General features: G+C 42.9%; 1 protein-coding gene across 3 annotated transcripts; it reads left to right on the forward strand.

Annotated features, from left to right (window-relative positions):
- The first annotated feature begins 7,047 nt into the window (after nt 1-7,047).
- On the forward strand, nt 7,048-48,143 carry CSNK2A2 (casein kinase 2 alpha 2). Of its 3 annotated transcripts, XM_030924684.1 has the most exons (12): nt 7,048-7,528; nt 8,322-8,433; nt 19,173-19,274; nt 21,734-21,784; nt 31,550-31,609; nt 37,403-37,486; nt 38,302-38,412; nt 38,791-38,892; nt 39,413-39,513; nt 40,420-40,568; nt 41,985-42,078; nt 47,700-48,143. In XM_030924684.1, exons 1-11 carry the CDS (start codon nt 7,425-7,427, stop codon nt 42,059-42,061), a joined length of 1,053 nt encoding a protein of 350 aa, XP_030780544.1. In that variant the 5' UTR covers nt 7,048-7,424; the 3' UTR covers nt 42,062-42,078; nt 47,700-48,143. The 3 variants fall into 3 exon arrangements, with proteins under 3 accessions (XP_030780544.1, XP_030780545.1, XP_010363817.2); XM_030924685.1 differs by lacking the exon at nt 37,403-37,486 and having other exon boundaries at nt 7,285-7,528; nt 47,700-47,937; XM_010365515.2 differs by lacking the exons at nt 19,173-19,274; nt 21,734-21,784 and having other exon boundaries at nt 7,322-7,528; nt 47,700-48,089.
- The last annotated feature ends 12,742 nt before the right edge of the window (nt 48,144-60,885 follow it).

The following is a 60,885-nucleotide window of genomic DNA, read 5'->3' on the forward strand; positions in this document are numbered from 1 at the left end:
AATTTGGCCTTAATGTACATATTTTATTCACCTGTCTGGGGCCTCAAAGAAACCCAAAGGTAAGAGTCCAGCACTCTGTTAAATTAAACTAAATTTGGCCTGCAGACATCTCCGTACTTGAGTCTTTATATAATGAACTGCAACCTACCTTGTAGGCAAACCGACTGAAATCCTAACTTAGGAGCCTACTATTGTAACAAACAGCTGAGTCTCAGCCAATCACAGCAGCTAAGCTTCAGTCAATCATAGGCACCCCACTAATCAGACCTCGTTCAAATAAGGCAAGAGCTGAGCTGTAACCAACCCAACTGCCTGTGTACCTCATTGTTGTCCATAAATGTTGCCTGACCACGGTCAGGCCAGAGTTCTCCATACCTATTTGGTTCTAAGGTCTCCCTGGTTCTAGAATTGTTCTTTCCTCAGTCAAACTCTGCTAAATTTAATTTGTCTAAAGTTTTTATCTTAGCAATTCCCCATAAACTCCTTGGATTACAGAGATAACTCAAGACCCTATGTCCCTACCCTCTATCCTTTCCTAGCTGGTGTAAAGCCCCCATTAACCCACAAGCTCTTGAGGGGAGGGTTAGGATGGTCAACAGCCTGAAAACCTTGGTTTGTTTGTCCCCTGATTATGAAAGTAAAATCTACGCTTCCAAGACCCCAAAGCATGTAATGCATTTCCTTCCAGTTCCTTTTGTATGTGTTTGTTACATACCTGAAATTTTATCTACTAAATGTAGGTATAGGCTGGGCGCGGTGGCTCATGTCTGTAATTCCAGCACTTTGGGAGGCTGAGGCTGGCAGATCACCTGAGGTCAGGAGTTCAAGACCAGCCTGGCCAATGTGGTGAAACCCCGTCTCTACTAAAAACACAAAAATTAGCCGCGCATGGTAGCAGGCTCCTGTAGTCCCAGCTACTCGGGAGGCTGAGGCAGGAGACTTGCTTGAACCCAGGAGGCGGAGGTTGCAGTGAGCCAAGATTGTGCCATTGCGCTCTAGCCTGGGCAACAGAATGAGACTCCATCTCAAAAAACAAACAAACAAAACAAACAAACAAGCAAAAAACTGTAGGTATACACTGGTGTCCTGCTTTGAAACAAAGCAAAGCAAAACAAAGTAATAAGTTGTATCATCTATTCTTATTGCATAGAAAAGGGCCTGGAAGGATACACACCAAACTGTGGAAATGTGGAAGGCAAAGAAGGACAAGTTTCACTTTTTACCTGACTCTTGAATTTCTTGAAAAATATTAATGTTAAAGAAAAAATTATTCATGGCACTTTTGTTAAAGACGGTAAGGCAGACTTTATCCAAATGAAGGTCATGGCGACAGGTATAGGGACCACTGCAAGGGGTTTTGCAGTGAGTGACAGAGACCGTACTCACCTGCTACTCCAACAAGAACACGTGGGTATTTATAACTAAGGAACAGAGTGGGGGTCAGTGTACAGACTGTATATGTATATATACACACAATGTACAGACTGTATATATGTATATATGTATATATATAATACATATTATATATACATATAATTTTTTTTTTTTGAAACGGAATCTCACTCTGTCACCCAGGCTGGGGTGCAATGGCACAATCTCGGCTCATTACAACCTCCACCTCCCAGGTTCAAGCAGTCCTCCTTCCTCAGCCTCCCAGGTAGCTGGAGGATTACAGGTGCATGCTGCCACACTCAGCAAATTTTTGGATTTTTAGTAGAGACAGGGTTTCACCATGTTGTCCAGGCTGGTCTGGAACTCCTGACTTCAGGTGATCCACCTGCCTCAGCATCCCAAAGTGCTGGGATTACAGGCATGAGCCACTGTGCCCGGCGTAAGTGTGTACCTTTGAGGTGGGGGAAGGACATTATTCTGCTTACTACAATTACTTGTACAACATTTTTTTTTTTTTGAGACGGAGTTTTGCTCTTGTTGACCAGGCTGGAGTGCAATAGTGTGATCTCAGCTCACTGCAATCTCTGCCTCCTGGGTTCAAGTGATTCTCCTGCCTCAGCCTCCCAAGTAGCTGGGATTACAGGCTTACACCATCATGCCCAGCTAATTTTTTGTATTTTTAATAGAGATGGGGTTTCGCCATGTTGGCCAGGCTGGTCTAGAACTCCTGACCTCAGGTGATCCACCCACCTCAGCTTCCCAAAGTGCTGGGATTACAGGCATAATCACACCCGGCCACCACACCCGGCCACAAATTTTTAAAAACTTATTTATTTATTTATGTGTTTGTTTATTTATTTATTTCTGGAGACAGGGTCTCGCTCTGTCATTCAAGCTGGAGTGCAATGGCATGACCATAGCTCACTGAAGCCCCAAACTCGTGGGCTCAAACAATCCACCTGTTTCAGCCTCCTGAGTAGCTAAGACTATAGGCTTGCACCAAAATGTCCAGCTAATTTTTAAAAATTTTATTGTAGAGATGGGGGTCTCTCAATGTTGCCCAGGCTGGTTTCAAACTCCTGGCCTCAAGAGATCCTCCCACCTTGGCCTCCCAAAGTGCTGGGATTACAGGCATGAACCACCATGCCCAGCTCTCCTATTTAAAAATCTTGTATCCTAAAATTTTTTCATTGCTAAAAATTCCTCATAATCACACTTTTAAATAATGCCTAATATTTCACTGTAGGGAATGTACCACAATTTAGCTGGTCCCCCAGCTTGTGATATTTATGTCATTTTACATTTTCATGATTAAAGATGGTGACTATCATGAGGAAAGTCTGTGGACCTTTGCAGGACATACTGAATCAGAAAGGGGTTAAGGAAAGTGACTTGGTGGTCAGAAAGATCAGAGTTCAAATCCCGGCTCTGCCTCAGTTTATCATTGTTATTGGAATCTTGGTTTCCTCCTCTGCACAAAGGGGACCCTTACAAGAGCTCTAAACTCATAGATTTCTAAAAACAACTATGTGGAGATAAAATTCACATAACATAAATCCATCCATTTGAAGTCTAAATTCAATGGTTTTTAACCATGTACGGTTTTGGCAGGATTCAATGATGTAGAATCATCATGTGTGTGATGAACACATCAACTGCCATTACAATTAATAATTTTTTGTTCATAATTTTCACTTTTTTTTTTAGGCTAGGTTCTTGAGAAGCATCGGTGCAGAATAAAAGCCTATAAACTTCTCAAATGTTTTGAAAGTAGGCTTGTGAAGATAGAAGGTGGCCTTCAGAGGGATTTTCAAATGTGCATTTGTGTTTTGGATTTTTGGTGTTTGGATAGAATGTGGGGGCATTGGAGCTGGTATGAAAGTGTTGGGTTATTTGCTTCAAAATATCCTCTTTCATTCCCTTTTATTGCATCACTGAATTATACTCATCCTCAAACTGCACACACGGAGTAATGAGGGGAAGTTACTTCTCATTCACAGACCCTCCCTGCCTGGCACCTCCCCCACAGAGTCACCAGCCTATCCCTCTTCACATCCAAGTGAGACTCCTTCAGTGAGGGTTGCATGAGTACCATTTCCAATTGCCCATCTTAACTCAAGCCAAGCCAGTTTCATGGCGGGTGGGCAGAAATGAGAGGCAGGGGTCTCTGCCAATTCCATGGGGTGCCCACCCAACCTCCCAACAAACCACAGAAACATTCCATTTGGCCGTGGGTGGACTGACTGCAGGTTTCAGGGCTGAGTTAGTATATGGTGTCAGCCAAATCCAGGAGTGTGTTGCACCAGAGCGGTGTGTGGGTGAATCTCAAGCAGCCCGCAGGTGTGGGAGCAGGTTACGTGAGATGGGTGTGGGCTACGTGGTAAGGGATGAGAGGATGGTGCACAGAGGGTGGGTGGGGTCAGAGGTGGCTGAGGGTGGAGGTGAGGAATGGGGCCCCAGCAGAGGTTGGACATAATAGTCAAACCAGTGGTTTGGAATCATTTTTGGGTCATGGCCTCCTTTGAGAATCTGATGTACGCTAAGGAAAGAATGGACACACACACAGCACAGACACACGCACACACACACACACACACACACACACACACACTAACCCACAAATTCTGCACATTGTGTCAGGGTTCCCAGAACTCAAGAAATTTGACTTGGAATTAAGAATCTCTGGTCTGGACTAGTTCATAGGGACTTGTCAGAAACAAATCCTAAAGCTGCATTAAGAGCTTGAGTATATTTATGTCTTCTGGAATGAAAGAGATTTAGAAAGGTTTGCAGGTTCAGGATTTAAATTCCAAAGTCCACTTTTTCCATTAATTTTTTTTTCTAGTTTTTATTTTGAAAAATTTCAAATTCTACCAAAAAGTTGCAAGCTCATGTACTCTTCAACTACATTCACTAATCATCAAAAATTTCCCCCAATTCCTCCCCACTCTATGCATGCTTATGCTGTCAGAAACCTGCGTTTTTCTGGAGAACCATTTGAGACTAAATTGCAAATACTGGGTCTTCATCTCTACACACTTGGCATGCAACTCCTAAAACTATGGGATTCTCCTGCATAACTAAATACAATGATCATACTCACAAAATTTAACATTGATACAATATAACATTGTGTAACATACATTAACATTGTGTAATATACATCCTATATTCAAATTTCCCCTGGAGTACCCTTCTATTAGGTTGGTGCAAAAGTAATTGAGGTTTTCACCATTACTTTCCATTGAATTTCAATAAGTTTTGCACCAACCCAATATGAGCTGTATTCTTTCTCCCTCCCTCCCTCCTTTCCTTTCTACTTAAAAAAAAAAAATCCAGACTCTAATTCAGAATCATACACTTCATCTAGTTACGTCTCTCGGTCTTCAATAATCAAGAACACTAATCCAAGGTTTCGTTTGGTTTTCTTTCTCCTAGTGACATTGACATTTTTGAAGAACCCAGCTTAGCTCTTTGGCAGAACGTCGCCCAGCTTGGATTTGTCTGATGGCGCCCTTATTATTAGATTGAGGTTAAATATTTTGGCAGGAGTACCTCATGGGGGAGGTGTCCCTTCTCGTTGCATCACATCAGAGGATCAGTTGGTTCCCTACTGATGAGAAGTTTGGACCACGGGTAAGGTGGTGACCTCGTTTCCCCTTGGTAATCCCTAAGTCATCTGTGGGTTAACACTGTATTCACTGAAGGTCTCTGACTGTGGCAAATGCTGGACGAGCCAGTGGTGAGCACCCACACTCTGTCCTTGTCCTTGTGCTGTTTTTACAAGGGAGGGGACAGACAATAAGGAAACAAATGACAAGATATGCAGTTTTATGAAGGATGTGGATAGGGTGCTGAGATAGAGAAGTATCAACCATAGAGAAAGTCATCTTTAAGGTGAGACTTGAGCTGGGGGCATGCCTGTAGTCCCAACTCCTCGGGAGGCTGAGGTGGGAGGATCGTGTAAGCCCAGGAGTTCTGGGCTGTAGTGCACAATGCCGATCAGGTGTCCACACTAAGTTTGGCATCAATTATCATGACCTCCTGGGGCTGGGGGACCACCAGGTTGCCAGGTGGCAAATAGCAGGTCAAAACTCCCGTGCGGATCAGTAGTGGGATCATTCCTGTGAATAGGCCACTGCACTCCAGCCTGGGCAATATAGTGAGACCCTATTTCTAAAAAAAATACTACTAATAAAGAAAAAGGCGAAACTTGAATAGGGAAAAGGAGTCACCCTTGGGAAGGTGGGGTGGAGGGGTTGGTGGTGGCTCCTAGTTAAGCTTGGAGGATGGAAGGAACCAAAAGATGGATGCGTGGTGGTCTCAGGGAGGGAGGCGTGATCAGAGAAAGGCCCTGGGTCTGGGAATAATCATATTGTACACATAGTATCTTAATATTGAACACCATCCTAAGTGTTTCACATGGTTTACCTTGTTTAATTCTCCTTGCAGCCCTGTGAAGTGAGTGCTATTACTGGTTTTGTGCTGTAGAATCTGTGACACAGAGAGGTTGAGTAATTGTCCTAAGGTCACACAGCTTCTAAGTAGCAGTGCTGGATAGATCTGACTCCACAGTCTGTGCTCTTAGCTGTGTCAAGGAGGAAGGCCCAGGATTTCATCTAGAAAACAGACTGTGAAAAGGGATTGGAATGAGAGCAACCTGTACTGGGTGCAGAGGTTCTGTCGATAGAGGATGCGGGATGGGAAAGGAAGACAGAGGAAGGGCCTAGAAGGTCAAAGGAGAAGGGTGTTCAGGGCTGCAAGCAACACTGGAAGCCAGGCCAGTTCAATTGACCACCTACCCTCGGTGCATCCCCAACCCCTGCCTGTCCCTTCAGGTCGGATTTGCAATTCTTCTGCTCTCCCTCCTCCTGAACACAAACAGGAGATTTACACTCTCAAAGTCTCTCCCCACAAATGACTAATTAATCACAAAGGTAAAAATTGTAACTTTGCAGTGGCACAACCCGGCCGACGCCAGCTTAACCAAGTGACCAAAGTGGATATTCAGGGAAGGCTCTGGAAGGGCATTTGGGGGAAGCGTAGAAAGGTTTTGTGAGGAGGACTCTGAATGTCGGGGGTGGGAAGCCTTGGGGACTGAGGAGTCTACCCTAACAGGGCAGGGTCCAGAAGGGGAAGGAGGGGTATGTCTCGGGGAAAGGGAGAAGTATTGAGGTGGGGGAGGTTCTGAGGTTTGAGCGAGGCCCTGGGGAGGGACTTGACAGTTTGGGTGACAGGAGGGTCAGAATAGGGTCAGTATGGGAGGTGTCGGGTGGGTAAAAGCTGGGTGAGTGCAGGGCTGGGGGTAGGGTCTCTAAGGACAGTGAAAGGGTCGGGACTCGCGGGCGAGGCCTCTAGGGCAACGGCCAGTGGAAGGGGGGCTCCTGTGGCGTGAAGTCAGGTCAGCCCGAGGGTGAGGCGATTTGGACCGTCCGACCTGGGGGACGGGAGGGCAAGGGTGCGGGAGGGTGCGGGAAGGCGCGAGGTAGGCGGCTGGGCGTGCCGGGGCGGGGCCGGGGCGGGGCCGGCACCGCCCGGCGGGTCCCCCCGCGCTCCAGGGGGCGCTGTGAGCCTGGGCGGCCCCCAGGCCGGGCGGCGGCCGCTCCCAGCGAGCGCGGCCCCTTTTCCGGGTTTCCTCCGCCTCCTCCTCCTCTCCTCCTTCTTCTCCGCTGCCGCCGCCGCTGCCCCTTTCCCGGCCGGTGGCTGCCACTGCCGGTGCCGCCGCCGCCGCCGCCGCCGCCTCCTGGGGGCCGCGAGCCGAGCGGAGACCGCCGCGGATCGCGAGCGCCGCCCGCCCCGCCGCCCCGCCGGCCGCTCCAGGGCCCGGCCGGCTCGGCCGGCGCCCCCCGCGCCCCCAGCCCGCCCGCCCCCGCGGGCCCGGCCTGGCGCGGCCGCCCGCCGCCGCGCTCCTCCTCCTCCTCCTCCTCCAGCGCCCGGCGGCCCGCTGCCCCCTCTGTCCGCAGCCCCGCGCCCCCCGCCGCGTCGCCGCCGCCACCCTCTGCGCCCCGCGCCGCTCCCCGGTCCCGCCCGCCATGCCCGGCCCGGCCGCGGGCAGCAGGGCCCGGGTCTACGCCGAGGTGAACAGCCTGAGGAGCCGCGAGTACTGGGACTACGAGGCTCACGTCCCGAGCTGGGGGTAAAGCCGCCGCCGCCCCCCGCCGGGCCCGCTGACCCCTGCCCCCGCCCAGCCACCCCCTGCGAACCGCACTCGGGCCGGGTGGTGTCTCCCGCTGACCCCTCCGCGGGCCCGCAGGGAGGCAGAGGTCCAGCTCTCGCACTTGTCCTCGTCTTCCTCTTCCCTCTCCTTTACCCCCGTTTCGTCCCTTTCTCCCCGGTTTGCGCACCCCTTTCCCTCACGGAATGCTTTTTTACTCGGGAAGAAGTGTGGGGTCCAGGGATTGACGCCGGGTGGAAGTGAGGGAGCAGCCCTTCCTCACGCTTCTGGGTTTCCACTGGGGTGGGAAGTCAACAGCTGTCCTTTGGAGCTATTAAAATTCCCTGCCTTTTCGGTTTTCTGAGATGAGGTGGTGGGAGGAAATTTCTTAAAGACGTCCAGATTTTTAAAACAGGCACTGTCTACCCTCAGGGTGTGAAACGGGAAGCAGGTGCTGGGGAGCCGCGGGACACAGGGGGCACCCTCTAGGCCTTCAGGACGGGTGCTTTGCTCACCCCTCTGGATTGGCTCTGAGCGTTGCCTTCCTGCCCCATCTTTCCAAGTTAGGAGAGACCAATTAGGTTAGGAGCTCTGCAGAGTGAAGGGAGCCAAGATTACGTCGTGGCTTTCATTTAGGGAATGAGTTGTGCCGTGATGTATAGACACTTGCAAGTGTTTGCCTGGTGGAAGCGGCTGAATGACGTATACAGTGAGCATAGGCTTGGTTAGATTAACCCCCAGTCCTGGCATTTATGTGTGTGTCTTCCTTTTACAGTAATCAAGATGATTACCAACTGGTTCGAAAACTTGGTCGGGGAAAATATAGTGAAGTATTTGAGGCCATTAACATCACCAACAATGAGAGAGTGGTTGTAAAAATCCTCAAGGTGAGTGTCCTATGAGTGGTATGTAACATTTTTCCCCCCACAGGGCAGAAGGTTGTAAGCTACCCCAGTCACGTTCTAGAATGGGCAATGCAAGCTTGAATTTAATTTAATTTATTTATTTAGAGTCAGAGTCTCACTCTGTCACCCAGGCTGGAGTGCAGATCATAGTTCACTGCAGCCTTCAACTCATGAGCTTAAGTGATCCATCTCAGCCTCCCAAGTAGCTGAGACTACAGGTGCATGCCACCACGCCCAGCTATTTTTAAAATTTTTTTGTAGAGTCAGGGTCTGGTCATGTTGCCGAGGCTGGTCTCAAACTCCTGAGCTCAAGCACTCCTCCAAAAGGACTCCTTGCAGGCCTCCTAAAATTGCTGGGATTATAGGCGTGAGCCACTGTGCCCAGCCCACGCTCAGATTTTATTTATCTGATGTCCTTTCATTACTTCTTTTTCCACCCCATTTTCCTGTGAACTTTCAAGAAAATGTGCAGACTGGTCACAGATCTCAGTTCAAATCTAAGTTCAGGAAGGTGTTTGTTTTAAAAAGTAAATTGCCTTAAGCAAAAATTCCTAAAGGGCTCCATTTGTTAGAAAATAAATAGGTATTCAAAAGACAGGAAAGCCATTCTCAATTTAAGGGCTCCCTGAGCGCTGTGTTTGTTACTCTTGGTGCATGCTCTACGTTGTTCCAGAAAGAAAGTTGGAAAAAATTGGAGCGACTTCAGAAATGTATGTCAAACCCAAATGGAAGGAAATTCCTTAGCAGATAATCACTTGGTTTTTTTTCCTTTGGCAGTAAAGTTTCAGGTGGGATGGATATAGTGCACCAGTAGTGCTGAGAAGCCTTGTTGGGAAGCCAGAGAGCTATTGTTGCTTATCAGCTAGTAAAAATGTAGAAGAATTCACGTATTACTAAAGCAATAATTGGAACAAAACGATTTTAATATATGGTTTAGCAATCAGTTTGATAATGATATGTCTTTTGTTATCTCTTTGATGAAGATGATTTTAATGAGCATGAAGGGTCGGCTAAATTTTCCTTCCGGTAACAGATTAATTGTATAGTTTTAATAATGTTTTACAGGGTATAGTAAAAAGTAGTTCTTAGAATCTGTGATGGGTCCTCATTATTGCCAGATCATTTCATGTGGGTACATGTCATTTAGTGAGAGATTGAGAAGACGGAAGAGTGATGTAAGCACTTTGCATACATGTGATTTCCAGTGTGGCCATTTTGCAGAGGTTCTGTGGACTAAGAATGTGGAATTAAAAAGCTGTTTCTGTGTGTTAGAGCAGCTGTGTAGGTAATCACTGTTTAATGTGAGGGGTCAGGCTTATGCTTTCTGGTAATCTTTGAGAAAAAATGATTAACTCCATCACTCAAAACATCCTAGCCTAGTGATGAAGAAGCAGAATTGCAGTAGAGAGAAATAGACAAAGTTACTTGTGTTCTCAGACACACTGGGGATGAGAAGTGAGGAATTGATGTTGAAGATACTGAGTGTGACTCCTCTCTTCCCTAAATATGTATTGCATTTATGAAGTCACAAGGTTTTTTTTTTTTTTTTAAGTCACGGAAATTACCTTAAAAACCCATACATTAGCTTTATATACATAAGCATAAGTTTTTAATAAGCTGCTTCAAATCTAAGAAATAAGCGAAGCTTAAATTGAAATTAGGAATATCCACATTCCACTGCTGTATATTCAGAAGAATGAATTGCTGACTCTAAAGCAATTCCGGAAAAATGTCTGAACTTTTGTGCTATGGCAGCATTTTTAGATAAGTGTACGATTTTCTGTGGTGCTTTTTTTTTGAAAGGAGCGGCATTCAGGTGTATGTATAAATACCATGTTCATTTAGGAGAGCATCACATTGCTGCTTCATCATCCGAAGAGCTTCATAGGCTCTAGCTTTCTCCTACTCTAAAGATTCTCGGCAGATGTTAGGAAACCCAGTATGTAAGCTGCTGCAGGTTATCTTTACAAATGGGAGACCTAGGCACAAAGAAACTTACGTAATGTCATTATGTTGAATGACCATTAGCTAGAACTCCTGTTTCCTTTTCTTCATATTTCTTACTGTTCATTTTAGCATTGGATTGTAGGATCTGAATGTTGAGCACAGAAACAGGTACCAGTGCCCTGGAATCAGACTTGGGAGGCCCCTAGTTAATGAAATGTTTCTTGTTTCTTCTTGACATTATTTGTTTTCACAGTGCAGCCTAAACCACTAGTGAAACTAGACTCACTTATTCACGTTTTTTAAAGCCCGGTGGCATTTCTATCCAGATTTTGTTCCTGTCTGAAGGATGGGGTAATACATCACTAATGGCATTATTGTGGTTTTGTTGTTTTGTGAATTAAAAGTATTACTTTTTAAAAAGAACAGGATCTTTAGCCAAAGTTGTGTTTCTTTATTCAAATAAGTTGAAGTTATGACTAATAGCTACTATTATGGTGCTTGGTCATAGGAAATTAGGTCCTTAACAGAGTACCAGTTGCTCTTAACTTGGAAGAATTTAGAACAGCCTTCCTTTTTGTATAAGCCTGCTGTATTTTAACTGCAAGATTGTATTATGCACATAGTGACCAAGAAAGAGAGTGCCTTTCTTGAGGACAAGCAGTCTTTCTTTTGTAGTTTCATATCAATTCTTCACTGTGTGTGAGAATGGGTAAATGATGAGTGACTACAGAGGAATTTTATATAGTTTAATTTGCGTTAGTAGATTTCCAGGTATTGATGAAAAATGAGCTACTAAGAAGTTTTAGGAATTTAGAAACTGGTGAGCAAAATTTTACTGTCTATCCCTAAGTGGTATTCTATGGCTAAAATCTTAAAACTTTCCAATCAATGGAGAGGTTGTATCTTTTTTTGACAAATGGTTTTGAGGAGAAGAGAGAAAAAGGAGGAGGAAAATGGTAAGGGTTTATATGGCTGGGCAGAAAGCTACATTAGTGTCAAAAGTTTCATCTTTTGATTTTGAAAAATCAATTCGCCGGGCGCGGTGGCTCAAGCCTGTAATCCCAGCACTTTGGGAGGCCGAGATGGGCGGATCACGAGGTCAGGAGATCGAGACCATCCTGGCGAACACGGTGAAACCCCGTCTCTACTAAAAAATACAAAAAACTAGCCGGGCGAGGTGGCGGGCGCCTGTAGTCCCAGCTACTCGGGAGGCTGAGGCAGGAGAATGGCATAAACCCGGGAGGCGGAGCTTGCGGTGAGCTGAGATCTGGACACTGCACTCCAGCCTGGGCGACAGAGCGAAACTCCGTCTCAAAAAAAAAAAAAGAAAAGAAAAAGAAAAATCAATTCTTCATTTCCTTTGTAGTACCTCTTAGAAAAGTGTACACAGAAGTAAAAGTGGCCACTTTTGACAACTTTTAGAATTTTATGAACACTGCCTGTGTGTGTAGATTTCAGTACTTCCTGGGGTCCTTGGGATCTTTCAAATTAAACTATTTCTTGAATAAAAGTTAAGAGCAACACTATTTTTAAAAACAGATAGCATTTCGAACCAGTGCTAAAATGACTTGGAAATTCCCATATAAGGCTTCCTCTTAGTAGTCTCATTTTATAAACAGATTGACTATCCATTTTCCCCCAGATATTAATTCTTTAGCTTTAAACAAAGGATGGTGGTATTAAATTTTGCTGCTTAAGTATGTTTAGCATATTTGCAGATATTTTTTAAGTTTTGTGTTGTCAGTAGGTAGTGTTAAAAGGATGGGCGTTGGTTATACATCTTTGTTAGCAGCTTCATCATGAGCTGGTGATCTTTACGTTATGTCAGAATGGTGCTTTCTTCTTTATTTCTAGCTTCTCCTGTGGTAGGTTTTTTACCCTTTTGAATTTAGGCATGTGTATGAAGACATCTTCCTGAAACAACACATTAGTGGTATTTATCTAAATTTTTGGTACATTCTAATTTTCACTAATGTCTCATGGTATAAAACTAGTGAAAACAGTATTACTGAAGTATTGCTAACATTCAAAATAACGTTAAAAATTGTATGTGAACTAGGCAGTTTCCAACATTGTGGTGGGGAGTCACAGATTAAGAGTGTAGTTAACATGTGTCAAACAGAATCACAGAATACGGGTGCTTAGAAACCGTTAGAACCCAGGCCCTTTTTACAAATCAACCAAGACCCAGAGAAAGGATTTATACGCTCAGCACCATGTAGTCAGGGGGTGGAAACACTCAGTGTAGGACCCTGTATATCTGTCCTGAAGTCTCGTCAGGTGCAAGGAGCATAATTAGGACATTTGCTGGATGTTTGACTTTGTGATGTACTGATCTGTACTGGAAGAATTGAGGAACACTCACCAGGAGTCAAATGAAGTTAATTCGTTTCTGATGATTTTTGGAGTAATTTTTCTCAAAGGAAGTATTTGACTTTGGTAAGTTGCTAGTTGAAGAGTGGAATCCAAGAGTCCTAGAGGGCTGTAGGGACCCAGGCAGGGGTTCTCTATGATTAGTATCCACAGCAGCATGTTTAATGCTTAAATGAAATGCTGCTTTATTCTCTCAAAGCATCAATAAGTAGTATTTTTATGCTTTTTTTAACCCATAGAGTTCCTCCAAGTCTCAGCATGATCACTTAGCAATTTTGGGGATTAATAGTTTTGTCCCTTTAATACAAGAGTTTATTTGAGAAGAAACCACGTGTGAAAAGAATATCTTGATATAGTGTGCCCATTTTCATGTATAAAGCAGGGCTCCAGATAGTTTCTAGAGTTTAATTTCAGGATCTGCCATCTCATAATCAGGGTGGTATAGTGTAAGAAGTGCTATAAATGAGAGGACAGAAGGCTTGAGTTCAAAAACTAGTTTGTTCATTGATACCACTTGACTATTTTCTCATTTATGAAATAAGCCTACATTTCCTGCTTAAGTCACAGGGTTGTTAGGAAAGTCAGATAAACTGTAGATAGATGGTAGAGAGATTGATTATCATGCTTTAGTAATCTACAAAATGCTTCTTTCCTGAGAGAGTATGGCCTAGAAGTGGTCTGCCTGGTGTCAGGTGTTAGTTCCAACTGTAGATGCTCTGTAACATCGAACAGTTACTTAAGTTCTCTGTGCCTCAGTGTCCTTCCTCAAGTAAAACTGTTAATAGTGCTCATCTAAGAGGATTAAATGTGCTTAAAACAGTGCCTGGCCTGAGAGATAGATAAAGTGTAGTAATAACAATATTACATTTGGGCAATGCGAATGATTTTTAGAGGCAGAACCAATAGTAGAAAGGGTTGCAGTGTTGTCTTGATGAGATTCAAAGGGTCTGCTCTATGCCTTGCCTTTAAAAAAAAAAAATGCTGGGCGCAGTGACTCAACACCTGTAATCCCAGCACTTTGGGAGGCCGAGGCAGGCGGATCACGAGGTCAGGAGATTGAGACCATCCTGGCTAACGTGGTGAGACCCCATCTCTACTAAAAATACAAAAAATTAGTGGGGCGTGTTGTCAGGCGCCTGTAGTCCCAGCTACTCGGGAGGCTGAGGCAGGAGAATGGCATGAACTCGGGAGGCAGAGCTTGCAGTGAGCCAAGATTGCGCCACTGCATTCCAGCCTGGGCGACAGTGTGAGACTCTGTCTCAAAAAAAAAAAAAAAAAAATTGTGTTAAAATACATGTAACATAGGCTAGGCGCAGAGCCTCACGCCTGTAATCCCAGCACTTTGGGAGGCCGAGGCAGGTGGATCACCTGAGGTCAGGAGTTCAAGAGCAGCCTGGCCAACCTGGTGAAACTCCGCCTCTACTAAAAATACAAAAAATTAGCTGGGCATGGTGGCAGGCGCCTGTAATCCCAGCTACTCAGGAGGCTGAGGCAGGAGAATTGCTTTAACCCGGGAGGCAGAGGTTGCAGTAAGCCGAGATTGCACCATTGCACTCCAGCCTGGGCAATAAGAGCGAAACTCATCTAAAAAATAATAAAATAAAATAACATAATATTTACCATCTTAACCATTCTTAAGTGTACAGTTCAATGGGTAATGTTGTGCAGCCATCACTACCATCCATCTGTATAACTCTTTTCATCTTGTAAAATGGAAACTCTGTATCCATTAAACAATAACTACCCATTTCTCCCTCCCCCATTTCCTGGCAACAACCATTTTACTGTTTCTATGAATTTGACTACTCCAGGTACCTCATGTAAGTGGAATTGTACAGTATTTATCCTTTTGTGACTGGATTATTTTGCACAGCATAGTGTCCTCCAGGTTTATCACTGTTGCATGCGTCAGAATTTCCTTCCATTTTAAGGCTACGTCATTTTCCATTGTATGTATATAGCACATTTTGTTAGCCGTTCATTCATCAGTAGATGGGTTGCTTCCATGTTTTAGCTATTGTGAATAATTCTGCTTTGAACGTGAGTGTACAGATACCTCCTGAAGACCCTGCTTCACTTCTTTTGGGTATAGACCCAGAAGTGGAATTGCTGGATCACAAGGTAATTCTATGTTTAATGTTTTGAGGAACTTTCCAGAGTGGCTGTACCATTTTACATTCTGACTATAGTGTACAAGTTTGGCTGTTTCTCCATATCCTCGCCAACACTTCTTTTCTGGTTTTTTTGATAGCAGCCATCCTGACTTGTGTGAGGTGGTATCTGATTATCATTTTGATTTAATGCCTTGCCTTTTTGAATAATTTTTTTAACTCCTGAGAATAAACAGTTACCCTCAAGGAGTAGATCATGTAATTGGGATGATGAAGCTTGAAAGATGAAGGGAAAAGTTTTCTGTGATGAGATAACATTGCTCAGATAATATTTTTATTTAGGTCAAGTGCAGTGGGTTTTAGGGATGCCACCAGGGTAGTGAATTACATGCCATCATCCAGCCTGAACTTTCTTTTTACTCTGTCCTTCTACATTCCTGGCAACCATTGTTCATTGCAGGTAATGAAATTCATATCATAGTGGAGCAGTTGTTAGTTTGGTAGTAGAGTAAAAGTAACCCCAAATTTAAGAGTTAGGAGCTGTTGATAAATTCCTGCCTGTCTTGAATTTGTTAGTTCAGTTGTTCTTTTTTTCACCACTTTGTCTACTAGACTTCGAGTTAAAAAAAAAAGTTTGTTTTATTAGTTTGGACAATAGCTAAACTGATTGAGTTTGAATCTTTTAAACAGATAGTCTCTGAACTGGAATAAATGAACCCCAGATGGAGACTTTTTCTAGCACGCAGAGTGAAATTGTGAGATCGTTGTAGAAATACATGTATTTTCTACATTTTGTGTAACTGGTAGTAAATGGCTACAGGCTGTGGACAGGAGAATCAAAGTATCCTTATTTCTGTAAAACTCGGTTTATTTTCCTTAGGATACCAACAATCCTCCCTCATAAATCCTAACTTTTTATCTCTGATTCACATTAAAAGGATCACTTTCAGCTCCTCAGAGCTCATTGATTTAGCTTCTCGAGCATCTCTCCAGTTCAGAGGAATAAACTGAGGCCGAAGGGATCTACCTGTAGCTGAGTTTTTGATGGTTTGGAGGGAAGTGTCCTGGACTGTGGGTCGGTCACCTTTCTTTTTTATCATCTCTTGGTCTTTTGTCAGCATGTGAGGACTCTAGCTGCCTTTGTGACTTGGGACTCCTTTGTGTCACCTTCAGAGTTGCCCTGCTATTCCCAGTCTCTAGTATGGGAAGTTTAAGTTAGATACCTGGTGGGCAACAAAATATGCTTCAGTTGCTATGCAAGATACCTTTAGATGTATTGATAGATAGGTTCATCTTAACTGGGCTGTCCAGGCCTGACCCGTTGCTGAATAACGGGAGAGCAATGCAAGACTTTACATGGGGCAGTGTCATAAAGGCAACTAATGGGTTGTCCCTGTAAGGAGTTAGGAGTACTGTTAGGAGTAGAAGAGGTTTTTGGTGGATATAGGCTTCTGGTTGCGGGTTTTTTTCTCTGTTACCACTCTCGCAGATCTATAGCTGCTTTCCAGTATTGGATGACAAATCTAGAATTTTCTTACATTGAAAGGCATTGACTAAACTGGTAGCATTGGCTGAAATTTTAAGTATAAGATAACCAGCTTTGGCCGGGCGCAGTCGCTCACACCTGTAATCCCAGCACTTGGGAGGCTAAGGCAGGTGGATCACCTGAGGTCAGGAGTTGGAGATCAGCCTGGCCAACATGGTGAAACCCTATCTCTACTAAAAATACAAAAAAATTAGCTGGGCGTGGTGGTGTGCACTTGTAGTACTTGGGAGGCTGAGGCAGGAGAATTGTTTGAACCCGGGAGGCGGAGGTTGCAGTGAGCTGAGATCATGCCACTGTGCTCCCGCCTGGGCCACGGAGTGAGACCCCGTCTCAAAAAAAAGTCAGTTTTTATTTTTCTTTTAACTTCTTAACATAATTTTGGACTTAAAAAAAGTTGCAGGAATTCCCATATCTGTTTCACCCAGAATCCTCAAATGTTAACATTTGCTTTATCCTTCTCTTTCTCTCTCATATATACACACATATATATACATATATACACCTATATAATAACATTTATGTTACGTATATTTTCCTGAAGTGCTTGAGAGTAAATTGTAGTCATCCCTAAATACTTCAGTATGCATTTCCTAAAAATAAAGAGTTTCTTACATAACCATACAATGCCATATTAAAAAATTAGAAGGTAGGCCGGGTGCGGTGGCTCAAGCCTGTAATCCCAGCACTTTGGGAGGCCGAGACGGGCGGATCACGAGGTCAGGAGATTGAGACCATCCTGGCTAACACGGTGAAACCCTGTCTCTACTAAAAAATACAAAAAAATTAGCCAGGCGAGGTGGCGGGCGCCTGTAGTCCCAGCTACTCGGGAGGCTGAGGCAGGAGAATGGCGTGAACCCGGGAGGCGGAGCTTGCAGTGAGCTGAGATCCAGCCACTGCACTCCAGCCTGGGCAACAGAGTGAGACTCCGTCTCAAAAAAAAAAAAAGAATAGAAGGTAACCATTGATGCAATGCTATTAGCTAATCTATAGCTCTCATTCACGTTTGCCAGTTATCTTTATAATGGTCTTTATAGCAAAGGAAAATCCCAGATTATATGATTATATTCAGTTGTAGTCATGTGTTACATTCAGTTGTCAAATTTTAAAAGTCTGGAACAATTGTGCAGTTTGTTTCATGACATTGACATATTTGAATCTTTCAGACTGGTTATTTTGTAGTGTGTCCTTCTCTGGCTGTTTTTTAATCGAATTGTACAGTGCTTTTTTTCCCAAAGTTTCGAGCTCCCTTGTTAATGAAAAAGGGACTAAGGAGTAAGGTTTCTAAGTGGAGTCGAGGAACATGCACAGCAGCCTCATCTGCTCTCCTGGGAACCCTGGCACAGCGGGCGGAGAGCGGGTATCATCATGGCAGCTAGCTGACAAGGACGCAGCGAGAACCCAGCCTCTCAGTTAAGCCCCTTGTTATAGGTGATGCAAGTGCTCTGAGTTTCATAGTCCTTTCCTTCTCTGTTTTGTTATGTGTTCAAAGCTGTATCTTAGTGACCAACAAAAGATGAAGGTTTCTTTGGCATGTGTGTATGTTATATTTTCCCCCTCCCCTCTCCTTCCCCACACACAGGCAAAAGAAGTCTTGCTTTATTATTTCTTGGCAAATCCATTGGCCTGTCTTTGCCTCTGCTATTATAACAGTGTCTCAGTGATAAAATATTCTTTTTCCTTAGTTACATTTCTCCCGTTGGCCACACTTGGGAAACAAAAGCACTGTGGCAAGAGTATAGCATGCAGTCAGACTGCGCAGCTTCCAGCTTTGATTTCTGCCCCACTCTGCCATGAGCTGTGTGATCTTGGGCATATAGCTCAACTCTGCTACATAGGGACTTTGTGAGGATTCATAATGACTTATTAAATAATAAATTACTAAAAATATGAACATAATGCTATCATTTATTAGGTGCTTACTGTGTTCCAGTCACCATTCTGAGTGCCTTATAAAGCATACTTGATTATGATAGACTTACTTTTGCAGAACTGCTTCTATTCTTCCTCACACTCTTTAGCTCATTTAAGACAAGGAGTAATATGTGTAATGAGAGTAATTATTTTTAAAGCCTTTAATCTTTCCAGCAGACTGAAAAGTTAGATAGAAGTGTTCAGTCACTGTTGTATCAGATTGATTTCTCCTTTCCTGATTTGACATCTTTTTCTTGAGGAATGGGATCTGTTGGGAAACATTAACTGGCTCTGTGCTGATTTCAGATTCTAGATATTAAGGAAATGGGAGTGGTGACAGGAAATGAGAGCCAGCAGCTGGGAAGCAAGTTTGTAACCTGATGTCAGTGAACTGGTCTTTCACTCCTGAAAGACAAAATTACATGTAACTCATTGGAAGAGCAGGTGTCTCACCATTTTGTTTCAGTTTTTCCATTTGTGAGTGCATGACATACAGCTGTTCCGAGCTATATTTCCACTTGGCAGTTATCTAGTAAGCAGAAGTTTTATTTTTGAAGTGTGATACGGGTATTCAAAATTTTTAAGTGCCCTCAATGTAACTACTTAAAGATCTTGAGACATAAGCTGTATGGGTCTGTAAATTAACCTAATGTTAAAGGTTCTTACGGGCAAGCCCGTTCTATTTCAGTTTTTTCTCTTCGAATTTAGGCACGCTCTTTAACACAACAGAGTGTACAAGATAGCGTACTGTCCATCTTATTGGCTAACGTTTTAACGTTTTATTTACTAACTTCAAAAGGAGTCTCACTTCTGATTACTCTTGTGTATTTAAGCCAGTGAAGAAAAAGAAGATAAAACGAGAGGTTAAGATTCTGGAGAACCTTCGTGGTGGAACAAATATCATTAAGCTGATTGACACTGTAAAGGACCCTGTGGTAGGTGCCAAATGGTTGGGGGAGTATACTAGTAGACCGGGGTGTGGATATGGGGGTTGTTTAACACACAGAACCTCATTTAATGATATAGTGGGGATGCTGGTGTTTGTCTTAACTACTGACTGGTTTGAAAACCAGAAAAAAATCATGGTGGCCCAGTGATAAAACAGCTACAACCACTGCGATGGAACCTAGAAGTGTACAGAGAAAAATCCCTTTTCTGGGTTTGTGCTTCCGTGTTTTGATTCAGCCCACAAATGTTTGTTGAATGTCTCCTTTAAGCCCTAGCCTCTCTCCAGTTTTGAAAGTGCGTTACTGCCAATTTGTGTTACTCTACCTCACTTAAGTAAGCATGACATTTGAAAATCTGGGTTTACACAAGGAAAGAATGAATATCTCCACGTGGACACCTGGCATAAAGGCCTGAGCAGGTCCCAGCTCCACTGACCCTTTGAAGAAGTCGTCTTCTTTCCCTTAATTCAGCATGTGTCATTAGGGCTCACGTCGCATATGTAGATAGACTAAAATATTTTTGTTAATGCTTAGTTTTTAGCCATTTTAAATGTACTGTTTAATTTTGTTTTCTCTCCCTAGGGAGTAACTTAACCTTAGGTGTTTCTGATTAGCTAAGGTTGGAGGCACCTCACCTCCCCACTTTTGTACCCCTTCTTGTCCCATTGCTGTTCTCCACCTGCTCTACCTCAGATATTTCCCTGTTCTCTTCCCATGATAGTTTTGTTTATTGAAGAAATAGGGTTTTTTTTCTGGCTGCTAAAGACATCCTCGTAATAATATAGTAGCTAACATGCATTGAGTGCTTACTATGTGCTGGGCATATTCCAAGTGCCCAACTGTGTCATGTCACTCAGTCCTCACAACAGTCCATTGGGGTGGGTGCCATTTATTCACATTGTACAGATGAGAAAATCGTAATTTGCAGAGGTTAGAAAATTTACTCAAGATTATACAGTATTGTTGAAGCATAAGTAAAGTTTTTCCTTCTGGACCCTGAGAAGACTGAGAAGGGAAGGGATTGTTGTATGCCAGATTGTAACTAATTGGCCTTTAAGATATATCCTGTCCTTTTAGCACAGATTGATTTTATAATGACTAGTTCTGGACAGCCTCCTGTTTGAAAATGGGCTGCATTGGAAATGAGTACCCATTGAAAAATGAGCACCATGTAAAAATAGGAATTTCAGAATAAAATGTGAGTCAGTATGTGGTATACCAGGAGCATCTTTGTTTTGCTTTTTCTTTTTCAAGTTAGCGGAACTTAGTGCTACATTTTATTATTTTTGTAATTTGTTAAAGTATGTGTATGTGTTACGTGATACGTAAGACAAGTAAATTGAAGTTGACAAAAATCAACAGGGACCCCTTGTCTATTAGAAGGTCAGGCTTACTTCACAGCCTATAGAGAGTTGTGGTAATATCGATGAAACCCTTACAGCTTCGGGCTGGTGAAGAATTTTTAATCATGGCTGCTGCTGGGGCTGCTGTTTGGACTCTGAGTTGTCCTCGCAGAGATCTGCATGCTGCCCTGTGGCCTGTTTCCTAGGTAACTTTCACATGGTTCTTGAGCAAAAGATTGTTAGATGATTTTTTTTTTATAACCCCTTAAGTCCCTACTTTCTCCCAATTTTGAAAGCTTCTTACTGCCAATTAGCGTTATTTTACTTCAATTAAGGAATCCTGTTATTTGAAAATCTAGATTTATACAAGCTAATATTGAACATTTTTGTACTCATTGGGTTAAAGATTATAGTGCTTTAAAAATATTCGATTATATATGAGTTTTTAGGAAAAGGTCTGCTTGATAAGATGAGACCATCTGTAATGGTCTCTAGCCAAGGCAATAATATTATGATGTAGCTTATTGATAATATCACGGATGGTTATATTTTCCTTTTGGTCCCCCAAAAGAGCTATGATACATTCCCACAACCTATGATAATTCTGTCAAGTGCAATTCTGGCTTTGCTCAACTAAGATGAAAATGTGTCACTTTTTTTGTATATAGTTGGCAAACTGGAACACTCCAGGGTATAAATCCTCACATAACCATTGAAGATTGGTTAAGGCCATTGGTAGGTTATTCAGAGAATACATTCCTCTTAAAACTTTTTATTACGAAATTCTCAACTGTTTTCAAAAGTAAATGAATAATGTAATGAACCTTCCTTCACACATGACCCAACTTTAGCAGTTAATCAGCTGTGGCCAACCTTGTTTCATCTATACTCCCACCACTTCCCACCTCCCACTATCCCCAGTTATTTTGAAGCAGATTCCAGACATCATAAAATTTCAAGAGAATACCTTTCTTGACAGGCTGTCCCTGATGAGTGAATCCCTTTGTTATCTAAGTAGGATTTGGGGATGGGCCATTTTGGCAGAAGCAGATTACATTGATTATTGTTTAGGTACTTAAAAAGCATTAATATTCTCTTTTACAGTCAAAGACACCAGCTTTGGTATTTGAATATATCAATAATACAGATTTTAAGGTGCGTATACTTTTCTTTCTGGCATGGGGTTAATGGGGTGAGGGGGAGGTGGTGATAAATACTGTGTACTCCAGAACCCAAGGGGCAGGGCTGTCATTGATGAGAGGAGGAAATAACAAATTGGGTTCCTTAAAGCATGAGTGCAGGATGCAGAAAGTGGCTAGGGTTCTTGCATTAGGTGAAATTACTCATTACCCTTTGCCTTGCCTACTCCAGGAGTAGTTGCTCGGCTGGGTCTAAGCTCATGCCTCGTCTGTAACACTCCTGTTTTAGACAGCATAGCTTTAGTTGTATGTTAACTTTGACTTTTGCACAAAATCTTACTTTGCCGAGAGGAAGGGATAGACTGATATGAGGCTCTTGTGAAAAGAAGCAATGCATTGGATTCCATGCTGTCATAACGAGTGTGTGTGTGTGCACGTGACGTACAAAGAAATGATTCAGAAAAACCAGAGTCAGTGCTTTAGAAGAGCCCTATCCAGGTTTTTTACATTTTTCTTATAATGTAAATTATTTTAGACATTGAAGTGTTCTTTTAAAATCATGGTTTTAAACTGGTTTTTCACAAATTTTATAATTTCAAGATTTTGGGGGTTAGGCATACTAGACATGGTGGAAACCCATTTTTAGCACATAATTTAAAAACCAATATACAAACAAAATAGTAGTGTTGATTTTCAGAGGCATTTGGAGGACTTGTAGTTGATTGTAACTCTGTCAGTGAATAAGAGACTTGTGATTTTGTTGTGACAGGAGCTAGAGACAAAACTAAATCAGCAGTTGAAAGATGTTGGTATCAGGAGGGATGGTTCTAGGTGAAAGTAAGAGACCCTTATTCTCACACTTAAATTTTTTTTTTTTTTTTTTTTTTTTTTTTTTGAGACAGAGTTTCGCTCTTGTTGCCCAGGCTGGCACGATCTCGGCTCACTGCAACCTCTGCCTCCCGCGTTCAAGCGATTCTCCTGCCTCAGCCTCCCGAGTAGCTGAGACTGCAGGCATGCACTGCCACCCCCAGCAATTTTTTTTTTTTTTTGTATTATTAGTAGAGACGGGGTTTCACCATGTTGGCCAGGCTAGTCTCGAACTCCTGACCTCAGGTGATCCACCCACCTCTGCCTCCCAAAGGGCTGGGATTATAGGTGTGAGCCACTGTCGCGCTCGGCCTAATTTTTCTTAATCACTCTAAAATGACTAAAACAAGGTTAGTGAAAAGTAAGCAAAAGAAGATATTTTGACTTATAAAACAAGGAAGTTTTATGTGTAGTATAGCACTTCCCACATGTGACAGATTTTCTTGTTAATGTGACTCCTTACAGGTGAAATTAGCAGTGAACTCTAAAAAACGGGGTGTAAATTTTTTCATTCAGTAGCATAACAGCACTTAGCTGGTATGGTACTATGCCGATATGTGTAGCTGATCCTATGAATCACCCACATTTATCCTGGTATATGTGAATGGGAATGTGTGTGCATGTCTTAGAAAACCAGATAGTCTTTAATGAAACCAAGTATTTTCCTAATGCGGAAGTTGAAAGATTTATCTGAATGGAACTTCATAGTGTAATTCCCCAAGTTTTAAGTGCCTGTGCCTCATTAATGAGTTTTTACCAATTGTCTAGCTACACGTGTAAAATTTCACCTCAACGTTTTGTGCTTTTTTTGTTGTTGTTTTTTTGAGACGGAGCCTTGCTCTGTCACCCAGGCTGGAGTGCAGTAGTGCGATCTCGGCTCACTGCAACCTCAGTCTCCCAAGTTCAATCAATTCTCCTGCCTCAGCCACCTGAGTAGTTGGGACTACAGGCGTGCACCACCACGCCCAGCTAATTTTTTTTTTTTTTTCGTATTTTTAGTAGAGACGGGGTTTCGCCATGTTAGCCAGGATGGTCTCAATCTCCTTAACCTCATGATCCACCCACCTCAGCCTCCCAAAGTGCTGGGATTACAGGTGTGAGCCACCGCGCCCAGCCCATTTTCTGTTTCTTGAAGTGACATCTGCTGTGTTGATTTAACAACTGCTGAAGATCAGTTAGTGGGAATTCTGATTTCTTAGAGAAATTCTCTCTCGGGTCATAACCCTCAAAGGGGATGTTTCATACATTCTCTTGTAGCTTTCTTTAAAGGGATTACGGGAAATTAATGTTTTTTTGAGGCTTGCATGTCTGAAATCATTTTTATTTTGTCCTGCCAATTAATGTATTTGCTAGAGTATAGAATTGTAGGTTCTAATTCATAATGTCCTCAATTTGGAAGAGATTGTTCCAGTATTACTACTGAAGCCATTCTGGTTTCATCTTATGTGACGGTTTTGTTTTTGTTTTTTTTCCTCTGGAAGCTTTTAGGATTTTCTCATTTCCAGTCTTCTGAAATTTCACGATGACGTGCCTTCATATGGGTCCTTTTTATCTTTTTTTCTGCATACTTGCTGGGCTTTTTCCCCTGTGTTTTGGAAAAAATATTTTTAATGTTCTTTGATTTTTCTCCCCTTTCTTCTTTGTTCTCACTTTCCAGAACTCATTCAAATGTTAGACTTCACATCTTACAGCTCCATTTTGGTCTCGGAACTTTTTAAAATAGTATCCTGTTCTTTTATGTTTTATGTAATACCTTTTATTTTCTCACTAAGAATATTGTATTTTTTCCCTTCATACTTTTTCTCTATTTTTCTTTGTGTGTCAGTTTTTGTTATTTGTCTCTGAAATATCCTGGTTTTTGAATGTCTGCTCATTGCTCTAAAGAACCATCAACCCCTGTCTCAAGGATGCAGGCTTGGCTGCTGGTATCTTAGCCTCAAGTTGAGGAGAACCATGGGGAGTGTTGTGCAGACTTCACCTAAATCTCCCGTTTTCAATGTGGTATCTTAAACTCATTTTCCCAGTACACTCTGTTTGCTCTCTTAGATCAACATCAGAGGTCACCTGTCCTGAGCCTTTCTGAGGTTGTTCAGTTTGAAGCTGTTTGCCTCTGGCTCCCCTTTTGCTGTTGGCAGAGACATATTTTCCAGCTTCACAATGTTGTTTCTCCTATCCCTTAGTTTTTATGATTTAATCTCCCTGCCCCTTTTACGGTTATTTTAGAGGAGTTTCAGGTAGAGCAGAGGTGTTTGATCTGCCTTGTTTAACTGGAGGTCCCCTTTGAATGTTCAAGCCATGACATTTTAGTCAAGAGATCATTAAATATCAGATGGCAGATGTGTATTTTTGAAGAGCAAATCATGGCAGGAAAATTACATTCTTTTCCAGATAGGCAGGCCACAAATAGGAAATCATTTAGTTCATTTTCGTGATGTCCTTTACTCTTTTTATTTTGTCCTGTGTCCGTCTTATTAGGAAAGTTTGACTTTTTTATCTTTTTAATTTTAGTGTAAAGTATATTAATACCTGGTTTTAAGGTTATCACCCAGAGAGTTTTTGTCCCTGGTTAATATGAGAGCGAATTAACAGTGATGCAGCCCGCAGCCCATTCTTTTCAGTGTTTTATATTGGTGCAATGGATTATAAATTTTGATCTATAATTTTATTTTGTCATAGGGTCCTTCTCTAAATTTGGTATCAAGGTTATACTATACAAGATAGATTGGGTAGCTTTTCCTCTTCCTATTCTCTGAAAGTTTATATGAGATAGGTGTTATATGAGTAGATGTCTTTCAGGGGTGGGAGGAAGACTTTGAACCATACTTCCCTTTTTAAAACAGGTTAAAGTTTATCCAGGTTTTCTGTCTCTTCTTGAGTCTATTTGGATAATATATGTTTTATTCACTTTCAATTTGATTGACACAAAGAATTCTCTTAGGACTTAAAAACTATATTGTTGACTGGTCACAAAAAAAAACAAAAAACAAAAAAACCTCTGGTGTATCTGTAGTTATCCTTTCCTTCACATTTTTAAACAGTATTTGTGCCTTTACTCCTTTTCTTTTTAAATCAGTCTTGTTAGAGATCTCTTATTAATCCTTTAAAAGAACCAGGTTTTTGGTTTTATTGCTCAGTTACTGTTTTTGTTTTTCTCTTTCTGCTCCTATCTTACATTTTTTCTTTCTTCCTTCAACTTTGTTGGGCTTTCAGTGGTTTTCTTCTTCATTTCTTGAGTTGAATTAAACTCATTGGATTCTGTTTTTCTTTTTCTTTTTTGTTTTTTTTTGAGACGGAGTCTCACTGTATTGCCCAGGTTGGAGCGCAATAGCGCAGTCTTGGCTCACTGCAGTCTCCGCCTCCCAGGTTCAAGCGATTCTCCTTGCCTCAGCCTCCTGAGTAGCTGAGATGACAGGTGTGTGCCACCACACCCACCTAATTTTTCTATTTTTAGTACAGACGGGGTTTCACCATGTTGGTCAGGCTAGCCTTGAACTGCTGACCTTGTGATCCACTCGCCTTGGCCTCCCAAAATGCTGGGATTACAGGTGTGGGCCACCGCGCCCAGCCTTGATTTTGTTTTTCTTCACAGTACGTGTGCTTCAGTTTGTACAACCCTAAGCATCATTTTACCTGCATCCCATGGTTATGGAACTCGCTTCTGGATAGTTTTCAAACTAGAAGTGCAAACTGCAACATTGTGAATTTGCATTTTTCTCCCCAGACTTTTTACTTGAAAAATCGGAAAGAATAGCACAATCAGTATATATCCTTCACCTACATTTACCAGTTGTTACTGTTTTGCCACATTTGCAGTTATTTCTCTCCCTGTCCCCTAACCCTGGCTTTTCTTTCTTTTTTTTTTTTTTTTTTTTTTTTTTTTTTTTTGGAAATAGAGTCTCGATCTCTCACCCAGGCTGGAGTGCAGAGTCTTGATCTCTTACCCAGGCTGGAGTGCAGAGTCTTGATCTCTTACCCAGGCTGGAGTGCAGTGTGACCTGATCTTGGCTCACTGTAACCTCTGCCTCCTGGGTTCAAGCGATTCTCCTGCCTCAGCCTCTTGAGTAGCTGGGACTACAGGCATGCACCATCACACCCAGCTAATTTTTTGTATTTTTAGTAGAGACAGGGTTCCACCATGTTGACCAGGCTGGTCTTGAACCCCTTACCTCAGGTGATCTGCCCACCTTGGCCTCCCAAAGTACTGGGATTACAGACGTGAGCCGCTATGCCCAGCCTCTCCTTTCTATCTCTATTTTATCTTTTTGCTGAGTCATTTTAAAGTAAGTTGCAGACATCATTATATGTCACTTGTAAATATACTAGCACTGAAACTAGGCTGTTTTCCTGTGCAAACCACAATACTCGTAGTACACTGAAGAAATTTAGTATTTAAACAATAATGCCATCTAAGATAAGTTCATACTCAAAAGTTTCTCTATAATTATTGTTTCAGTAATATTCTTAAAGCTGTGTGTTTGTGAATGTATGATCCATGATCCAGTTGAATTTTTTAAAAGTTTGATTGCACTATGTTCAGAGAACATGATCTATATAATGTTAATTATTTGGAATTTGTTGATGGTTGCTTTGTAACTTTAGTACATGATCATTTTTTATGCCAAGTGTGTTAATTTAGTTCAGAATTATGGTCTACTAACTTTTTTTCCTTGTATTTCACTTTATGGTAGAGGTATTGGTTTGGTCAGTTTCTCCTTAAAATCAATAGTTTTTATGCTTTATATATACCAGAACTGTAATAAAGGTATTTTAGAACAAGACAAAACTTCAAAACAAATGGATGAGAAAAGTCAGTCTCTAAGAGTTGGAATGAATAATTGTAGCAACCTCCCATACTTAAAAGTTATCTCAGGCCAGGTGTGGTGGCTCATGCCTATAATCCCAGCACTTTGGGAGGCTGAAGCAGGCAGATCACCTGAGGTCAGGAGTTAGAGACCAGCGTGGCCAGCACGGTGAAACCCCGTCTCTACTAAAAATACAAAAAAATTAGCCAGGTGTGGTGGTGCACGCCTGTAGTCCCAGCTACTCGAGAGGCTGAGGTAGGAGAATCACTTGAACCCGGAGGGGCGGAGGTTGCAGTGCGCAGAGATCTTGCCATTGCACTCCAACCTGGGCGACAGAATGAGACTCCATCTCAATTAAAAAAAAAAAAAAAAAAAGGGGGGGGGGGATTTCAAAAAGACACGCCAAATGGGCTCCATCCTAAGAAGCTGGTAGAATCATATTGATATTTGGAGAATTTCTAAGTCACTCACGTAGAGGTAAATCACCACTTAGTAGATAATGTGAGGCCTTGTTAAAGGTTGAGTTTACAGACTAAATAGTTACCTTAATTGGGGAAACAAATTGTACTTTTATATTACATCATGTATGTTATTATAGGTCGTTAACATTTTGTCATTTCCTTATAGGAAAATAAGTGACATTTTCAGGGGGATGTGTAATAACTTTGATCTGCTTGATTAAAGATTTTTTCTACGTCCTTAAATTTCTAGAAACGTTGACCTCAGTTTTATTCTTTAACTTGAGGGTTACATGTAAACAATTCTTAAACTGGTGACTGCTACAGTAAATACCTCTTTTGCTTGGACTTTATATATCCCACCACTTTTTCTTCTCTCTACATATGACAGGGATTTATGGGCATGGACTGAGCTGTGTATGTTAGGGAATGTGCACACACTGTGTGGCTTGAGAGTTTGGTGTGTTGGTGATTCCCACATCTGGCAAGTGACCAGAGCTGCCTGGGAAAGCTTTCTTATAAAGTGGGAATCTTCCTGAAGGTCATGGTTGGGAATGGGGTCTTCGAATCTGGGCTTATGGTGATGCAGCTGAATCGCATTGGAGTCTGAACAGCTGTGTGTATGCTTACGGTAGTAGTGAGGCCCACCTGTGGCCATGCCTTTGTGGGTGTCTGTGGTTTTTTTACCATGGAGGCCCTGAGTCTGATGACCAAATTACAATTTCTGCCATTCTCCTCCTCAGACTTTTTGGAGCTAATTAAAAGGCCCAGGAAATTTCCACCTTTTAAGTCATTTTTTGAAAATGTAAGCAAAGCTGACTTCCTGCCAGCATTTTGCAGTGGATTGTTTAATAATGTTCTCCCCATAGCTGGCTAAGAAGAAGGGAGGGTAAGTGTGGTTCTTGTGACGTTTCTCTTTCTAATGTGTCATGGACTCTTGGTACTTCTGTTTCTTGGAAGACTGCTTCTGTTTTGTTCCATTGAATGTGAACATTGTGAAAACATGTATGCAAGACAGAGCTGCCATATGTGGTGTTTGGTGTATGAAGCGCCTGCTCTTCTGCTGTGTGAGGACTTCGTATGTGGTTGGAGTTCAGTGTAGGAAATGGGTGTGGTATTGAGTGAGTTGTTCACTGGGCCCTTCGCATACTTGGGTGGTGGGGAGAGTTCAGAGATCTTTTATCACCAAATTTGATGACTCTGCCACCAGCCACTGTACCCATTTCTCCCCGTCATGTGTATGCCACAAAGCACAGGGAATGTTGGCATGAGACTCTTGGGGTCTGGACAAAGCACACAGCAGAATGAGGAATCACCTTAAGCACCTGAGGTTACCACCAGTCCCTGTTCGAGGAATGTTAACTCTGGGGACACTGTGTTCTTAATGGCGTCCTGTGCACAACCACGTTGGAGAGTCAGTGACATGGAGACATAGAGAAGGGAGATATCATTGTCAGCTCTGTAGAAAGCAGACAGGTTGGGTTTGGCTTTATAGGCTAAGGTGGAGCAGGGCTAGAGAGGGAAGCAAACATGGGCTTGTTTTGTTAGAGCTGGGGACTTCTAGGGGTGCAGTGAAGAACAGAGCTACAAAAGTCGGAGGAAGCCAGACTGTGGACGCTGCATAGTCTTGAAGTTTAGGCCCTGGCGGTTAAATGTTACAGATGTAGTTTGGTCTCCTCCTACCCAGAGATCATGAGAAGTGAGGGTGAATGGCAGCCGGTCACTTGGGACTTTGTAATATCTTAGGCCTAAACACTAGTGTACAACTCGTGTCTTTTGAATTAAATTGTTAATGGTTTTTGTAGCTAGAAATACTGTGTTGGCAGTCCGGAGACATTTATTTTTATGGCTTGCACTGTTTATACAGATGCATGGTGTAGGTACCACATGATGAGGAAAGCCTTCCACAGATAAAGGTCCTAATAAGATAGCCCATGTTAGTTTTTTGGAAATAAAATATTCCAGCCCTCTAAGGGTTAGAAAATTTGATCTTTTCTCTTTCATAGCATATTTATTGACTTGAAGTTCAATTTAGCATAGTCTCTGTGAGTGATTTCCTTAACTCACAGGGAAGGCACTGCTTTGACACCCCCCAAGAGATGGAATCTTAAGCCTCTGTCTTTACATTTAAGCTGTCAGTGTGCAGCCAAGTCCTGGCTAAGAAGCCTTCTTGCAGCAGAGCTGGGAGAAGAACAAAAAACTTGGGTGTGTGTTACGTAGCTGAAGCTCCCCCGAGTAGAGGTGGTGGCTTGTTGGTGCTGTTCTGCCTGCATGGGGGTCAGCTGCAGCCAGGGCCAGCCACCCAACCCTACACCACCATGTACTGGCCTGTGCATTTCATTCCCTGTGCTGCCCTAAGGTTGATGAAATCAAATATTTTTCCTAAGCTGGAAGGGGGAATTACTCTTACCTAAAGGGAGAAACTTGAGAAAGCAAAGACCTGGTATTCTTAGAAAATGTTAAATTTAGTTTTCGCCAAATTTGATGTTTTTATTAAATTTTTTTGAACATTATATGTGGATCAAAAATATAAAATGGTAGACAGTGAAAAGCCTCTTTCATTCCCCTGTATTCCAACTGCCTATTCCTTTACACCTATATACATGAAACTAGTTTTTATTACTTCTATATCATTTTTGCAAATACAGAAAATGTGGATGTGTAGTTTTATTTCCCCCCCCATTACACAGACATATTGTATATACACTGTTCTATGTTCCCTGGAGAGATTCCCTACATTGCTTGAGTCTCTCTTCCAATAGAAGAACAAGAGAAGTTTAATAAAGGTGTGTTTCTTAATTTTATAGAAAGTGTGGATTGTGAATTGATGGGAAAACAGATTTACATGGATTTGATTGGATATCAAAGATAATGAGAGTTCCTGGCAAGGGTTTGTGATGCTTTTAATGAAGCTTGTAGCATTAATGTATTCTGACTCTTAGAAATTTTTTAAAAACTCCCAGTGAGTGGGTCTTTGGATTATCAATAATGAAAACTTCCATTTGTCTATCATTTTGGCCGGTGATAGTTTTTGATACCCCTGTCTTTTTTCACTCCTAAAACATCAGTTGTTGCCTGTGAAATGTTTTTTTTTCTCCAGCCTGGAATTGGTTTCCAGGGAGCAGAGGGTATAGATTTTTTTGTAAGCTCTTGCCATCTGCAGATGCTATAGCACCTCCTTTTTCCTCATTTCTTTTGAGAACAGCCTGTCTCGCCACTGTTTTACCACAATAGCCCATGAAGTTCTTCAGAGCTCTGCCATCCACTCAGAACCCACTTCTCTAGAATATACTGTGGTGTTACAGTGGGGTTAGTTTTCTTGATGTTCAGTAAGAATGTGAAGACAGACAACTTAGACTTCACAATGGTGTAATTGTGGTTAATAATTGTAATTGGCAAAATCACAGAGCATTAAATAGGAAAGATCTGAGTTGGCTTAAATGTTTTTCTCCCTTGGAATTCCTTCCTTTTTTTATGATTAAAATATAAAACCTTCATCTTTAGTCTTCCCGTTTATTTCAGATCAGGTAGTAAAAACGTCATGGGATTCCTTAGTCACATAAATATCAAATAAGCTTAGAGAATGACCTGCACTTAGGATGACAAGATGCAGTGAGACTAAATTAACTTTCTGTTTTCTGGAATCTGTTTCAGCAACTCTACCAGATCCTGACAGACTTTGATATCCGGTTTTATATGTATGAACTACTTAAAGTAAGTGGTATTCATAAACTGTTAATTTTTTCAGGCCTGTTCATTAAAAGATAAGTTTTTGAGAAAACAAAGAGAACTCAAGCAGAATGTTTCTTGATACCCAGAGGATTTAGTGAAGTTTTTAAACTTATATTGAGGCCTCCATCGAGGAATCTTCACATAGAAACTTTCCAGTGGAACTGAGAAAAAAGTGGCCAGTCAGGGGGTACCAGGAACATTATACCTTAGAACCTCCCATAGCTCTTGTTTGGTCCATGTGTTTTCTCTTTGCTGCTTTATTCTTACTGTGAATACAACAAATCACCCCAAACTTAATGACTTTTATAAAATGATTATTGTTTCTTATAATTCTGTGAGTTAGCCAGGTGATTGTTTAGGTCTCAGTTGACTTGACTGGGGCAGGATGGTCCAGGATGGCCTCATTCACAATCTAGGACCACAACTGGGGCTGCAGGGATAGCTGAGGTCTCATCCTCCAGCCCGTGAAGTTCATGCTGCTTCCCATGGTGGTCCTCCCGGGGTTTCTAGCGGCATAGAGAGGGAAACCTCAATGTATAGGCACTTTTCAACCCTCTACCTGTGTCATATTTGCTAATACCCTATTCGCCAAAGCAAATCACATGGCCAAGCCTAGCTTCAAAGGGTGGAAAAACCGACTCCACTTCTTGATGGGAAAAGCACTGAAGTCATATTATAGAGAGACATGCCTACAGGGATGGCAGGCATTTGCAGCCATCTTTCCTTGCCATGTGTCATCATCCCCTTCTTGCATGAGTCTTCCTACCCCTGTAGCCCTGGCTCGTTAATGCAGGGAGAAGTGATGGGTAGAATGTCTAAGAGACTTACTAATCCCAAGCACAATGAAATTTGAAGAATTACTGGTTGGTGGAGGAATGATCGTTTTGTTTGTCTAGATAAACACTTAAAGGAATGCTCAATTTGTAAATTGGAATACACCCATGGGTCCTAGATTTTTGTGTCATGGATCACTAAGAACCTAATGAAAACTATGAACTCCTTCCAAAAATGCTTGTATTAATATGCAGTCTTGCGAAAAGTTTTAGGGTAGTTGTAGATCTTAAGAATAGTTCTATGAAATGAATGTGTTTTTATAAGAACTTGTACAAACCACTTTTTTTTTAGAGAAAGCTGAGGTGGTGGGTTTAAGATTCACTCTTATGACTAATGGGTCTTCCTTTTTGTCAGTAAGATCAGAAAGACAAAAAAAGGTCGAGCTTGATTTATCCCACCTTTCTCCATGTCTTCTCCAGACTAAAATTGAAGCATTGGTGTGGATAAAATTTGCAGTGCCAGGATCCTGTGAACTGTCAGGCTAGCTCCTTTCCTGGAGGTGCTTCCCGAGTAATCCTATGCACTCTCACCCCATGAGAGCTACAATTCAGATCTCACAGTTGGTTATTTTTAAGTAAGGTGGTATTGTGATTTTGTGTTATTTAACCATCAGCCAAAGCTAAAGTTGTTTAAGCCAGCTTGCCCCTAGGTCCCATAAAGACATCCAACTAATGCAGGTCTTCCCAAGTGGACATGTGGGTGTCGTTCAATGTCTGATGTCCTTTCTGCTTTCTGGAAGTAGCAGCTAGGCAGTAAGGGCATATACTTACTTTTGCTAATGAGACATAGAATCCCAGATGAAACTTGAAAAATGTCTTTCATGCTTAATAGTCAGAAACTGTACCAGATTTTAAAACTGAAATAATTCCCCAAAGAATTTCAAAGCATGTCAGTAACTCTATAGGGAGTCCGACTAGGAAACTTGGCAAAAGAATTAATTACCTTACTGTATTTGTTCAGTCTTTGCTTTCATTGAGTATTTTTCCCATGCCAGGTATTGTGGTCTTAATTAGTTTATTCTTTTGGACAGAGTAGGCAATATAGCAGAATCAACACTTGGTAAATTTTCTCTCTGAAAAGAAAAAATAGGAGATGGGGAAGACTAAATATTTAACTCTTTTGAAAATGTAGAAACAGCTGAGGCTGAGGGCTGCAGTGTGATGACTCAGTGACTCAACCAGATCTCCTGATTCAGATTCAGGGAGGTCTGCCCACGACCCCTGGTGTCATAAAGCACTGCCACAAAGGCACTTTGGAATCTTGCTACAGTTATTGTAAAACAGAGGGAAAAAATTGAAGTAGAATTAAGCGAATTAAATAAATCTTAAATGTAAAGCCTTTAGGATCTTTGTGTATGTAAAACTCTCACCCAGATTTACATAGGACGATGATATCCAGTATAGTTAGTAACCACTGCCCATAGGTAAATTAAGTAATTTAAAATTTAAAATTTAGTTGCTGGCCAGACTCAGTGATTCACGCCTGTAAATCCCAATGCTTCGGGAGGCCAAGGCAGGTGGATTGCTTGAGCTCAGGAGTTCAAGACCAGCCTGGGCAACATGGCAAAGCCCTGTATCTACCAAAAAAATACATATATATATATATATATGTATATGTATATGTATAAATTAGCCAGGTGTAGTGGTGCATGCCTATGGTTCCAGCTAGTCAGCATGTGGAAGTGGGAGGATCCACTTGAGCCTGTGAGGCAGAGGTTGCAGTGAGCTGAGATCATGCCACTGCACTCTAGCCTGGGCGACAGAGCAAGGCCCTGTCACAAAAAATAATAAAATAAAATTTAGTTCCCTAATCACACTAGGCACATTTCAGGTGCTCGGTGGCCTCATATAGCTAGTGGCTACTGTATCATAGCATGTAGGAATAGAATATTTCCATCGTTGCAGAAAGTCCTATTGGACAGGGCTGATAGAGGATATTGTGAACATCCTGCAGGGCTTTCTTGTGTTCTTCTGTTCAGTGTCTCCTCTGAAGATTATATCCTTATATGTATCCCCATAGTTTAGTAGTGCCTGTTCTTGATCTTCAAGTAACAAGCATTCTTTTTTATTTTTTTGAGACGGAATCTCTCTCTGTCGCCCAGGCTGGAGTGCGGTGGCACGATCTCGGCTCAGTGCAACCTCCACCTCCCAGGTTCAAACAATTCTCCCGCCTTAGTCTCCTGAGTAGTTGGGATTACAGGCGCGTACCACCACACCTGGCTAATTTTTGTATTTTTAGTAGAAACGGGGTTTCACCGTGTTGGTCAGGCTGGTCTCAAAACTCCTGACCTCATGATCTGCCCGCCTCGGCCTCCCAAACTGCTGGGATTACAGGTGTGAGCCACTACACCTGGCCATAACAAGCAGTCTATATTGTATACTCTTGGTTCAGGGAAAAGCACAGATCGGGAGAGCTTATTCCTGGAATGCTAATCCCAGGGCTCATTCTCTGGCTTGTGCACTCCTCCGACATGAAGAAGTCCACTCCAATGTCCTTGAGAATCTAGTTTATTGCTTCTCATCCAGGTCGAGCTTGTCCCCCAGGGGACGTTTGGCAAAATCTGGAACCGTTTTTGGTTGTTACAACTGGCGGGGGGCTCTACTGGTAGGTAGACGACAGGGATTCTGCTTGAGGAGTATTTCATTGACCTTGTGTAGGATTCAGGTGCTCGTTAAGGTTAGCCAAAGGTCCTGAATTTGAAGTTTATGAAGATAGTTATTATTTTAGGCAAGGGAGATTTAGAAGCAAATTTTTATGTTAAAAAAAATGGAGCTTAACAATCTAATAAATGATTGAAAGATTTGAATCACCATTTCTCCAAAGAAGATTTAGAATGGCCAATAGACACATAAGAAGATGTTCCACTTCATCACTCATTATGTAAATAAGCATCAAAACCACATGGAGATACCACTTTATGCCCACCAGAAAAGCTGTAATCAAGTTGAACAATGACAGGTGTTGATGAGACTGTGGAGAAACTTAAAAACCCTCAGGTTGCTGGTGGGAGTAAAAGTGATGCAGCCACTTTGGAAGATAATTAGGCAGTTTCTGAAAAGTTAAACACAAACTCGGCCGGGCGCGGTGGCTCAAGCCTGTAATCCCAGCACTTTGGGAGGCCGAGACGGGCGAATCACAAGGTCAGGAGATGGAGACCATCCTGGCTGACACGGTGAAACCCCCGTCTCTACTAAAGAATACAAAAAACTAGCCGGGCGAGGTGGCGGGCGCCTGTAGTCCCAGCTACTCGGGAGGCTGAGGCAGGAGAATGGCGTAAACCCAGGAGGCGGAGCTTGCAGTGAGCTGAGATCTGGCCATTGCACTCCAGCCCGGGCGACAGAGTGAGACTCCGTCTCAAAAAAAAAAAAAAAAAAGTTTAATCACAAACTTAGCATACAACCCAGCACTTCCACCCCTAGGGATCTACCCAAGGGAAATTAAAGCGTGAGTGGAAACAACCCAAATGTCCATCAGTAGTAGTGGAATACTACTCAGCAAGGAAAAACAACTTGGATGAATCTCAGAAACAGTATACTGAGTGAAAGAAGGTAGACGAAGCACTATACGTGTATGATTTCAATTTATGAATGTGCAGAAAAGACAAATGTATACCAGCAAATAGCAGGTCAGTGGTTGTGGGCAGGGCACGGAGGGATTGGGAGAAGTTAGGAGAGGGGATTGACTACAGACAAGCTCAAGACAAATTTTAGGGGTGGAGATGTTCTGAAACTGGATTGTGGTGATGGTTGCACAGCTCTTTAAATTTGTGAAAAACCATTATATACCTAATATCTGCATATCAATCATCTTATACAAAGCAATTTTCTCCCTTGGAGTAATAATGTAATGATCATTTTTTTTTTTTTTTTTTTTTTTGAGACCCACTCTGTTTCCCAGGCTGGAGTGCAATGGCACTATCTCGGCTCACTGCAACCTCCGCCTCTCAGGTTCAAGCAATTCTTGTGCTTTAGCGCCACAAGTAGCTGGGACTAGAGGCGCCCACCACCTCTCCTGGCTAATTTTTTGTATTTTTAGTGGAGACGGAGTTTCGCCCTGTTGGCCAGGCTGGTCTTGAACTCCTGACCTGAAGTGATCTGCCTGCCTCGGCCTCCGAAAGTGCTGGGATTACAGGCGTGAGCACCATACCTGGCCTCGTAATGATAATTGTTAAAGGCTAGCTGGCTCGGGGATTGTATTAAGGAAAATACTAATGCTTAGTCATCCAGAAAACCACGTGGGACCCTTGTGTACAGAATAAGCCATATTGAAAGATGTATTTGAATGTCATTCTTCATGTCCACATAGATGCTGGTCTGTCCTTTGAACCATTATGAGAGGTGACTCCAGTGAGGTTCCAAAGTCTGGTTTATCATCCCGCACACACACCACCCCCCTCCCCACTGCCTGCCTTTTTTGCCCAGGCTGGAGTGCAGTGGCACCATCTTGGCTCACTGCAGCCTCCACCTCCTGGGTTCAAGCAGTTCTCCTGCCTCAGCCCACTCAAGTAGCTGGATTACAGGCACGCAGCACCACCACGCCCAGCTACCTTTTGTATTTTTAATATAGCCGTGTTGCCCAGGCTAGTCTCAAACTCCTGACCTCAAGTGATCCACCCGCCTCAGCCTCCCAAAGTGTTGATTGCGAGATTGTGCCACCGCACTCCAGCCTGGACAACAGAACGAGACTCCGTCTCAAAAAAAAAAAAAATCTTCCTCATAGCCCTTGCTGTTCCCTTCATACCCTCTCTCTACCGGCTGTAGTGTGCAGAGAGAGCAAGGGGTGCCTTCTGAAGCACGCTTTTTTTAATCTTTCATTACAGGCAGCAAGCTGCCCCTTGGGGGACTGTATTCAAGTCAAAGTGTCACAAATAATAAGACTCTGCTTGCATTGGGGGATGGTAGTGGGGTTGCTTACTATTATCTGTGCTTTCTTACCTAATAGGCTCTGGATTACTGCCACAGCAAGGGAATCATGCACAGGGATGTGAAACCTCACAATGTCATGATAGATCACCAACAGAAAAAGGTACCATTACAGCCAGGCAGCAACAAGCTTGATTAAAAGGCTTAGAACAGACCAAAAAGCTGTCCAGTGCCACGATGATTTCTGTAGACCCATGGTGGGTTTTGGGGCAAACTTTTGTTACTGTGATTTCTCCCATCTCCATTGTTGATTTCTACTTTGTATAGCATAGTACACAAGGAAAGTAGACTGTTTAAGTATAGTGGCTAACTATAGTCACTTGTTTTATTTTGGTCATAGTTTTCTGAAGGGCCTCAGAAAGAAATTACAGCTGGTGGTTTCTGCTTCATTTCTTGATGACCTGCAGACCAATCTGCCTGGCCTTAAAAGAACACTTGGGTCCCCCCTATTTTTGATATCCATCTCTGTTGGCCCTAATCAGTGAGTAAATGGATCATCTAGTAGTAGACGAATAAATCATTGGAGCAGTGCTTCAGTCCTGGAGTGGGATGTGTGTCCCCAGCCTTTTCACTGACACCTGGAGCTGATAACGAAAAGCTATGAATAATGGGAGAATGTGTTACCAAATGTAACTGCCTGCAGTTTCTGAATGTAGGCAGGAAAAAAGGTTGAGCTCTGTTGATCTAGAGAGAGGAATGAACCAGGATAATTTAAAATTTTTTCAAAAAGCATTTCAAGTGCTCTGCTCTAAAAATGACCTCTTGCACAGTTGCTGAAAATGTCATCTTTAAGCCAGTGCACCTGCTCACATTTTTTGTGTGGACAAATGATTGTTACCTAATGTGATGTGGCCTTGTTCTAAGGCATAGGCCCCTAGAAACACTCCTTTCACATATTTCTTTCTGTCCTATTTGTAGCTACGACTGATAGATTGGGGTCTCGCAGAATTCTATCATCCTGCTCAGGAGTACAATGTTCGTGTAGCCTCAAGGTACTTCAAGGGACCAGAGCTCCTCGTGGACTATCAGGTAAACTTGTTTAGCAGAGCTGCTCTGGGCTATTTATACTTGCTTAGGGCTTTTTCTGATTTGCTGTTTATCTAGTCAGTTTGGATACGCTCAAAACCCAGCCATTATTTCACCCTAAAATGCTAATTTTAGTTTTTTCTCAGCTAGTTTTTTGGGGGACAGAGAAGTTTTTAAATCTAAAATATCTGCAAAGATTAAATGAAGACTAGAAATTCAGATGAGAACATTTCTAGGAGCCAGGAAGTTAAAAAAATTTTTTTTTAAATAATCTACGGCCATACCACCCTGAACATGCCCAGTCTCATCTAAAAAAGAAATTTATATCAGAAAAATGGATTTCTACTACCCTTGGCTGATGGGTTGTCCTTATTGCCTTAGATGTATGATTATAGCTTGGACATGTGGAGTTTGGGCTGTATGTTAGCAAGCATGATCTTTCGAAGGGAACCCTTCTTCCATGGACAGGACAACTATGACCAGGTGAGCAAACACTATCTGGTTCTTATTTATTTGGGGGTGAATGCCAAGAAAATAGCATCCTTAGATAGGAGTACTATCCTTGAGCCACTAAATGTCACTCAGTGTCTGCATATGAGCTTTTCTTCAAGATAAAGATTGCACAGAATTTTGTGTTTGCCAGGTCCGCAGAAGTAGAGGCAGATAATGCTATCTATGCCAAACTTCCAAAGTGAATGTGAAGAAGTCAGGCACCTCCTTGTCTAATAAAACTAGATTTTAGTCATTAGATTGTGATGCCCTGTACTTGTGCATCTGTAGAAGATTATTATCATAAGTTGTGTTATTTTAAAGGCAGTTTGGAAATTTGCATTCATGTGAACTTCTTGTCCTTGGGTCTGTCTGCCTACCCTGGACTCGGGTTTGTACCTGGTCCCTAGAGGGTTAGTGGTGTGGAAGTCTTCTGATTCTTTGGTAAAGCGTCCTCATGGGCTCACAGTATGTTCTGAGCTCAGTGATTTGGTCAGTTTGTTTTGTGTTTCAGCTTGTTCGCATTGCCAAGGTTCTGGGTACAGAAGAACTGTATGGGTATCTGAAGAAGTATCACATAGACCTAGATCCACACTTCAATGATATCCTGGGACAGTAAGTAAGAGAGAGAAAGAGTGCTTTACCTTACCCTGTTTCAGAAGTGGAAAGGTTAGCCAAAATCACTTTCTTTTCCTGTTCTAATTATAGTAAAACGGAAATAGCCGTCTTTTTTCCTATGCATATTTTCTTTTAACTTATTGAGATATTTGGGCTTTATGTCTTTTAATCATTTTACTTCTCTGAGAGATAACCTATTAATAGAAAAGGTAAAACAAAAATCATAATGTTACCGAAAAAAGTTTTCTGGTACAGCATAAGCTTCTTTTTAATGGCCAAACTTGGAGAGCGATGATTCTTTCAGTAAGATACTTAGTTTGTTTTTCTATTTTATTTTATTTTATTTTACTTTACTTTATTTTATTTACTTCATACCTCGTCAAGGTGGAGAGACTTACAGTTTCTTCTTGTTCTCAGTAATGGTTTTTTTATACAATAGCAAATTTTAAAGTACATTGAGTTTTCAGGTACAGTGCAATAATGTTGAGAAGTAAACATTTTGTTAACAGTTTTCAAACAGTATTTTATGTAACCTCTCTGTTCCTGAGGCTAGCCCTGGGAAATATATCTGCTGACCAATAAAAATTACCCACTGTCCTGCATGCCACCCAGAATTGACTAAAAGCCTACCGCATAAAAAATAATCTAGAAAGGTTCCACATATTCTAAATCAGATATTCAGATATAGAAGTTTTACCTAGTTGTGTTTATCTAATCACAGAGCACCACTGTGTTTCAGGATGCTATGCTGTAACTATGGGGCAGTAAGGCAGGCACCAGTTAGAGATTTAACAAGCTTGTAATCAGTACATTATTCTAAGATTTTGTTGGCTTTAACCCTAGTAGATAAGGATTCTTGTTGAATTTGGTCTCTGATTACTGATGCTTCATTTTTCTTCTCAGACATTCACGGAAACGCTGGGAAAACTTTATCCATAGTGAGAACAGACACCTTGTCAGCCCTGAGGCCCTAGATCTTCTGGACAAACTTCTGCGGTATGACCATCAACAGAGACTGACTGCCAAAGAGGCCATGGAGCACCCATACTTCTGTGAGTCTCCAGGGACTGTGTTCAGGGAGTCATTCGTTCAAGAGAGCAAATCTTCCACTCTTTATCTTTGAGACCAGTCAGGAGAATTCTAGGGTATTTGGACTGGATTATTCCAGAATTTGACCACATTTATTGTAGATGATTGAAACAATTTTGTAGATCCATTTCTTGATCACCAAAGGTGTTTGCTTATTCTCTGAATGTATCTCCCTTGAGTTCAGGCTATTTGACTACTCCCTGTTACCCTGAGGTAATAGGTCCCAAGTTTCTAAAATTTGTTTTCAAACGTATATATATTTGTGTGGTAACCTAATTGAAGATAATTTCTTCCCTCAGAAAACTAGTAATTAGTTAAGAGTAGTAAGATAACCATTGTATATTTTGAAAGAAGGAGATGAACAGATGGATGGATGAAAGGAATTTGAGGAAAGGTAAATAGATATGGAGAGACCTCACTGAAATCCTGACTGAACTGCTCACTTAGAAGTGTGTGCGCATTCACTTTGCGTGGTTGCTTATTGTTCTTCATGTGTGTGGTTCATCCCACTGATTATGTGTGTTTCAAATAAACTTCCTGTTATTACCAATCTCCTTTCTGGGGAGCATGGCGGTTGAGAGACTTACCTCAGTTCGCTTTCTGAATCAAGATGGAAACATTCAGCACTTAAAGTCGTTGTCTCTGACTTAACCAATATGCTGTCTTTCCCTCTCCTTTGATTGCCTCTGGAGATGAACTAAATTCTTGCCTGAAGAATGTGTCGCTATGGTCTTGAGCCTGTGGCCCGTATGCATAAGGGAGACTACAAATGGAAAAGCCTTCAGCCTTCTAGACCTCAGCCCCAGGGAACTCAGATGTCCCCACTCCAGTGTCTGGGGCAGAAAGCTGTTTTTACCTGAGTTAGATCAAATTAGGAATACTGATGTTTATGACATGTCATTAATGATCTTTCTGCTTTTCTGAATATGTGTCATACTTCAATTTAAAAAATTTCAAACTATGGTTGCTTAAAATGGATAGGTCTTCTAATGGCTCTTTTTACTCGCCTTTCCTTTGAAGTGCTTAGTATTCTACATGCTTTGAAGAAATTAGGGATTAGAGATGATATTAGTATTGAAAGAAAATAAAAATAGTAGAAATTTTGAACAGTGGGAAATTAGGGTTTCTATGCCTCTTAGCAGTTGAGTCTGTACTCTGAGAAAGTATAAGAGTTGACTGCAATAACAATTCCCCTGATCATTTCTCAGTGTTTGGTTTTTATGTGGCTGGAATTCCATGATTTCCGTCTCCCCGTTGCCCCCTTGACCCTGGCTTGCCCGTCAGTCTGTCTCTCTCTCAGTTGAAAGGGTGGGTTTGCCATGGGCTTCTCTCAGCACTCACCACCCCGATTGCCTGACTTTCCTCCTGCTTTCTTGCAGACCCTGTGGTGAAGGAGCAGTCCCAGCCTTGTGCAGACAATGCTGTGCTTTCCAGTGCTCTCACGGCAGCACGATGAAGACTGGAAAGCGACGGGTAATGCGGCATTGATGCTTGCCAATAAAACCAACCAACCAAACACAAACCTTGAAGGAAAACTACAGTGTGATAAAAAGAAATTCTTAGCATTCCTTCTAAATGCAAAGAAGAGTAAAGACCTAAAAGTCTGTCAAAAAGCAAGAAAGAAACTCCCCAGTGCTAGTCTCCAGGGAGCTGTCACTGTGGCAGCATGGGGATGCACCTAGTTCAGGATCTGAAGGAGCTCTGCCTTTGGAATGCATGGGAGATAGAGACTCGGAGTTGTTGTACATTTACCTTTGTTTAACAGGGCACCACTGTTGAATTAACCCGTTCAGTCAACAAGCTCTGAATGTCTGACTTCCTATCTATTCCATGGTGGTCTGGGTTTCCTTTGGTGAAATTCAGGCTCAAGTCTTAGCGAAATGTCAGCAGTCTATACTGACACACCAGCCTCATTTACAAAAAGGAGATATTAAAACAGTGACAGTATTTTTTTTAAGCTCTTTACAAATCCATGTTTTATGTATTTTTTTATGACATGAGCTCTCCAGGAAATGTACCTCATCCCTGCAGTTTTCCTCCAAGTGGATTCATTTGGGAGCAAACTGCAGTCACTTTCACAAGAGCCCTCTTTGATGTCAGGAGGGATCATGAAACCTTACAATGCCATGAACTGGTCCGTGGGTATCATCAAAAGTTCCATGCTAAGTGCATAACTTGGAGCTCACTGTAACCTTTGTTGATTTGCCTTACCATAAAATCTTGTTGCTATTTTTTTGTTGCTTTTTCTGTTTTTTTTTTTTTCTTCTTTTTTTTGGCAGCCTTGTAAGAGAACGTCACCATTTCCCAGCACATCCCTATGTGTGCGCCTATTTTAATACACCTCTCTGAAACAGAGACCTTTTTGTTCACAACCATAACTAAAGCTGGAAAGTCAGTCTTCAGGCAAAGTGAGGGAGGAAAACATCCCATTAGAATTTTTTCAGGAAAGACCGAAAAAAATATCCCTCTCCCACCTCCTTTTATCCCCATGAGATACAGTTTCCCACTGTAATATGCATTTGTGAGTTCTGATATGTGATTCATTTATGTGATGGCAAAGATAAGTCTGTCTTGCATGCAGGTACTAGAGTTGTCTGGGCAGGGTCATCTGAGACTCAAGCAACTGAGAGGAATATACAAGGGGCTTGGGGAAGAGAACGGTGCTCCCGGAGCAAGTGTTGGATCCATTGTGCAAACCTTCATGTTAGCAGAGAAAGCTAGAGTTTGTTTAAACAAAAATAGGGCTGATTTCATTTGGGGGACTCAGCAGCAACATGGTTTGTAGGCAGTCCCTTCACCCCAGCTGCAGGGCCATGCCACAGCTCTGGGGACTTCACACACCTAGGCTAGAACTAGAGGTGTCTACCACATCACCCTTTAGGATTTCTTTATTAACTATTTAATAATGCCATACATTTTTATAAGGTTAGATTGTTTGTTTGAAACATTTGTTTACATTCCATATTCCAATAAAATCTTATTGGTATTGGTAGCAGGTCCTATCTCTAAATGTAGATTCTATTTTTGTCGTTTGGTCTGTGGGAACTTAAAATACAAATGAATCTCTTCTCTTGTTATAGAGTTGAGTTTATAGAGTAAAAAATAAAAAATAAGATCCCAAAGCCAAGAAATGCATTCAGTTAAGGTTCTCATACCAATGCTGCCTGCTTGCATTGCACATGCTGTATACTAATGTAAACATTTGTTCTACCTGAAAATCAAAAGCAAGATGTGAGCTCTCGGCTAAACCTATATTGATATGTCAGGCAGCAAAACTCAGTGTTTTGGATTATCAAAAGCCTTCTAATGTGCCCTTAGGCAATCCTGAAGCATTGGTTATCATCAGGGAGATGTGCCACTGCGTGTCTTTCCTGCTCCCCCTCCAATCTCCTTTATCACCTACTCCTCAGCCCTCCCTTTTTTTTTTTTAAGTTGCCTGTCTGGACCAGGCAAGTGGAGCCTGCTGGAGGGTCTTGGTGAAGCGGTAACCCCATTCCTTTCCCGTGGGTCCCCCAAAGGTAATAACAGTACCTGGAGGAGAAGAGTCAGGTGATTGACCTCTGCCTGTCTCTCTTGACGGTGATGTAGGTGCAGACACTGCCTGCCTGCCTTGTCCTAGGGTTTTGTAACTGCAACTTTGACCCAGGCATTCTTGCTTTAAGCACACAGCTTGCTTTTCCAGCACCTGGACTTTTACCTCTCTTCATGCCTTAGACTTAGACCATAACTGGGCTTGAAATGCTCACCCCTTCCTGGGTCTGGTCTTGGCACCTAACGCCATTCTTTTCCAAACTGAAGTGAGTCCAGTTTCAGACCGTCTCTTTTCCTGTCTCCAAAAACCATTTTTGTTTCCAAACCTAGCTCCCCCGAAAATTTAAGACTATTTACCTAGATTCAGAGATGGTCTTGGAGAGTTCCAAAAGGGGTGTGTGTGTGTCTGTGTGTGTGTCTGTGTGTCTAATATTTAGACTAAACCGTGGTAAATGGACGCACCCAGTATCTTTTTCAGTTAGCATATTCTTTCTTAACTCATCTCAGTCCTTTTCATTTGTTTGCTTCATTATCTTAAACAGGTTAAAAGTGCCTATGATAAGGACTTAATTATTTCCTAAAGAAAAGCAAAAAATGTGGGGAACAGGGTAGTGTTATACTATCATCTCAGGTACTGCCTATGTTCAAGAACATAGACCTGGTATGGTGAGAACAAAAGGTTCCTATGCCAAATCCAGATGGCTATATCATTTGTTGGCTACAAGTGAGCCTAACTAACTGCAAGGTTTGCTTCTGCTGAGAAATCCCATGGTGAGAGTAGAACTCATGAAGTGCTGAGTCACATTTGCACCTCTGGTGTGGTGGCAGTTCACTCTCCCCTGGATGCTGTCAGCTGGCCTTGCTTTTGTCCTGTCCCTGTAGGCAGGGTAGGTGGCTGGGTAGGAGAAGCTATTGAGTGTATGATGCAGACCAAGCTTTCCTGGGCCTTCTCGTCAACTAGAGAAGTGCTGATGTCGTTCATTGAGGCACTTGAACACCAGTCACTCAGCCGGGCCTCCTCCCAGACATTCTGTAACATGTCAGCACTCACAAGGTTTAAAGCAAACGTGTTCCCTTGCAGAGAGGAAGGTGCTCTCAGACTGACAGAATAGCGGAGACAGACAAACTCGTAATCCTTGGGGACTTGAAGAGAGTGGCTAGGGGAGGGGCTGTTAAAAGGGACCAATAAGAAAAACCATCTAAAGGTAGCTCTTGAGGAGGAAATGTACTTCTTGAGGGGATAAATTAGAGGGTACCAAGTTTATGTTCTGGAATGTACCCTGGGGAGGGCGCTGCCCGCTGGATTGGTCCCAGTGGACTGAAAGGTGGTGCTCTCGAGTCAGGTGCTGAGTCCCGGAGAGAGCTGAGTGCTGCGGGGCTTGTGGTCTGTGCCTACTCAGGGAAATGACTTAGGTTCTCCCGGTGCTCTGTTGATAAGGATGGAAGCAGAACTACTTTGAGACGCACGCAACAATTGGAAGAGTTTTTTTATGTGAACTGAAATAGATCTAAGAGAGCCCAGTTAACAGTTTCCTTTAATGCCAGTTCAGATTAAATGATTACTTTAGGAACCTGTGTTACTGTGTGAGCACCCACAGGAACAAGCAAACTTATTTCCTACAAATAAACAAGGGGATAATAACTGATCAGAGTCACAGTCGTTTCAATATAAACCCTTCCGAAAGCAAAAGCAGGGACCACATGAGCACACAAGAAGCCAAAGTTTGTCAGTGACCTTAATAAATTAAGACTAAGTAACATCCTGCCCTTAGAAAAAAATAACCCCAAGGTGGAGACCAGGGCAGGGGAGGTGGCAGAGAAGCATTGGGCCAGATAACCGCTAATAACATGCTTCTGAGCTATGTGGATGTGTAAATGAAAACACTCCCAACTAGGTATTGTAGAGGCTGGAAAAAGATGTGATGGAATTATACAGGTGATGCATATTTTTGTGTTGAGACTCAACAATGTGCTACAAATGTGATACTTAACCCTGAACTGCATGTATTGGGGATTGTTTTTTAAAAAGAAAAAAAAACTTTGAACCAATAAATTAACAGTTTTTCACTTGCTGGCTCTTCTTGCTGTAAATGGTGACTAAGAGGTTGGGACAGAAATCTTGACAACTAGTGGAAAACTTGGATAATCTTCAAGGACCATGGAGCCTTCTGTTTCCTTCTGTTTGCAGAAAAGCAACACTGCCTGGGTTATGATCCTTTACAAGTGACTACTTCAGACACAATTGGCCACCTCTTTGTATCACTGGATGACTGATGTATGATTTATGTGCTGCTGCCCTTAGAGGGAAGAAAAATGCCATGTTAAATCCTGTTTTCTTAAATAAAAATGTTGACAATAACCAGCTTTCCCAAGTGGGAGACAAACCATTGCTATGAGGACCTTAACTTGTATTTCCTGTCTCTGTGGGGAGTGGGGAGGGATAAACATTGAACTCCAGAGATGTGTGTTACACCTTGATGTGAAAACTTGCCTTTGGCAGAAGTGGGGCTAGAGTGGTGTCCTGGTGGGAGTGTTCCGTTTTTATGTACTTGCTTCTGAGTTGCGCCACTCAGACACCTGCTTCTTGGGATTGACTGTTTTAGTGCATGACTTTAACCTTGTGGCCCGGTGTTCTGCGTTTGTGAAACACTCTCCCCACCCCCATTCCTTGCAGCACAACGCTCTTATTTGGCAGGTGGTGGTGTCTTTAATTAGTGTAGTTTCTTCTCACTGATCCTCTGAAGTGGAGTGCTTGGAATCAGCTCAAGTGTTTAAAGGCAAATATAGTCATTTCTTTCTTAACCTTATGCACCACGCAGCCCTTCTCAAATACTACGCAGTGGAACTCTTCCTTTACCCAAAGAAAGTTTTCATGAAATAATTTTGTGTGTGTGACAGCTTCCCAGGTGTATAGTCCTTTCTCAGTACTGTAATGCTGTTCTGGGAGGCACTGCTTCTAGAATTCTGCTGCCGGCATCTCACTACCCACTTGCTCTGCTGGACCTGGAAGGAGAAATGAGGTTTTCAGGCCATGCCAGGCAGCTAGCTCTTTCCAGGGGAGAGTTAAAAATATTTGAGCTCACTTACTGCTCTTTGTTTATTAGTGGATTCAGCCCTTTTTCTGAGTAAATACAGACCCCATCTTAGTCCTAAGACACCTCAGATAATCAGGTCAGGTCTGAGGGGGACCTAGAGCTGACTGCTGAATTTGTAGCTTGACTGGCACAGGATGCTCAAGAGTCTCCGAGCCTTCTCCATCAGCGCCCTGGACCCAAGGGATGGGGTAGGGTAGAAGACTGGGTCACAACACACGCGGTGCCCAGAGCACCCTTCCTGTGACAGAAGGCCGTGCTAGAGACCATCTCTGTCATGATAATCAGAAGAGGAAGGCAGAGGGTACTGTTGGAAACCTGAACTCAGCGAGTTCTCGCAGAGTTCTCCACCAAGTGGCATGGGAAGGCCAAGCTTGCATTCTAGCGCAGGCCCTCCCGCACGTGGAGGCCTCCCCTCGCCCACTCAGGTTGATTAATGACGTCTTTCCCTCCTCCCATCTCTTTCCCCAGGTCTGTTGCGGTTCTCCCACTTTTCCATAAGCAGAACAAGAACCAAATCAAACGTCTTAACGCATATAGAGAGATCACGTTCCGTGAGCAGACACAAAACGGTGGCAGGTTTGGCGAGCACGAACTAGACCAAGCGAAGGGCAGCCCACCACCGTATATCAAACCTCACTTCCGAATGTAAAAGGCTCACTTGCCTTTGGCTTCCTGTTGACTTCTTCCCGACCCAGAAAGCATGGGGAATGTGAAGGGTATGCAGAATGTTGTTGGTTACTGCTGCTCCCAGAGCCCCTCAACTCGTCCCGTGGCCGCCTGTTTTTCCAGCAAACCACGCTAACTAGCTGACCACAGACTCCACAGTGGGGGGACGGGGGCAGTTTGTGGCATGGCGGCAGTTACATATTATTTTAAAAGTATATATTATTGAATAAAAGGTTTTAAAAGAAATGTATGGAGAGTTTTCAGTATGGAAAGGGTCATGAACTGAGACCTGTGACTCAGGACGAGACAAAAGTGCATTCGTGCCAGGTTCTAACCAGATGAAGCAGGGGCGGTCCCTGGGGCAAGGCGGGCCAGTTTTCATTTTTGATTTTAGACAGGGTCTTGCTCTGTCACGAGGCTGGAGTGCAGTGGTGCAACGATAGCTCGAGCACTACAGCCTCGGCCTCCTGGCCTCAAGTGATCCTCCTGCTTCAGCCTCCTGAGCAGCAGGGATTACAGGTGGATGCCACCACACCTGACAAGTTTTAAGTTTTTTGTAGAAACGGTCTCGCTATGTGGCCCAGGCTGGTCTCAAACTCTTGACTCAAGTGATCCTCTCTCCTCATCCCCCTAAAGTGCTGGGACTACATAGAGGTGTGAGCCACCACACTCAGCCAAGGAGGGCCCGTTTGTAAGGACTCTCTTCCAGAGGTGAGTGGTGTTAAGAGGTGCACAGTGAACCAGTCTTAGGAATGGTGACAACATGGATGGCTGAAGTAGACTCAGCCAGGAAAGCGGGGCCTTGGCTTGAACACATTCCCACTGACCAGCATCCTCCCTGGCCTCTCCTTCAAAGAAGAGTCGCCTCCTGAGAATGCAGGAAGATGCCTTGGCCCTTTCTTGGTTCCCCCTTTGCTCCCGTCTCCACATTTCATCCCATCTCAATCCTGTCCCCCGAGCACCCGCTACTGAAGAAAGGCCCCATCTCAGAGGCTTGTTGAGTCTGCTGTCCTGAGGCAGGAGAGGGGTCGGGGTCTCTGATCTGAGGGCTGCTTCTGACCACATGTTCTGAAGCATCCATGAGCTAGAAGGAAAAGCGGACACTCGGAGCTAGAACAGAAGCGCTGGTTTTATTTGTTAAACGGGAGAAACCCAGTGCTAAAAATGAGACTTCACTGGCTCCCATGGTCCTCAGTTCAAGACAGCGGTGTCAGGGCAGGTGAAAGCAGTGGCCATGACCTTGTCCTGGCTGCTGGTTTGTGTCCTCCCACTGCCTGGGGGACAGCAGAAGCTATGGGCAGATCTAGACACCCAAGCCACTGGATGGTGCACCAGCTAGGTCTCCACAAAAGCAACTTGGTCCACACAACATTCTCTCTCCTCTGCAGCTAGTTCTGGCCCACAGTGGGCACCCGAGTGTGGATGTTCACAGTTTTTGAAGTGACTATGGAGGAAAGCAAAGAGGCCCCTTTCAGGGCCACCACAGCATCATGGTGTCCTTTGGACCAGCTTCTGTGGCATCTAAGCTGTTGCTCAGGTGTGGGAGCTTGAGACTGTGTATCCCCCGGACACCAGCAGGTGAGGACCCATAGACCACCACCCGTGGGACACCAAGCAGATAGACTTGGTGCTTTCCAGCCCCATCACTGGCCTAATTTTCTCAAGCTGGCTGTCTCGTGGGGCCCTTTGTGACTCAAGGCTGTACAAATTTCTGTGAGTCTCCCAGATCTCTGGGACGGCATCACAATACTTTGTTATTTTCTTGTACCTTGTACCTTGTACCTAGGAACATGCTTTGTGCGTGCATGTTTATCTCCACAGCACGTATCTGTGCTACTTAGCATGACTTACTGCCATTTGAGGTCTTTTCCGGACATGGAGGGTCTAATTTGAATAGAATCATTTGATTGGCTTGCATCTTGAGATATCATGTAGAACTTGGAACCATAGCTCCCTCTTCCAATTTCCCGCCTCAACCAAGGCTGTCTTTAACTGCTCCGTGTGGAAATCATGTTTCACAAATAATTTTAAGTTTTGTGGGTGATTATGGTTGAGTTGAGATGTGTGGTTGTAGAAAAAAGGGAAAGGAGGTGATTTTTGAGTAGGTTGTTTTGACTTTTGAAAGCAGGGGACATGTCCTAACACTTGCTAACAGGAAAACCGTCTTCAGCTCCTCCTCAATGTGCTTGGAGATTGAGAACCTCAGCTCTCATCTCCCAGTGGTCCTGGTTGTGTTCTAAACAATATTGATTGCATTTTCCTGATTACCAAAGTAATATATGTTTGTGGTAAGAAACAAAAAAAAATTCAAATGCTTACAGAGAGGTAAATAACAAAAGACCCCGCCCCCAGCCACACACACACACGCACGCACACACACCCCATGCTCACACGAAAGCCTCTTCCTCCCTTAGAGGTAATCACCATTAAATTTTGTGTTTATCTTCCCATTTTTTTCCAATGCACTTACTATTTTAAAATTATAATTTTCATTTTTACATAAATGATCATCAGACTATGCATTCTTATTCTGCAACTTGTATTTCCACTTAGTTGTGAAAACCTTACTGCGTTAGCATGTATAAATCTACCTCACCCCTTTTCGTGGCTGCATGGTTTACCATTGTGTGATACACCACAGTTGAATCAATCTGTTATTCATACACTTTGGATTGTTCCTAATTTTTCAGTATTACCAGTATTGCTGCAATAAACAAATTTGCACATACATTTTTGGACAGTATGTATGTGGAATGAAATCTTTAAAAATAATTATGCTATATGATGTTTTTAGAAAGGGTATTCTTACGATTCTAGAAAGCAGCCTCACGTCCCTTCCCTCACTGGTGCAGGCTGGAGCTGTGATGACTTTGGCCATGGAATTCTTGCAGGCCTCTATCAAGCACGTGGAGCACAGCATCCACAGCCTCTCAGCTTTCTAGGGGACTATAGAAATGTTTGAGACCTGAAGAAAGAAAATGTGTTGGCTTTAACCTAAGAAAGTTGAAAGTAAATATTAATAAGTGGAATTAAATGTCTTAATGTACAACCTTGTGAGTGTCACTCATTAAATTCAATATTTGCTTTTAAAAATATTTTTCTCATGATAAATTAGTGAAGAGTCACAGATTTGTCAGATAATTTCAAAAGCAAATTCTAAGGATTCTTCTCAAAAATCACAGAAGAAAAACATAAATATGAAAAATTGTTGCATTTTAATGTATTTGAAATGCCATGGGAAAGATTTCATAAGTAAGCACAATGGCAGAGCATGGTGGCTCATGCCTGTAGTCCCAGCACTTTGGGAGGCCAAGGTGGGAGGATCGCGTAAGGCCGGGAGTTTGAGGTTGCAGTGAGCTATGATCACGCCACCGCGCTCCAGCCTGGGTGACAGAGTGAGTTCCTGCTTTAAAAAAAAAAAAAAAAAAAAAAGCATGCTGAGGACCAGCATGTTTTAAAATAGCTCTGGCTGTAAGGGGCCAGGTGGCAGAATGGATGAACAATCTTTTTCAGAATATTATTCTACAGGCTGTTAAAATAATGTGCATCTTAAATGCATTGTGCTAAGCGAAGAAGCCAGATCCATGTAGAACAGATTGGTGGTTGCCAAAGGTTAGGGATGACTACAAAACGTAAGTATGAGGTCATTTCGGGGATGATGGAATTGTCCTGTGTCCTAAATGTGGTGGTGATTATTTGACTTGTCAAATAACCCTTGTCAAAACTTTACACCTAAAAAAGAGTACATTTGATTGTATATACAGTTAAAAGTTCATTCTGAGACAGGGTCTTGCTCTGTTGCCCAGGCTGGAGTGCAGTGGTATAATCGTAGCTCACTGCAGTTCAACCTCCTGGGCTTAAATGATCCTCCCACCTCAGAGTCCTGAGTAGCTGGGACTACAAGCGCACACCACCACGCCTGGCTAATTTTTTAAAAGTTTTTAATAGAGACAAGGGCTTGCTATGTTTCTCAGGCTAGTCTCAAACTCCTGGGCTCAATGGATCTTCCCGCCTCACCCTCCCAAAACATTGGGATTACAGGTGTGAGTCACTGGGCCCAGCCTAAAATTCATTTTTTTAAATAATAATAACGAGCAGGGCCTCACAGACTCCCATTTAGACTCCACTCTCAGATGAGCAGAAACCTCATCTGCCCACCATGACTCTTCCTGATAGGCTCAATGGCTATCACTGCTGGGGCTGGGATACAGTTGTCCTTTGCCAGCTAGACACTCCAGTCATTCAGGGCACCCTTCCATCTTTGCTCCCAGCTAAGGGATACAGCTCCTCACCTCACTGCTATACCTCCGCATCCCCATCCCCATCGCCATCAGAAAAGAGACACGGGGAGTCAACTCTGCCTTCCAGTGTATGGCAAGGCAAGCCCCTCGTGTCTCCAGGGCAGATGCTCTGAATTTCTGGGCTTGGACTAACATGAACAGACACTGTCCACTGGGTGTTGGCATCTGACTAGGGCTTTTGTGCACTGAAAGGGATGCTTACGGTTACTAGTGTTTTAAACAATAGTTATTAAAGCTGTACATTTAAATATCTAATTTGCCTCATGTCTTTAAGATCAGTTTGTAAATCTTGTTATAGCTACAAACAAGTTGATTTTGTATATAGATAGAAATGCTTAATCTTTAACGTTCAATTAGTTCAAAACTTAATGAGTTACAATGAAAAAAATTGCTTGCACACTTAATCTAGTTTCCTTGGCCATTTTAAACTGTTTAAATTACATATATAAACTTTGATTTGCACACACTTCCAATAATATGAAAGGCCTAAAATCTGATGAAATCTTCCTAAGCATTCAAATACTAACCTAAATCTACACTCATAAATTTAATACATTAAGGTCTTATAAACATTCATTGTTTTATCAACTTGTTAAATTTTCTTTCTTTCTTACTTTCTTTTTTTTTTTTTTGAGAGGAGTCTCGCTCTGTCGCCCAGGCTGGAGTGCAGTGGCGCGATCTCGGCTCACTGCAAGCTCTGCCTTCTGGGTTCCTGCCATTCTCCTGCCTCAGCCTCCCGAGTAGCTGAGACTACAGGCGCCCGCCACCTCGCCCGGCTAGTTTTTTTGTATTGTTAGTAGAGACGGGGTTTCACCATGTTAGCCAGGATGGTCGCGATTTCCTGACCTTGTGATCTGCCCCTCTCGGCCTCCCAAAGTGCTGGGATTACAGGCGTGAGCCACCGCGCCCGGCCTCAACTTGTTAAATTTTCTTAGACATTTAAAAATTAAAACCACAGATCTAATTTCAAATTCCTTTAAGCAGTTTGAATTAAATTCCAAGTGTCTGATCCTCTAAGACATTAGGTCCTCTTAAATATTTCGGATACCTTAACAGTATCACCGTAATCGGAAACATTCTTCAGCGTGACCCGGATTACTGAGCTCATGGGCTGACTTACTTGCCACAGTCTCTGTGTGTTCTGGCACTCACCCCACCAAGGTGACATACTCTGCCTCAGCTCAGGACTGTGATATGTTAATAGAGATTCTGGGCCAGGCACAGGACTTGATACTGCTTCCGTAATGGTTCTACCCAAGCTGGAAGCTAAACGTCTTGCAGTAATGGGTTTTTTTCTTTTTCTTTTTCTTTTTCTTTTCTTTTTGAGATAGGGTCTCACTCTGTCGCCTGCATTGGAATGCAGTGGCACAATCTCAGCTCACTACTGCATTCACCTCCAAGGCTCAAGCGATCCTCTCGCCTCAGCCTCCTGAGTAGCTGAGGCCACAGGCATGCGCCACTCCGCCCAGCTAATTTTTTGTATTTTTGGTAGAGACAGGGTTTCCCCATGTTGCCCAGGCTGGTCTTGAACTCCTGGCCTCATGTGATCCACCAGCCTCAGCCTCCCAAAGTGCTGGGATTACAGGTGTGAGTCACAGCACCTGGCCAGTAATGGGATTCTTAAGACAACTTGTATCTTGCTTCTGGTGCATTACTTCACCTTTTGCACAACTTTTAACTGCCTGATTTGCATCAGTTGAGCTTCTGCACCCACTGCCCAGGTTGCACTTACTTTACTGCCTCATTCGATTTTCCTCCCTTTTTATTGTTATTTTTGTCTGACTACGCCATTCTTTAAAAAATTATTTTCAGCTGGGCGTGGTGGCTCACGCCTGTAATCCCAGCACTTTGGGAGGCCAAGGCGGGCGGATCACAAGGTCGGGAGATCGAGACCATCCTGGCTAATACGGTGAAACCCTGCCTCTACTAAAAATACAAAAAATTAGCCAGGTGTGGTAGCAGGTGCCTGTAATCCCAGCACTCTGGAGGCTGAGGCGGGTGGATTACTTGAGGTCAGGAGTTCGAGACCAGCCTGGCCAACATGATGAAACCCCGCCTCTACTACAAATACAAAAAAATTAGTCGGTGTGGTGGCATGTGCCTGTAATCCCAGCTACTCAGGAGGCTGAGGAAGGAGAATCACTTGAACCTCGGGGGTGGAGGTTGCAGTGAGCTGAGACTGCACCACTGAACTCCAGCTTGGGCAACACAGTGAGACTCTGTCTCAAAAAAAAACAAAACAAAACTCAGGGTCCTGAGAATTTAACCATGCCAATGTAGTCTTGCTTGCTTGATTTATTCATTTATCTAGAGACAGAGTCTCCCTCTGTTGCCCAGGCTGGAGTGCACTGGCATGATTTTGGCTCACTGCAACCTCTGCCACCCAAGTTCAAGCGATTCTCTTGCCTCAGCCTCCCAAGTGCTGGGATTACAGATTACAGATGCGTGCCACCACGCCCGGCTAATTTTTATATTTTTAGTAGAGACGGGGTTTCGCAGTGTTGGCCAGGCTGGTCTTGAACTCCTGACCTCAGATGGAGTTGAGGCCTCCCAAAATGCTAGGATTACAAGCATGAGCCACCGTGTCCAGCCTCATTATTAACTGAAGAAAAATGGGTGCCCTTTAAAGAGTCTGTCAGATTAGGAAACAAAAAGAAGTCAGAAGGAGATAAATCAGGACTGTACGATGGATGCCTAATGATTTCTTGTTGAAACTCTTGCAAAATTACCCTTGTTTTTCATGAGGAGTGAGCAGGAGCATTGTGGTGGTGAAGGAGTCTCTGGTGAAGTTTTCCCAGGCATTTTTCTGCTAAAGCTCTGGGTAACCTACTCAAAACACTCTCATAGGAAGCAAATGTTATCATTCTTTGGCCCTCCAGAAAGTTAACAGCAAAATACTTTCAGCATCCCAAAAAACTGTTGTCATGACCTTCGACTGGTCTACTTTTGCTTTGGCCAGATCACTTCCACCTCTTGGTAGCCACTGCTTTGTGCTTTGTCTTCAGGATCGTTCTGGTGAACCCATGTGTCATCTCCTGTTGCAGTTTTTTTTTTTTTTTTTTTTTTTTTTTGGAAGAAATGCTTCAGATTCTTGATCCCACTTATTTAAAATTGCCATTGAAAGCTCTGTTCTTCTCTATAGTTGATCTGGGCACAGCAGTTTTAGCACCAATCAAATTGAAAGTTTGCTTAACTTTATTTTTCGTGATTTATTTTTCAAAATTATATAAGCCGAACCAATTGAGATGTCTGTGCTGTTGGTTCTTCCTTCCTTCCTTCCTTTCTTTCTTTCTTTCTCTTTTCTTTCCTTTCTTTTTATTTTTTATTTTTTTTCGGAGTCTTGCTCTGTCGCCCAGGCTAGAGTGCAGCAGTGTGATCTCAGCTCATTGCAACTCTGCCTCCCAGGTTCAAGCAATTCTCCTGCCTCAGCCTCCTGAGTAGCTAGGATTACAGGCACCCACCACCGCGCCTGACTGATTTTTGTATTTTTAGTAGAGACAGGGCTCCACCATCTTGGCCAGGCTGGTCTCGAACTCCTGACCTTGTGATCCACCTGCCTTAGCCTCCCAAAGTGCTGGGATTACAGGCATGAGCCAACATGCCCAGCCTCTTTTTTTCTTTTTTGAGACAGAGTCTCACTCTGTCACCCAGGCTGGAGTGGCTCACTACAGCCTCCACCTCCCAGGCTCAGGTGATCTTCCCTCCTTAGTCTCCTGAATAGCTGGGACTACAGGAGGCGTGCATCACCATGCCAGGCTAATTTTTTATTTTTGTGTAGATACAAGGTCTCATTACATTGACTAGGCTGGTCTTGAACTCCTGGGCTCAAGCAATCCTCCCGTTTTGGCCTCCCAAAGTGCTGGGATTATAGGTGTGAGGCACTGTGCCCAGCTGTGTTTTCATTTTAATTGGGGAAAATGCCTAGTTACCGAGAGAAAGTTACAAGAAACACAACCCAATAAGAGACCACAGAGCTCTTATTCCAAGTGAGCCTGGATTCCAAGCTGAGGAGGGGCTCTATGGACTGCGTGGGTCTGGAGCTGCAGAGACCGGGAGACACAGAGCTTGTGCTGCACCTTTAGTGGCCAAGAGCCCCAAGCCTGTGAGTCTGATTCACTGATTCAACACATACTGCATACCCACTTAAAAATGCAAGCACTAGGCTTAAGCACTGGGAATACATCTATAAGCCAGACAGACCAAATTCTTTCTCCCAGAAGCTCAGAACTGAGTGATGGGCAAGACAGACAATAAGCAAATAACTATTTAGACTGTCAAGTGGTAATAAGTGCAATGAAAAAGAATCAGGCAGAGCAATGGGAGAACAAGCATCGGTAGGGTGTGGAGGGGGTGCTGTTTTTAAGACTGGGTTATCAAAGACATCCTCTCCAGTAAAGTAGTATTGTGGGCTGAGTAATATCCCCCCAAAATTCATGTCCACCCAGAACCTCAGAATGTGACCTTATTTGGAAAGGATTTTGCAGATGTAATTAGTCAAAGATCTCAAGATGAGGTCATGCTGGATTCAGGAGGTGCCCTAAATCCAATGCTGAGTATCCTTATAATGAGAGGAGAGGGCACAGAGACAAGGTGGCCATGTGGAGATGGAGGCAGAAATTGGAATGACGCTCCCACAAGCCAACCAGATTGGAATGCCTGGGGGCCACCAGAAGCCAGGAAGAAGCAAAGAAGGACCCTGCCCCAGAGCCTTCAGAGGGAGCATGGCCCAATCAACACCTTGATTTTGGACTTCTTAGCTTCCTGCACTGTGAGAGATTATATAGTTGTCATTTTACATTTACATTTTATTTTGAATTAATTTTACTTTAATTTTATTTTGTTCAGTTGCCACCATACTCAGGTTGTGGTCATTTGTTATGGCATCCCTAGGGAGCTAATACAGACAGTGCCTGAGTGGAGCTCTGAGTGAGGAACGGAGTGAGCCAGTGGAGCAGGACCAGCCGGGGCAGGGGCAGAGGCAGAGGGAAGCCCAGTGAGAGAGGGGTACAGGGTGCAGGCAACACTGAGGGAGGAGTGTGTGAGGAGAAGGATGTGGGAGAGAAGGCCAAAGTAGCTTCAGGGAACAAGATGGAGGAGACCAGAGTAAGATTTTTTTTTTAAATGTGTGTATATATGTGTGTATGTGTGTGTATATATGTATGTATGTATATGTACACTCATATTTTTTATATTTATATACTTTTTAAAAATATGTTTTATATTATATACACATATTTTATATATAATTATATATATTATATATAATTATATATAAAATATATAATTTTTTATATATTATAAAATATATATTTTATAATATATAAAAACGAAACGTTGAAAACGTTGAAAAAATGAAACGTTGAAAGTTGAGGAGAAGAGGGGAAGGTGATAAAGGAGAGTGATACGGTTTGGCTGTGTCCCCACCCAAATCTCATCTTGAATTGTAGCTCCCATAATTTCCATGTGTTGTGGGAGGGACCCGGTGGGAGATAATTGGATCATGGGGGGTGATTTCCCCGATACTGTTCTCGTGGTAGTGAATAAGTCTCACAAGATCCGATGGTTTTATAAGGGGAAACTCCTTTCACTTGGCTCTCATTTCTCTCTTGTCTGCTGCTATGTAAAACATGCTTTTCACCTTCCACCATGATTGTGAGGCCGCCTCAGCCACGTGGAACTGTGAGTCCATTAAACCTCTTTTTCTTTATAAATTACCCAGGTATGTCTCAGGTAGGTCTTTATCAGCAGCGTGAGAACAAACTAATACAGGAGAGCAAGTGCCCAGGAAATGTCAGAGAATTGCTGAGCTGCACTAAGTGTCCACTGGAGGTCCATGGTTATGAATTTGATGCAAGATGAGTCCTCATGGCTGTGAACCTTTCTCCAGCCATGTCTAACTGCCTGGGGATAAACAGACTAGACCCAACCACATTTAACCTGGCTTAGGTTTTGCCACATGAATCCATGTGCACACTAGGAGGAGAGGATGAAAATGTTGTGGAGGATGTACTCAAACCAATGAGTTAATAATGGGCTGTGAAATCTAAGCCAGGACAAAGGAAAGTGAGGATGTGACAGAGGTGAGGGAGTGTCCAACATAGGAGAGTAGTATGTTCAAAGTCCCAGTGATGTTGCATAACTTGAGGCCTCAAGGACTCAGAACATGAGAAGAGAGCCTGAATAATAATAGGAAGGGGTAGTGGAGTGGGATGCTTGAGGGAGAGGTCTTTCCACAAGAGCAGGTAGCTGGGGTGGAGTGAAGTCCTGGGTCATCAAAAACAATGATAGGAGCTGGTGATGATGTCGAGAAACTGTAACTGTCATACATTGCTAGTGGAACTGGAAAATGATACAGTCACTTTGGAAAACAATTTGGTAGTTTCTCAAAATGTTAAACATAGAATTGCCATAGGACCCAGTAATTTCACTCTTAGATATATCATATGTCATGATAAAGACTTATATGTGAATGTTCATAGCCACCTTATTTATTTATTGAGACAGAGTTTTGCTCTTGTCACCCAGGCTGGAGTGCAGTGGCACGATCTCAGCTCACTGCAACCTCTGCCTCCCGAGTTCAAGTGATTTTCCTGCCTCAGCCTTCTGAGTAGTTGGGATTACAGGCACATGCCACCATGCCCAGCTAATTTTTGTATTTTTTGTAGAAACAGGGTTTCACCATGTTCGCCAGGCTGTTCTCAAACTCCTGGCCTCAGGTGATCCACCCACCTTGGCCTCCCAAAGTGCTTGGATTACAGGCATGAGCCACTACACTCAGCCTCATAAGAGCCTTATTCTTTACAGTCAAAAAGTAGAAATGAGCCACGTTTGTCAACTGATGAATGGATAAACAAAAATGTGGTACATCCATACAATGGAATGCCCTTTAGCAACAAAAGTGAATAGAGTCCTGATTGCTGCAGTGTGGATGAACCTTCCAAACATTATGCTAAGTGAAAGAAGACAGACACAAAAGACCATATTTTGTATAATTCTATTTAGATAAAATGTTCAGAAAAGGCAAATCTATAGGGACAGAAACTAGATGAGAGACTCTTTTTCAAATGATGAAAGTTATGGAAAATTTGTGATGGCGTTTGCAGAATTCAATAAATATACGAAAAATCATTTTGTACTTAAAATGGGTGAGTTTTCTAGTAAGTAAATTACATCTCAATGAAGCTGTTGCCCACATATGAGAAATAGTCATTCATGAGAGCCATGGAGAGAGACAATGGGCCAGGCATTAAATATTCAAGAGATGACCCAGGGATCTGAGATGGCTGCAATGAGGGAGGGGTGGTGGGTAGTGGAGGCTGATGGTATGAGTTTAAAAGGAGCTGGGGGGTTTTGGAATGAGAGAGAGGCAATGGTCTGGGAGTAGATACGAAGAAAAAGGAGGACCTACATCCCACCTCTAGACCCAGTGGTTGAGGGGTACAAAGGAGAGCCTACCTCACTCTGTTTTTTGTTTTGTTTTGTTTTGTTTTGTTTTTGAGACAGAGTTTTGCTCTTGTTGCCCATGTTGGAGTGCAATGGCACGATCTCACCTCACCGAAACCTTCGCCTCCTGGGTTCAAGTGACTCTCCTGCCTCAGCCTCCTGAGTAGCTGAGATTACAGGCATGTGCCATTACGCCCAGCTAATTTTGTATTTTTAGTCAAGACGGGGTTCCTCCATGTTGGTCAGGCTGGTCTTGAACTCCTGACCTCAGGTGATCCACCTGCCTCAGCCTCCCAAAGTGCGGGTATTACAGGCATGAGCCACTGCGCCCCACCGCCTACCTCACTTTAAGAGGGTTGAAGGGAAAGCCATGCCTTCTGGAAATAAGCAGACAAAATGGAGGAGGGAATGGTATGGGCAGGCAATTAGGTGGGAAAATGCTTACTTATGGGAAATGGCAAAGACCATCCTGAGTGAATACAGTATCAGTAAAGGAATGATATGACAGAAGCGGAGACATATTCATCCAGAGGAAACTCAAACTTTAGGGACCCTCACTTGCTTGGCCCCTTCCAAGCACTTGGGAGGTGACTTAGCAATGTATTCAAGTGGTCCACATGGTTTTGTAAAATTTGTAAAGGTAAGCAGAGAATTTGGGTCTCATCAAAGCTGAGTCGGTGAATCTCTTAATAGGGTATATTTTAAAAAGCTGAGTCAAAATGGAACTTCCCTCCCATCAGAAATAAAGGCAATAGTGCAGAGTATATAGTGATAGCTGAGCGTGATGACTCACGCCTGTAATCCCAGCACTTTGGGAGATCAAGGCAGGTGGATTGCTTGAGCTGAGGAGTTCGAGATCAGCCCAGGCAACACAGCAAAACCCTCTATCTACAAAAAATACAAAAATTAGCTGGGTGTGGTGTGTGCACCTGTAGCCCCATCTACTGGGGAGGCTGAGGTGGGAGGATCCCTTGAGTCCAGGAGGGGAAAAAAAAAGGACTTTTCTTTTCCCTCTTTTATTATTTATTTGTTTGTTTGTTTGTTTGTTTATTTATTTAATTTTGAGACTGAGTCTCGCTCTGTCACCCAGGCTGGAGTGCAGTGGCCCGATTTCGGCTCACTGCAAGCTCCGCCTTCCAGGTTCATGCCATTCTCGTGCCTCAGCCTCCCGAGTAGCTGGGACTACAGGCGCCTGCCACCATACCCAGCTAAATTTTTTTGTATTTTTTAGAAGAGATGGGGTT

This window comes from Rhinopithecus roxellana, chromosome 20 (assembly GCF_007565055.1).
Source record: "Rhinopithecus roxellana isolate Shanxi Qingling chromosome 20, ASM756505v1, whole genome shotgun sequence".
NCBI classification, from domain to species: domain Eukaryota; kingdom Metazoa; phylum Chordata; class Mammalia; order Primates; family Cercopithecidae; genus Rhinopithecus; species Rhinopithecus roxellana.

Bases quoted from the DNA above. Each gene is read 5' to 3' on its own strand.
- CSNK2A2 (XM_030924684.1), top strand. From the start codon at position 7,425: ATGCCCGGCCCGGCCGCGGGCAGCAGGGCCCGGGTCTACGCCGAGGTG. The intron at 7,529-8,321 runs GTAAAGCCGCCG...TTCCTTTTACAG, and splicing joins GCTCACGTCCCGAGCTGGGG to TAATCAAGATGATTACCAAC. The intron at 8,434-19,172 runs GTGAGTGTCCTA...TGTGTATTTAAG, and splicing joins TGGTTGTAAAAATCCTCAAG to CCAGTGAAGAAAAAGAAGAT.